Source organism: Lolium perenne, chromosome 3 (genome assembly GCF_019359855.2).
Source record: "Lolium perenne isolate Kyuss_39 chromosome 3, Kyuss_2.0, whole genome shotgun sequence".
Lineage (NCBI taxonomy): Eukaryota > Viridiplantae > Streptophyta > Magnoliopsida > Poales > Poaceae > Lolium > Lolium perenne.
In genome coordinates this window covers 297778170-297850258 of record NC_067246.2, presented here as the reverse complement: position 1 = coordinate 297850258, position 72089 = coordinate 297778170, and the positions used below count along the sequence as shown (strand labels likewise).

Sequence of the window (72089 nt, the reverse complement as noted above, 5' to 3'; positions counted from 1 at the left end):
TGAAGCGCACGCCGTAAGTTGCAACTTATTATTGTTGGTGCTGCTACCAGTTAACAAGTTTCAGATATAGCCAATTCAATAAAAAAAACTTGTTGGAGGAAATAAACAATTCTTTATTGCTAGTGCTAGTGCCGGTGGTGTTGCTGTTGTTGTCAACTCGGAGATAGTATCTCCATCCCAAAGCTTATTGCTCATTTTACATTTAAAAAGTTAAACTATGTTAAGTTTGATTAAGTTTTTTTTAAAAAAATCATTAACATGCAAAATAAAAATCAATATCATTAGATAGATAATAAAATATAATTTTATATAGTATCTACAAAATATCATATTTATTGATAGATTTTTTAAAAAGTTTAGTTAAGCTTTACTTGGTTAGATTTTTCAAAAAATAGAAGGCTTAAGCTTTGAAATGAAGGTAGTATATTCCATGTTTCCTTCCTTGCCATTTTTTCTCGAAACAGATTGTATTTATACTTGTTGGTGAATTGGAGAAAAATTTAGCAGGATCTTTAAATTCACCTTGTTAGGAACTGTCATGTCATAGTGGTGGAATGGAATGATTTGAGGAAGAGGAACACCTCTGCCACCGTCGCAACAATCAAAGAAATGGGCGGGGCTATGTGCGTTGCCATTAGTCACATGGTATGAAATCGTCAAGACTGACGCTGGAGAGTATCCAACACGAGACCTAGGGCCTGATTGGTTGGTCGCATCCCTTTGCGACATCGGGTGAGATCTTCTCCACAAAGCCATGTTTGATTGTGCCAAGTCCATATACCTGAATGGCACTTTGTTTGGTTACCAACAAAGTTTTTTCAGCCCATTTGTGCGCCTTGTATGGTTGGTAAGTAAACTGCAATTTGCCTTTCAAGCACGCATTTTGGTTGTTTAGTTATCTACGGGACGTAGTTATAGTTACCACTTCTCCCAAGTGGTGACATTACCCCTAATCAACAAAGAGCAAAGAGGCAGCATAACAACAAATGAAACTAACACGGTGGACTAATATAACGTCGTTTAACAAAACTTGTTATGCCCTAGCTAATCAAGAATGGTAGTGCAGAGCGCACAAGAAGTTCATGACACACAACAGGGGGTAGTTCATAGAACAACACACATCACGGGATTGCTTCTTTTCTTCTTCAGATCATGATCTGGCATCTGTGAGCCCACGTAGCGTCCACCCACTCCTGCATATTGATCTTCCAGGCCGTGTTATCAGTGGCAGCAACACCATGGCCAACATCAACCTCATCAAGTTGCACCTCCTTCTCCTCCGGGAAGAACGATTCAACACCCCAGCCTAAGATCCAGTTATGCATAATGCAACAAGCCAGCACTAGCTTTACCTGGGTGGAGAATGTTGATACGTCTCCAACGTATCTATAATTTCAGATGTTCCATGCTAGTTTTATAATAATACCTACATGTTTTGCTCACACTTTATAAAGTTTTGATGCATTTTCCGAAACTAACCTATTAACAAGATGCCGAAGTGCCAGTTCCTGTTTTCTGCTGTTTTTGGTTTCAGAAAGGCTGTTCGGGCAATATTCTCGGAATTCGACAAAACAAAGACCAAATATCTTATTTTCCCCGGAAGGTTCCAGAACACCGAAGGAGAGTCGAAGGCGGGCAGCAGGGGGCCCACACCATAAGGCGGCGCGGGTGGCCCCCTGGCCGCGCCAGCCTATGGGGCAGGAGCCCCCTGGATCCCCAGACGCCGCCTCTTCGCCTATGAAGTCCCTCGCGACCTAAAAACCCGATACCAATTGACGAAACTCCAGAAAGACTCCAGGGGCGCCGCCGCCATCGCGAAACTCCATTTCGGGGGACAGAATCTCTGTTCCGGCACGCCGCCGAGACGGGGAAGTGCCCCCGGAACGCATCTCCATCGACGCCACCGCCTCCATCATGCTCCGTGAGTAGTTCCCCCATGGACTACGGGTTCTAGCTGTAGCTAGTTGGTACTCTCTCTCCCATGTACTTCAATACAATGATCTCATGAGCTGCCTTACATGATTGAGATTCATCTGATGTAATCGGTGTTGTGTTTGTTGGGATCCGATGGATTGTTACATTATGATTAGTCTATCTATATAAGTTTGTGAAGTTATTGTTGTTGCAATCTTGTTGTGTTTAATGCTTGTCAGTAGTGCATGAGTGACATGATCTTAGATTTAAGCTCTATAATTATTGCTTAGATTGTTGATACGTCCAAAACGTATCTACTTTCCCGAACACTTTTGCTATTGTTTTGCCTCTAATTTGTGTATTTTGGATACAACTAACACGGACTAACGCTGTTTTCAGCAGAACTGTTCTGGTGTCTCGTTTTTGTGCAGAAATCCAACTTTCAGGAAAATCCTCAGAATTTATGCGAAAGGTCTTATTTTTCCAGAAGATCGACGGAGCCAGAAGGGCAAGCCAGGTGGAGGCCCGAGGGCCCCACACACTAGGCTGGCGCGGCCCAGGAGGGGGGCGCGCGGTGATACGTCCCAAACGTATCTATAATTTCTTATGTTCCATGCTACTTTTATGATGATACTCACATGTTTTATATACATTATATGTCATATTTATGCATTTTCCGGCACTAACCTATTGACGAGATGCCGAAGAGCCAGTTGCTGTTTTCTGCTGTTTTTGGTTTCAGAAATCCTAGTAAGGAAATATTCTCGGAATTGGACGAAATCAACGCCCAGGGTCCTATTTTTGCACGAAGCTTCCAGAAGTGCGAGGGAGAGACGAAGTGGGGCCACGAGGCGCCGCCACAACAGGGCGGCGCGGCCAGCAAGGGGCCCGCGCGGCCCTGTTGTGTGGGGCCCCCGTTGACATAGGCATCCCAAATGGGCCTGCTGAAGATAGTACCCGGGGTTTGCTGAAGGCCCACTACCCGAAAAATAAGAAGATTCGGGAACCCAAGATATATTAAGGAAAGTTAGAGCTGTAATAGGAAGTGTTATTTGTAATCTGGCGGGGTGAGTTAGAAACCGTCCCGGACTCTGTAACTTGTACAACACGAATCCCTCGGCTCCGCCTCCTATATAAAGGGGGAGTCGAGGGACGAAGAGATCATCGAATCATTGTTTCAAACCCTAGTTTTCATAATCGTCGAGTACTTTTCGGCTGAAACCTTCGAGATCTACTTGCCCTCTACTTCCAACTAAACCCTAGCCTACAATCCATAGGCATTGACAAGTTGATACCTTGTCAATTGGCGCCATCTGTGGGGATTAGAGGCGTAAGGATCTGATCTCGATGGCACGTTCAAGATCTTCGACATCATCAACCGCAAGCAACATAATGGATCGAGGTAAACAGATCGCTGCTGGTCTTGTCGATTTTGTTCCTCACCCACCCTCCCGTTTGGATGCATATGCGTATCTGGCGGAGCCTATGGAGATGACGTTCGGAAGGTTTCGCTTTTGCGTCGGGAAGGAAGGATCGTATCGTGTCGAAATTCCGATTTCGTCGGGATCGTCGGCGGTCGATTCCGATTTTTCAAGCTATACATCGTCAACCGAATCAGGAGAAGAAGAAACTTCGTCGACACGCTACGTCAGCACCAGGGCAAGAGAGAAACTCGCCAAGATCTTCAGCGACATGTCGTTTGAGTCATCCGCGGACTCATATATAAGCGATGGCTCAAGCAATGTCGACAGTTATGACTTCATCGACAAATCTATCACAGTGGGCAAGGTCTTCATCAACCTTAACGATGATGTCACCAAACCCAACATAGATCTGAGTACAAAATACCATCAGATTTATGCTATTGAAGATCAAGAGGAAACATCTGAGGCTTTCGACGATCTGGGAAATCCATACGTCGATCCCTCTGATCTGCGATGAGGCCTGGGCAATAAATACGTCGGGCCACAGCCGCGAGACAGAGTTCAACTTTCGCAAGCAGCGTGGGACAGAGCCGCGAGAGATATGAACGGTACAGAACCAATGGCTACCACGGCCACACCAGAGGAATTACAAGCATATCAATATAGGCTCGCACGAGCTGCCAGAGAATTGGAAAAACAGACAGCTGAGTTAAACAGGAGAAAGGAGGCAGATTCTGCATCCAGCAGGAGAAGGGCAGATCTAAGTCGACAATCTAGAACTTCGGGTGATAGCCACAGGGAAGCTCGGAACAGAGGAAGATCAAGGTTACAACACATACCCGAAGCAGAAAGAGAGCACTTGGTTCAAAACCTCGACATGTCCTTTATGTCGATAGATACAAGAGGAAACATTATCCCTAAGACACCAGAAGCTGGGTATATGGCGACACAAGCTTTTATCCTCGCGTCTAAACCACCTCCAGGTGATCCAAGGGAAACACTGTACAATATGGCGATAGCAGGAGTTGGAGCTATGGGGACAGCGTTTGTATCAACGCCTCCCGAAGGAACGGCAAGGCAAAATAGTCCACGACCTGCAGCAGCAACGGCGGCAGCCCCTGAAGGACCAAGCGGAGCAAGAGACACGGCAGCACAAGCAAGGGTCGATAGAGCGCGGCAAAACAGAAGGGAATATCGGCAATCCCCGGAGCTTAATGACGAAGATATGTGCGGCTTGCCGTGTTTCACGAGGAGAGTCCGAAAAACTCGAGTCCCTTCAGGATTCAAGTTACCCGATAACTTCAAGAAATTCGACGGCCTTCAAGATCCAGAGGATTGGCTAGTTGATTATCTCGAGACAGTAAAGCTCACAGGAGGAACCAGAGCAACAGCTATGCAAAGCATCCAGGTGCATCTGAGTGGAGCAGCACGATCTTGGATAAAGAAACTTACCCCAGGATCCATCGACAGTTGGGAAAGCTTCGAGGATGTGTTCGTCAAGAACTTCCGGTCCACATGCAAGAAACCTGCGTCGCTGGAGGAGTTGAGAGCATGTCGACAAAAGCCGGACGAGCCAATGAGAAAATACATCCAAAGGTGGAACATCATCAAAAACTCGGCAAAAAATATATCTGACGAGAGAGCGATAGATGCGTTTGTCGCAGGAATCCGGCGAGGAGATTTCGTCGAGGACTTGGGAAGGACCAACCCAAAGACAGTATCCGCGTTAATGGAAATAGCAAACAGATGGGCAGATGGAGAAGATGCTGTCCACAACAAAAGGCACAGGTCGCCAGAGGAAGACCGTGGTCGAAATTATCAACCGAGGCGACGATTTCCTCGGCAGTACCAGAACTATGACGCTCCAGGACAAATTTCGGCAGGTTTTCGGGCAAACACAGGAGGAAACAACAGAGATGATTATCAGAGAAGCAGTGAGCAGCGAGGCGATAACAGGGACGATTCTCGCAACAACAGGCAAAATAGCGGTCCTAGGTTCCCAAGGCCTTTCGTCTCCCCCGAAGAAATGATGAATGGGCCGTGTCAGATGCACTTTTTCCTCGACAGCAATGGAAAAAGACAGTCAGGGCACCTGCAGAAAAACTGTCGTAATTTCCAGGCAATGCTAAGGTATGCAGAGCACGCTAACGCTCGAGCAGCACAGAGAAATCCTCGAGAACCCAGGAGCGAGATTCATTTGCCACCACCTCCCGCGATTATAGACGACAATCGACATCAGCTCAGAATAGCGGTAGCACCCCCACCACCACCTTATGTTGATCCTAACTCCAGTGGAGTGGTGTCGATGATTCAGAAGGGAAGGCCATCCAATAGAGCTCAGAAAGTAATCTCACGACAGGTGTTTATGGCAGAAAAAATGCCTCCACCAACAGTCGAGTATCTCAATTGGTCAGGGCAAGATATTGGCTTCACCATAGCAGATCACCCGCAGCAAGTTCCTCGACCAGGGCAGTCAGCACTTATTCTGCCAGCAGTTATTGCGGGATTTGATGTCTCTCGAGTGTTCATAGACGGCGGCAGCAGCTTAAACCTTATGTATGCAGATACATTGAGGAAGATGAACATATCCTTAGCAAACTTGAAGCCAACAGACACAAGGTTCCACGGCATCACACCGGAGAAACCAAGTTATCCATTGGGGAAGATCAATCTCGACGTTCAGTTCGGAACCCGAGAAAATTATAGAATCGAGAGGCTGGAATTTGAAGTCGTGGATTTTCCGTCGCAGTACCACGCTTTGTTGGGACGACCAGCATATGCTAGATTTATGGCGGTGCCACACTATACATACCTGTTGTGGAGATTGCCTGGACCAAAGGGACCAATCACAGTCAAAGGAAGCTTCGCCTTAGCTGATAAGTGCGACAAGGATTTTCATCGGCTATCAGAAACTTTCGGGATGCAAGCTGAGTATTTGGCGTCAAAAAGTATGACTGACTACGACGTGCTGCCAGACGTTGGAAGGCCAAATAAAGAATCAACTTTCAATACCGAGAAAAATTCTAAGGAGGTGCAGATTCACCCGACAGACCCGAAAAAGACGACGTCCATTGCAACAAATATGGATATCGCATAGGAAAGCGCGCTCGTCAAGTTCCTCCGTGAGCACTGGAAAATCTTCGCATGGTGTCCAGCTGACATGCCAGGAGTACCCAGGGAACTTGCCGAGCACCACCTCAACTTGGATCCTCTCGCGAGACCAATCAAACAACCCTTGTGGCGTTTTTCGGAACCAAACCGCAAAGCTATGTTATCAGAAATAGATCGACTTAAAGATGCTGGTTTTATCAAAGAGATATCTACAGAAGCCACATGGGTAGCTAACCCAGTGATGGTGCCGAAGAAACACACGACAGTCCTTCGCATGTGCGTCGACTTTACGTGTCTCAATAAACATTGTCCTAAGGATCACTTTCCCCTCCCAAGGATCGATCAAATCATCGACTCCACGGCAGGATGTGAACGTCTTTCCTTTTTGGATGCATACTCTGGTTATAACCAGATCAGATTAAAAGAAGATGATGAGGCCAAAACAGCGTTTATTACACCTTACGGCGTGTTTTGCTACAGAACAATGCCCTTTGGTCTAAAAAATGCGGGAGCAACATATCAGAGGATGATGCAGAAGTGTTTGGCGACACAGATTGGGAAAAACGTGCAAGTATACATCGACGATGTTGTCATAACATCAAAAAAGGGGGCAACATTGATCGAGGATCTCAAAGAAACCTTTGACAACCTCGACAAATTCTGCCTAAAATTGAACCCGACGAAGTGTTCTTTTGGCGTCCCAGCAGGAGAACTTCTGGGGTTTCTAGTTTCAGCAAGAGGGATTGAAGCAAATCCCGACAAAATACAAGCTATAGTAACAATGAGGAAGCCAACAAAGTTGAAAGAGATACAGCAGCTAACTGGGCGAGTCGCAGCTTTGAGCAGATTCGTCGCCAGGCTGGGAGAAAAAGCGTTACCATTTTACGTTCTGATAAAGCAAGGAGATAAATTCCAGTGGAACGAAGAGGCCGACAGAGCTTTCGAGGATTTGAAGCGCACAATTTCGACACCACCAATTTTGGTGGCGCCGAAGGAAAAGGAACCTCTCCTGCTGTATATTGCAGCCACCCCCCAAGTGGTTAGCACGGTGCTAGTTGTCGAAAGAGAAGAAGAAGGAAAAATCCATGGAGTGCAGAGGCCAGTATATTTCATCAGCGAAGTTTTGTCGCCTTCCAAACAGCGGTACCCGCAGTACCAAAAACTAGCATATGGAGTAATTGCAACGGCAAGGAAGTTGCGCCACTATTTTTCGGCACACCCGATAATAGTAGTCAACGAAGCACCTCTTTCAAATATACTAAACAATCCAGAAGCTTCAGGGCGTGTCTCCCTTTGGGGAATAGAACTTTCCCCTCGGGACATCACGTATGAAAAAAGAAAGGCAGTCAAGTCGCAAGTTCTGCCAGACTTCATTGCAGAATGGATGGAGCTACAAAACACGGGACCCCCAGATTTGTCGAGAACCTGGACCATGAATTTCGACGGGTCCAAGAGAGTAGAAGGAGCTGGCGCAGGAGTAGTACTTATATCACCTGAAGGCGACAAGTTGAAATACGTCCTTCGGATGACGTTCCCTAACGCATCTAACAATGAAGCAGAATATGAAGCCCTCATACACGGGATGAAGATGGCGAAAGCTTGCGGTGCAACTCGACTAAAAATCTTTGGCGACTCACAATTGGTGGCTCAGCAAGTTATGAACCAATGTGACGCAGTCAATGATAGCATGGTAGCATACAAATAGGTGTACAATGAGCTCGAGAAGCTATTTGATGGATGCGAGGTAAATCACATCAGTAGATTGAGCAACGATGAAGCCGACATCCTCGCAAACATCGGGTCGCAGTGCCTCTCAATCCCACCAGGAGTATTTTGGGAAGAAATAGCAGAGAGATCCACAAAGCCAAAAAAGGTGCAGAAAAAAGCAAAAGAAGAGAAAACTTCGACGCTTCTCAAAGAAACCACGGAGGATGAAGAGGACCAAGAACTTGTGATGATGGTACAAATTCCGTGGATGCAAGCATATTTATCATACATCCTCAGGAAAGAAATACCCGACGATCCAGTTGAAGCAAGGCGAGTTATTCGACGATCCAAAGCTTTCACAGTGATCAAAGGAGAATTATACAAGCGAAGTATTTCAGGCGTCCTCCAAAGGTGTGTCACACCCGAAGAAGGAAGAGCAATTCTGAAGGACGTGCACGAAGGGATATGTGGCCACCACGCAAGTAGTCGAGCTATTGCAGCCAAAGTTTTTCGGGCAGGATTCTATTGGCTGACAGCAATCGAGGATGCCAAGGAAATAGTAAGAACTTGCGACGCGTGTCAAAGATTTGCCGCAAAACCTCACTCTCCAGCAGCAGAACTAGCACCAATACCATTGTCATGGCCCTTTGCCCAATGGGGACTTGATATGGTGGGCAAGCTGCACAAAGCTTCGCCAGGAGGATATGAGTACTTGCTGGTTGCTGTCGACAAATTCACCAAGTGGATAGAAGCAAAGCCGATAAATTCACCAGATGCAGCATCAGCAATAAAATTCGTGAAGGGCATTGTTTTTCGATTTGGAGTACCTCATAGCATCGTCACAGACAACGGCAGCAACTTCACGTCAAAGGAGTTCAAGGCGTACTGTGCAGAGGTAGGCATCAAATTGCACTTTGCGTCAGTTGCACATCCTCAAACCAATGGTCAAGTCGAGAAAGCCAATGGCATCATCTGCAATGGCATCAAGAAACGCCTGTTAGGACCACTGGAAAAAGCTCGACACACCTGGCCAGAAGAACTACCAAGTGTGTTATGGACCATCCGAACAACACCAAATACAACGACACAGGAGACTCCGTTTTTCCTCGTCCATGGAGCAGAGGCAGTACTGCCAATAGAAATAGAGCACGACTCCCCCAGAGTCACAGAGTATAATGAAGAAACTTCCAGGAAAGCGTTGGAAGACGACGTCGACGCACTCGACGAAGCTCGAGACGAAGTATTATCAAGGGTAACCAAATATCAGCAGGATCTGAAAAATTACCACAGTCGACGTTTGAGACCAAGATCTTTTCAAGTCGGAGACTTAGTTCTGCGGCTCAATCAAGAGCGCACTGAAAAACTCGAGTCGCCATGGTTGGGACCTTACATTGTTACAGAAGTCATCAACGGAGGCGCATACAGGATCAAGGACAAGAAGACGGGGGTTCCTGAGAAAAACCCCTGGAACGTAGCACAGCTCAGGCGATTCTACGCCTAGAGTCGAAATATAGTCCTTCTCTGTCAAAATACAATGTACTGAAACGCCCGCGAGTTTTCAGACGCACTCTTTTCCTTTTCGGGGCACCGAGTGGGGCCGGAAAGGTTTTTAATGAGGCGGGCTCGCGGTGCTGCAATATAATAAAGATAGTGGAGATATATTTCTTATTCTTCGACACGCTCGGGGGCTCAACTCCTTCAAGTTTCAAAAAACGTACAATATAGACATATTAGACATATTAGACTTACCCAAATATTTCGCCTTGGTACACTAAATACCTCGCCAAATATCGGAAGCTAATAAAATTTAAATACAGTGTACGCACCAAAAAACTTACTGCGTTGGTCCAAGAAACTCGCAACAAAAATATAGAACTTTGACACCACGACACTCGGAGGCCTTCGACCCATTAATGAAAAAACAGAGATATCTTATTATGACAGGAGGAAAAGTCTTCGAGATGGAAAAAAATAGTACAACTCTAGCCAGAAGGCTCGGGGGCTCCAGCAATATAGAGCAGTTTACAATATACAACAAATTTCTTTGGAAATCAAAAAAGATACAGACATAATGTTGTTCAATATAGTACAAATCAGTCAAAACCTAAAATACTATCTATGGACAAGCCTCTGGTTGTCTTATGCTCAGCATAGGACCCCTTGACAAAGAATTCTGAATCCATCCGAAGAAGTTCATCTATCATCGACTCAGCCACAGGAGCTACCATCTCATCGATTGAGTCGATATCATTCTTTCGCCGCGATTTTTTAGCCAAGCAATCAGCAACAATCTTCGTCAGGTCTAACTTTGGATGGTAAATATTTATCATAATCATGGCAAACCTCGCTCCAGCTGTCAATTGAGCTCGCACAAAACTATGAATGCGAGGAGCATCTCTGAATACCTCCAATAATTCAGGAAGAGTTTTGGGAACTTCATTTCGAGGAAATAAAGTCCTGTAAACAAGGGTTAATGTTGTCGTGCAAAAGTTGAGAAATTCGCGCACTTGGCAAGCACGATCTTGAAACCTGACAATCTGCTGGGTTCGTTCAGGGGAGGCCCAGAATAAACAGCCATGGTTAAGGGAAAGATTGACGAGAAGATTTGTTCTCTCGAGTACTCTTTGATCTTCGGCGGCAGCATCAAGAACTGAGCCTATTAAAGTGACAAGGCAAAAAAATTTTGAAGGGGGGCACAGCAAAGTAAGGAGGAGGCATTGCGGGATTAGAAAAACATACCTAACATATCTGTGCTAGCCTCTAACATTAGCTCGAGCATGCTATTTTCTCGGGTAGTGGCTCCCTTTGCTTCCAATACAGCAGTATCCTTGGCAGCCACAGCTTCTTTGGCTTGTTGGAGAGCAAGTTTTTCTTGTTCAGATGCTTTTCGAGACTGTTCCATCATTGCGAGAGTCTGCTTCTTCATGGATTGAAGTTGCTGTCGAAGTTCTTGCAAATCTTCTGACGAATGTTTGCTCGAAGAACCTTCGAGAGGGTTATCAGCGACTGGCATTTTCTTCGAGAAGGAAGAAGCGGGAGAAGCATCGGCAGAGCAAGGATTGGTGGAATAGTTGTCAAATATTAACTGGAAAAGAAAGCGCCAGGATCAATGATAGTGCTAGAAGGAATTTCATTAATTTCTAGAAGTATTTACATAGGCATTACAAAAGAAGTTTCTCCTAAAGGACTACCAGGATAATTGTCGCCACAGTTAAATTGGCGACAAGGGCAAAAGAAACAGAGAACGAAAAAACAAAGAGGCATGCAACTAGACCTCCGGCCTTGATGAGCTAGGAGTTGAAGCTGGTTTGATCCCAAGATAGGCCAGGATTTTCTTCGTATTGGGCTTGGCTGCCTTAATCAACGACCTCCATCTTGACTGCTCTATCTGATCGGTGTCGCCAACCTTCATCCAATCAACAGTTTGTTGGCTGTCAGCGACCAGGGCAACAGTACTCTCGACAGCAATCTTCATGTTTTCCTGGCGCATCTTCAGTCCAAGGTCCTCTGATGAATTGAAGCTCTTGGCAATGGCAAGGAAAGTCGGGGGCTCCTCTTTCTTCGGGAAGAAGTAGGGGAACAGCGTCGACAGCCCTGCACTAGCATTTGCCACGCCTTCACGAATTTCGGATCCATGAAGCTCCAGATAAGAAAGTGCGTCAAGGAGAGGGTCATTGATGGGATTCTCCAGATCAAACTCTTGTTTTGTTTGATCTGCCACAGGAAATAAAACGTTGGTCAAAAACAAGAAACAGCGGGTCTCATAAAAATAGAAGGGATCAATAATATTACTTTCAGTGCGTCGACTTTGTGATTTCAGGCGCTTGAGGATCCCCTGTTCACGAGCAGCTTGTGCAGTTTTATGCTCGTTTAAAGCAGATTCAGTATCCTCAAGTCTTTTCTGCAGTTCCTCGACACTAGTAGCTTTTGCTTTGGCTTCATCAGCCTCGGCTTTGGCTTCGCTAGCAACAAGTTCGGCTTTCTTGCAAGCCGCCTCACTTTGCTCCAGTTTTTGAGCAAGTGCGTCGGCACGTTTGTTGGCCTCTGCAAGTTTCTCTGTCGAAATAAAAAAAGAGGAAAGGTCAAAAATGGCGACAAACGACAAGAGCAAGAAGTAAAAAATTATTACCTTCAGTTCTGCTGGCATATTCACGGTACCCAATGAATTGGGATCCGATGCGGATAAGCTCTTTGATCATGGGCTGTCAAAAAAGAACAAAGAAAGAGAAACATCGGTATGAAAAAAGAGTGAAGGCGTGAAAAAGCAAAATAGAGGAAATATAGATATTGGCAAGAGAATTCAAAAACTTACATCATCCAAGAGCAAAGTGGAAGAGCTACCCAATTGAGGGGCAGGCTCAATGATCGTCTCAACCCTCGTCCTTTTTGGTGAAGGAGCAAGGGGGCTTGATGGCGGAGTAGTGGTGACGACGTTTTGTTGAGGAGGCGAAGATTCTTCTCCTTCAACTAGCGTGTCCGAAGCAAGTACAGTATGTGATGTGCTCGTACGAGGAGCCACATCAACAGTTGGTACTTCTTCCTCGTCATCGCTGTAATTAAAAGAAGACAGCATAAAAAGCAAGACAAGACAAACATTTCAGGTACAGAAATAAGGAGAAATAAAAATGACTTACGAGCTGACGAGGGATTCAAGATAAGGATCGTAAGTTGCCTTCTGGTGTGAAGGATCAACTTCTTCGGCTTTGGAAGTGCCGGAGTCTTCGACATCTTTCCTTTTCCTTTTGCCTTTCGGGGAGACAGCGGGAGGAGGAGATTGTGCTGACGAAGTACCTTCAGAATTACCCGCAGATTTTCGTGAATCCACGGGTTCGTTCACAAAGGATGGAGCTTCTTGATTGTCATCTGTGACAATGGCCCTTTCTTCGACCTCTCCACCCTCAGGAAGAGGAGGAAGCGAGACAAGGTCAGGATGATTCTGCGCAAAATAAAATAAGGAGAGACGTTAGAAAAGAAGTTACAAAAAAGTTAACAAATCAACAACAAGACAATTAGTTAATGATTACCTCGGGAAGTGGATTGGCGGCGCTGAATGGCAGCACTCGACAAGAAGAAGGAACAGCATCTTTTTTGCTGAGAGATGAAATTTTTCGGACAAGTCTTTCTAAATCCTTGACCTCCAAATTCACCGACAGCCGGTCTACGTCCTTGTCGCCGGCATATTTCCAGAGAGGATGCTTGCGAGCCTGAAGCGGCTGCACCCTAGTCCTAAGAAAGTATGCAGTGATTTGGATGCCTGATAACTCCTTGCCGCGAGTATTTTGTAACTCGTGGATACGAGCCATCAAGGTTTCTGTCGACGCCCTTTCTTCTTCGGTGGCCTCCGCGTCCCATGAGCGGCGGCGAAAGATTTTTTTGGCGCCATCAAAAGGAGGGATGTTGTCTTCTGCGCATCAGTGGTTCTCCTCCTGAATGTACAACCACTTCTTGCGCCATCCTTGAACTGAGTCAAGAAGCTTGACGTCGAAGTAGTCGACAGTGGGTCGAACAGAAATTACAATGCCGCCTATATTATAGGCGATATTGGGCGAGCCATTGCGGCGGCAGAAGAAAATGCGTTTCCATAGCGCCCAGTTAGGCTGGACGCCAAGGAAAGCCTCGCACAAAGTGATAAAAATGGAAATGTGGAGGATTGAATTCGGCGTGAGGTGGTGGAGTTGCAAACCATAGACAAAGAGCAGTCCACGGAGAAAAGGATGAATGGGGGCGGAAAGACCGCGGATGAGGTGGTCGACAAAACTTACCCGGTACCCCATTGGAGGGGTTGGGTAGCTCTCCTCGCTGGGGAAGCGCAATGCTTGGGGTTTCTTGGTGATCCCCAGCTTCTTCAGCAGGTTGACGTCTTGAGTGGAAATTTTGGATCTTTCCCACTCCGCCGTTCCAAGATCCGCGGCGGCCATGGAGGATTCCGGCGTACTGTGCCTGGTCGATCGGCGAGGTGGCATCAACAATGGCGCAGGATTCGCAGTTTGGAGGTGAGGAGCTCAGGAAGTTGTGGATAGCAAGGGGAAATTTGCAGATGAGAGAAGGAAGATGGCGCGGGCGGAAGTGTCCAAGGAGGAAGAAGACGAATTTATATAGGGGTGCGGTGAAACGACGAACCGTTGGATAAGGAAAATGTGTGACAGATGATAGCCACGTGGCGTCACGGGTAAAAAAAGTAATTCAACGTCGCGGAAGTTCCGGTGCGTGCGCCGGAAAAAGCGGAGGACGTGTGTACCCCACTAGCATGACGTGTCAAGATGGTGAATTAATTGGGCCCGCATGGCGGCGAGAAAAGGCTTGTCGCAAATTTTTTATAGACAATCGTGGCTATCGTCAGCAACAACGTCATCTTGACAGAGGGAAAAAATTCGACTCAACAGCTTTATAAAAGGCGACACGGGAAAATAATGATGGAGCCTTTGACCAAATACAAGTTTCCGATCAAATGCTCGAGGGCTACTTTGGAAAAAAGAAAAAGATCTAGAAAGAAAAAAATAGAAGTGGCATGAGCCTATGACCAAATATGAATATTTGTTCATAGCCTCGGGGGCTACTCCCATCGGGAGCGCTGTTCGCGCACCCGAGAAATTGTAAAACTCCGGAAGAGAAAGGGAAATATGTCGGCATAAGGCATGGAGCCTACACCCAAGTACAAGTCCTTGGCTGTAGCCTCGGGGGCTACTCCCATCGGGAATGCTGTTCGCGTGCCCGATGAAATTATAAAAGAAAGAAAGACAGAGAAAAAGAAAGATAAAAGAGCAAAAGAGTATATTTCGAGTTATAACTAACTCTACATATACTCCCATCGGGAGAGCAATATAAGTCATCTTTGACTCGATAAAATGTGCCATTCCAACAGCCGGAAAAGCACTCGACAATATATTCTCAGAACGCCAAAGTTGCGATCAATTTCTGAATGCCGCAAATTTGCGAAGGTAAGACCCCAGATCCGTTCTGCTGGGTGTGGCATCGCCGAAGAATGCGCTCTGCTACTTTTATCCGTATCAACAGATACGAAGAAAAATCCTAACGGACGCGTTAGGTACCCGATAAATTTTACTGGGACTCGACAGAATGGTAAGACCTTAAGCGGCACCTGTCGAAGTTTACACCAGTATCCCGAGGTCATGTCCAGGGACGTGATCTTGAAGTAGGTTTTTGCGGATTGCCACTAGAGCAATTAACTAGTACCTGATCCGTCAGATGAACTAGCCCCAACTACCATCATCCCTGCACAATATAGAATTTTATGTGAAGAAATATAGAAAAGTTGAAGTTGTCGAATAAAAGTAAACAGTGGAGATTTTCCCTGACTCTACGATTCAAGAAAAATCTCGGGGGCTACTGACATAGGCATCCCAAATGGGCCTACTGAAGATAGTACCCGGGGTTTGCTGAAGGCCCACTACCCGAAAAATAAGAAGATTCGGGAACCCAAGATATATTAAGGAAAGTTAGAGCTGTAATAGGAAATGTTATTTGTAATCTGGCGGGGTGAGTTAGAAACCGTCCCGGACTCTGTAACTTGTACAACACGAATCCCTCGGCTCCGCCTCCTATATAAAGGGGGAGTCGAGGGACGAAGAGGTCATCGAATCATTGTTTCAAACCCTAGTTTTCATAATCGTCGAGTACTTTTCGGCTGAAACCTTCGAGATCTACTTGCCCTCTACTTCCAACTAAACCCTAGCCTACAATCCATAGGCATTGACAAGTTGATACCTTGTCACCCGTGGCACCTCTTGACCTGCCCTTCCGCCTACTTAAAGCCTCCGTCGCGAAACCCCCAGTACCGAGAGCCACGATACGGAAAACCTTCCAGAGACGTAGCCGCCGCCAATCCCATCTCGGGGGATTCAGGAGATCGCCTCCGGCACCCTGCCGGAGAGGGGAATCATCTCCCGGAGGACTCTTCATCGCCATGATCGCCTCCGAATTGATGTGTGAGTAGTTCACCCCTGGACCATGGGTCCATAGCAGTAGCTAGATGGTCGTCTTCTCCTAATTGTGCTATCATGCTCGATCTTGTGAGCTGCCTATCATGATCAAGATCGTTTCTTTGTAATCCTACATGTTGTGTTTGTTGGGATCCGATGGATATTGAATACTATGTCAAGTTGATTATCAATCTATCATATATGAGTTGTTTATGTTCTTGCATGCTCTCCGTTGCTAGTAGAGGCTCTGGCCAAGTTGATACTTGTGACTCCAAGAGGGAGTATTTATGCTCGATAGTGGGTTCATGCCTCCATTAAATCTGGGACAGTGACAGAAAGTTCTAAGGTTGTGGATGTGCTGTGGCCACTAGGGATAAAACATCGATGCTTTGTCTAAGGATATTTGTGTTGATTACATTACGCACCATACTTAATGCAATTGTCGGTTGCTTGCAACTTAATACCGGAAGGGGTTCGGATGATAACCTGAAAGTGGACTTTTTAGGCATAGATGCATGCTGGATGGCGGTCTATGTACTTTGTCGTAATGCCCTGATTAAATCTCATAGTACTCATCATCATATATGTATGTGCATTGTTATGCCTTCTTTATTTGTCAATTGCCCAACTGTAATTCGTTCACCCAACATGCTATTTATCTTATGGGAGAGACACCGCTAGTGAACTGTGGACCCCGGTCTATTCTTTACATCTGAAATACAATCTACTGCAATACTTGTTCTTTACTGTTCTTCGCAAACAATCATCTTCCACACAATACGGTTAATCCTTTGTTCACAGCAAGCCGGGGAGATTGACAACCTCACTATTACGTTGGGGCAAAGTACTTTGGTTGTGTTGTGTAGGTTCCACGTTGGCGCCGGAATCCCTGGTGTTGCGCCGCACTACATTCCGCCACCATCAACCTTCAACGTGCTTCTTGACTCCTACTGGTTCGATTAAACCTTGGTTTCTTACTGAGGGAAACTTGCTACTGTGCGCATCACACCTTCCTCTTGGGGTTCCCAACGGACGTGTCAACTACACGCATCAAGCAAATTTCTGGCGCCGTTGCCGGGGAGATCAAGACACGCATCAAGCAAAGCAGTTTGTGTACTAATAAATTCTTTAAGCATGGCTTCAAGACCAGGGGGTACATTCCTATTATTATTGTAAGAATTACCATAAGAATTACCATAACCATTACCATTAGCAGAAGGATATGGCCTATAGTTTTTACTAGAATTATTCCTATAAGCATTGTTATTGAAATTATTATTTTTAATGAAATTCACATCAACTTGTTCTTCTTGGGCAACCAATGAAGCTAAAGGAACATTATTTGGATCAACATTAGATCTACCATTCACAAGCATAGACATAATCACATCAATCTTATCACTCAAGGAGGAGGTTTCTTCAACATAATTTACCTTCTTACCTTGTGGAGCTCTTTCCGTGTGCCATTTAGAGTAATTTATCATCATATCATCAAGAAGCTTTGTCGCCGCCCCCAAAGTAATAGACATAAAGGTACCTCCAGCAGCTGAATCCAATAGGTTCCGCGAAGAAAAAATCAGTCCTGCATAGAAAGTTTGGATGATCATCCAAGTAGTCAGTCCATGGGTTGGGCAATTCTTTACCAAAGATTTCATTCTTTCCCATGCTTGAGCAACATGTTCATTATCCAATTGCTTGAAATTCATTATGCTACTTCTCAAAGATATAATTTTAGCAGGAGGATAATATCTACCAATAAAAGCATCTTTACATTTAGTCCATGAATCAATACTATTCTTAGGCAAAGATAGCAACCAATCTTTAGCTCTTCCTCTTAAGGAGAAAGGAAACAATTTCAATTTTATAATATCACCATCTACATCCTTATACTTTTGCATTTCACAAAGTTCAACAAAATTATTAAGATGGGCAGCAGCATCATCAGAACTAACACCAGAAAATTGCTCTCTCATAACAAGATTCAGTAAAGCAGGTTTAATTTCAAAGAATTCTGCTGTAGTAGCAGGTGGAGCAATAGGTGTGCGTAGGAAATCATTATTATTAGTGTTTGTGAAGTCACACAACTTAGTATTTTCAGGGGTATTCATTTTAGCAGAGGTAAATAAAGCAAACTAAACAAAGTAAATGCAAGTAACTAATTTTTTTGTGTTTTTGATATAGAGAGCAAGACAGTAAATAAAGTAAAGCTAGCAACTATTTTTTTTGTGTTTTGTTTAAGTGCAGTAAACAAAGTAGTAAATAAAATAAAGCAAGACAAAAACAAAGTAAATAGATTGGAAGTGGAGGAAGTGTTCAAGGATCAAAAGAGGAGGATGATACAATATGATCAAGAAGAGTGAAAAGTCTAAGCTTGGGGATGCCCCCGTGGTTCATCCCTTCATATTTAAAGAAGACTCAAGCATCTAAGCTTGGGGATGCCCAAGGCATCCCCTTCTTCATCGACAACATTATCAGGTTCCTCTAATGAAACTATATTTTTATTCAGTCACATCTTATGTGCTTTGCTTGGAGCGTCTGTTTGCTTTAGTTTTTGTTTTGTTTGAATAAAGTCGGATCCTAGCATTCTTTATATTGGAGATATTACGCTCCGCTGTTTCGTATGAACACATGTGTTCTTAGCTTTATCTTTAATGTTCATTGCGAAAATTGAACTACCTCATTCATTGATATATGGTTGGAAACGGAAAATGCCGCATGTGGTAAATGGTATAATGTCTTGAATAATGTGATACTTGGCAATTGTTGTGCTCATATAGATCTTGTTTAAACTCTTGCATCATGTACCTTGTACCCATTAATGAATAACTACATAGAGCATGTTAAAATTTGGTTTGCATGCTTGTTCTCTCTAAGTCTAGATATTTTCTGGTTAAGGTGTTTGAACAACAAGGAGACGATGTAAAGTCTTATAATGCTTACAATATGTTTATATGTGAGTCTTGCTGCACCATTTCATACTTGAGTTTGCTTCAAACAACCTTGCTAGCCTAGCCTTGTATTGAGAGGAGTTCTTCTCGTGCATCCAAATCCTTGAGCCAAAACTATGCCATTTGTGTCCACCATACCTACCTACCACATGGTATTTCTCCGCCATTCCAAAGTACATTACTTGAGTGCTACCTTTAAAATTCCATTCTTTGCCTTTACAATATATAGCTCATGGGACAAAATAGCTTAAAAACTATCGTGGTGAAGAATATGTACCTATGTGTCTTATTTCTTAGTAAGTTGCTTGTTGAGCGGTAACCATGTTTTCTGGGGACGCCATCAACTTTTACCTTTGTTGAATATCATGTGAGTTGCTATGCATATTCGTCTTGTCTGAAGTAAGGGAGATTTTCATGATCAAATGGTTTGAGTATGCATATTGTTAGAGAAGAACATTGGGCCGCTAACTAAAGCCATGAATCATGGTGGAAGTTTCAGTGTGAATATAAAACCTCAATCTCTTATGAGAATATTACCTGTTGTTGAATGCTTAAGCATTAAAAGAGGAGTCCATTATCTGTTGTCTATGTTGTCCCGGTATGGGTGTCTAAGTTGAGAATGATCAAAAGCGAGAAATCCAATGCGAACCTTCTCCTTAGACCCTTGTACAGGCGGCATAGAGGTACCCCTTTGTGACACTTGGTTGAAACATATGTTATGCAATGATAATCCGTGTTAATCCAAGCTAATTAGGACAAGGTGCGGGCACTATTAGTATACTATGCATGAGGCTTGCAACTTATAAGATATCTTATACATAACTCATATGATTTATTACTACCGTTGACAAAATTGTTTCTTGTTTTCAAAATGAAAGCTCTAGCACAAATATAGTAATCCATGCTTCCCTCTGCGAAGGGCCTTTCTTCTACTTTATTGTTGAGTCAGTTTGCCTATTCTCTCTATCTTAGAAGCAAACACTTGTATCAACTGTGTGCATTGATTCTTACATGTTTACCTATTGCACTTGTTATATTACTTTGTGTTGACAATTATCCATGAGATATACATGTTGAAGTTGAAAGCAACCGCTGAAACTTATATCTTCCTTTGTGTTGTTTCAAAGCTTTCTACTAAGAATTTATTGCTTATGAGTTAACTGTTATGCAAGTCTTATTGATTCTTGTCTTAAAAGTATTATTCATGAAAAGTCTTTGCTATATGATTCATTTGTTTACTCATTATCTTCATCATTGCTTCGAATCGCTGCATTCATCTCATGTGCTTTACAATAGTATGATCAAGATTATGATAGCATGTCACTTCAGAAATTATCTTTGTTATCGTTTACCTACTCGAGGGCGAGTAGGAACTAAGCTTGGGGATGCTTGATACGTCCCAAACGTATCTATAATTTCTTATGTTCCATGCTACTTTTATGATGATACTCACATGTTTTATATACATTATATTTCATATTTATGCATTTTCTGGCACTAACCTATTGACGAGATGCCGAAGAGCCAGTTGCTGTTTTCTGCTGTTTTTGGTTTCAGAAATCCTAGTAAGGAAATATTCTCGGAATTGGACGAAATCAACGCCCAGGGTCCTATTTTGCACCAAGCTTCCAGAAGTCCGAGGGAGAGACGAAGTGGGGCCACGAGGCGCCGCCACAACATGGCGGCGCGGCCAGCAAGGGGCCCGCGCGGCCCTGTTGTGTGGGGCCCCCGTGGCGCCTCTTGACCTGCCCTTCCGCCTACTTAAAGCCTTCGTCGCGAAACCCCCAGTACCGAGAGCCACGATACGGAAAACCTTCCAGAGACGCAGCCGCCGCCAATCCCATCTCGGGGGATTCAGGAGATCGCCTCCGGCACCCTGCCGGAGAGGGGAATCATCTCCCGGAGGACTCTTCATCGCCATGATCGCCTCCGGATTGATGTGTGAGTAGTTCACCCCTGGATCATGGGTCCATAGCAGTAGCTAGATGGTCGTCTTCTCCTAATTGTGCTACCATGCTCGATCTTGTGAGCTGCCTATCATGATCAAGATCGTTTCTTTGTAATCCTACATGTTGTGTTTGTTGGGATCTGATGGATATTGAATACTATGTCAAGTTGATTATCAATCTATCATATATGAGTTGTTTATGTTCTTGCATGCTCTCCGTTTCTAGTAGAGGCTCTGGCCAAGTTGATACTTGTGACTCCAAGAGGGAGTATTTATGCTCGATAGTGGGTTCATGCCTCCATTAAATGCAGGACGAGGATGAAAGTTTAAGGTTGTGGATGTGCTGTTGCCACTAGGGATAAAACATCGATACTTTGTCTAAGGATATTTGTGTTGATTACATTACGCACCATACTTAATGCAATTGTCGGTTGCTTGCAACTTAATACCGGAAGGGGTTCGGATGATAACCTGAAAGTGGACTTTTTAGGCATAGATGCATGCTGGATGGCGGTCTATGTACTTTGTCGTAATGCCCTGATTAAATCTCATAGTACTCATCATCATATATGTATGTGCATTATTATGCCTTCTTTATTTGTCAATTGCCCAACTGTAATTCGTTCACCCAACATGCTTTTTATCTTATGGGAGAGACACCGCTAGTGAACTGTGGACCCCGGTCTATTCTTTACATCTGAAATACAATCTACTGCAATACTTGTTCTTTACTGTTCTTCGCAAACAATCATCTTCCACACAATACGGTTAATCCTTGGTGTTGCGCCGCACTACATTCCGCCACCATCAACCTTCAACGTGCTTCTTGACTCCTACTGGTTCGATTAAACCTTGGTTTCTTACTGAGGGAAACTTGCTACTGTGCGCATCACACCTTCCTCTTGGAGTTCCCAACGGACGTGTCAACTACAAGCATCACGCGGCCCTAGCGTGTGGCCCCCTCGGCTGGCCTCCGACGCCCTCCTTCGGACTACTTAACGCCTTCGACCTAAAAACGCACGGGGGTTAGACGAAATCGCCAGAAGACATCCAGTACGCCGCCACCATCGCGAAACTCCGTCTCGGGACCAGAAACTCCGTTTTGGCACTCCGCCGGGACGGGGAATTGGAGGAGATCATCGTCATCATCACCACCGACGCCTCTCCATCAACCATCCATGTTTCCCCCATCCATGTGTGAGTAATTCCCCCGCTGTAGGCTGAAGGGGATGGTAGGGATTGGATGAGATTGGTCATGTAATAGCATAAGATTGTTAGGGCATAGTGCCTAGTGTCCGTAATTGGTACTTTTATGATATTGTTGCAACTTGTTATGCTTAATGCTTGTCACTAGGGCCCGAGTGCCATGATCTCAGATCTGAACATGTTATCAATTCATTATGATATTCATTGCTTTATGATCTTACCTGCAAGTTGTATACACGTATTGTTGTCCGGAACCCGAGGCCCCAAAGTGATAGAAATTGGAACAACCGAAGGGGATGGCAGTGATATGAGGATCACATGTGTTCACGGAGTGTTAATGCTTTGCTCCGGTGCTCTATTAAAAGGAGTGCCTTAATTTCCAGTAGATTCCCTAGAGGCCCGGCTGCCACCGGCTGGTAGGACAAAAGATGTTGTGCAAGTTTCTCATTGCGAGCACGTACGACTATATATGGAACACATGCCTATTGATTGATTAGTACTTGGATACCGTTTTATTATTATCTGCAAATGCCCTGCTTTGATTGTTACATGAGTTTCTCTCATCCATGCAAAGCCCGTTCATCCATCCCTGTGCCTACAGTATTTTAATCCTGCTGTTTACTATAATCACTACTGCTGTTTTTGTTACTCTGCTGCTGTTATTTCACTACTGCTACTGCTATAAAACTGTTACTACTGATAAACTCTAGCGAGCAAGTCTATTTCCAGGTGCAGCTGAATTGACAACTCCGCTGTTAAGGCTTTCAAGTATTCTTTGTCTCCCCTTGTGTCGAATCAATAAATTGGGTTTTACTTCCCGCGAAGACTGTTGCGATCCCCTATACTTGTGGGTTATCAAGACTATTTTCTGGCGCCGTTGCCGGGGAGCATAGCTTTATTTGGAAGTTCACTTGGATTGATATTGTTCGCTGCAAATTCTCCATCATGGGTAAACCTCACGATACTAAAGTCGCCATATTACCATCCACTACAAGAAAAGGTACAACTCTGAGTACCTCTGCTGCTCTTGATTCACCATCTGTGATAGATAAACTTGTTTCACCACCACATGCTTCACATGCTGGTACTTCTGCTAGATCTGAAAATTCCTCTCATAATTTTGATGATGCTTCTGCTGTGCTTGATAATGATGGTTCATTGGGATCTTTTCTAGATGCTACAATTGCTAGGTCTAGACAAATTGAAAATACTGAAACTCCTAATGAAAATGCTGTTACACCTGTTAATTCACCTGAGTCTGTTGAATACTCTAGTGATGATCTTGATGAGGATTATGTGGAACTTGATGATGATTTCATTGATAAATGCAATGCTACTACTGATGCAAGTAAAATTAAAAAGCTTCTTGCACAACATACTGTTAGATATAAACTGTCTCCTGATCCTAAATTTGCCACATCTCCTATAAACATTAAGGATAAGGATTATGATTTTTCTCTTGATTTATCTCATATATCTATTGTTGAGAAAACACCTTTTTGTGGTTCTGAAAAAGAAAGTGCTGTAGAACACATGATTGAGCTATCCACTCTGAGTAGCTTGTTTTCTGATGATGTTAAGAAGCGTACTTATTTCGTTGCTAAAATTTTCCCTTTCTCATTAAAGGATGATGCTAAAACTTGGTATAATAGTTTGCCACCTGATTCTATTAATAGTCCAAAAGAATTGCTTGATGTTTTCTTCCGGAAATACTTTCCTGCTAGTGCTCAACATATTGCTTTGCAGAGAATTTATAATTTTGATCAGGAAGATGGAGAGAAATTGCCTGAGGCTTGGGCTAGATTTTGCTCTCTTATTAGAGCTCGGCCTGACCATGATTTGGAAAAGCATGATTTACTTGATATATTTTATAGTGGACTAACCATTGAGTCTAGGGCATACCTGGATAGTTGTGCTGGTTGTGTTTTCAGGAAAAGAACTCAGGGCACGATATTTGAAGAATTATTGGCGAGAATAGGCCGGAATCATGATGATTGGTCTACACCTGAACCAACCCCGACACCAATATTGAAGAAGAGGGGTATGATTAAATTAAATGATGAAGATATGGGGGAAGCCAAGAAATCTCTTAAAGAGAAAGGTATTAAATCCGAAGACGTGAAGAATTTACCTCCCATAGAAGATTCATGTAAGATCACTCCCCCTTCATCCATGATTGAGGTACACTCTCTTGAACGCTTTCCTAGAGAAGATATTCCATATTCAAAACCTCCTGCTCAATGCTTAGATGAGTTTGATAATTATATTGTTAAGCAAAATAATTTCAATATGAGAGTAGAGAATCATTTAATGGAAAATTCTCGAGCTATTGGTGAATTGCATGGTATTGTGGAGAGAACCTCCAATGATGTTAAGATGCTTGTTAAACATTTTCAAATTGTTCAAACTCAAATTGATCAACTCACTAAAGTGCAAAATGACTTGTTAAAAAATAATTCTAAAGAAAAACACGCTTATGAAGTAACGACTAGAGGCGGTGTTTCTACCCAGGATCCTCTATATCCTGAAGGGCATCCCAAAAGAGTTGAACAAGATTCTCAACGAACTGAAACTAGTGCTCCATCTAAGAAAAAGAAAAAGAAACATAACACTGTTGTAGAATCCTCTGAGCCTGTTAATGATCCTAATAGTATTTCTATTTCTGATGCTGAAACTGAAAGTGGTAATGAACATGATAAAGATAACGATAAGAATGATGCTTCTGATAAAGAAGAGGTTGAAGATGAACCTGAAAAGCATGCTAAAAATAAAAAGTATACTAAAGAAGAGTTTATTGCTAAGAAACATGGTAATGAAAGAGAACCTTGGGTTCAAAGCAAATGCCTTTTCCTGCTAAGAAACTAAAATCAAAGGAAGAAGAACACTATAATAAATTTTGCGATTGGATGAAACCTTTATTCCTGCAAATCCCTTTGACTGATGCTATTAAATTGCCTCCTTATTCAAAGTATATGAAAGATATTGTCTCTAACAAAAGGAAATTTCCTAATGAGGAGATTTCCACTATGCTTGCTAATTATTCTTTCAATGGTAAGGTTCCAAAGAAGCTTGGCGACCCAGGTATACCGACTATTCCTTGTTCTATTAAGAATAATTATGTTAGAACTGCTCTATGTGATTTGGGAGCGGGTGTTAGTGTTATGCCTTTCTCTCTTTATAAGAGACTTTATTTAGATAAGTTGATACCAACTGATATATCTTTGCAAATGGCTGATAAATCTACTGCTATTCCTGTTGGTATATGTGAGGATGTTCCTGTTCAAGTTACTAATAACTCCTTGATATTAACTGATTTTGTTGTGTTGGAAATGCCTGAAGATGATAATATGTCTATTATTCTTGGGAGACCTTTTCTTAACACCGCAGAGGCTGTTATTGATTGCAATAAAGGAAAAGTTACTTTCAATGTTGATGACAAGGAGCATACCGTTTATTTTCCCAAGAGGATTGAGAAAGCATGTGGAGTTAATACAATTTCTAATGTGAGAACTATCAAAGTGGGAACTATTGATTGTCCTATATATGAGCCTAAAGAAGAATATCAAACTCTTGTGATTGGATCCATATCAATACAATACAAGGTAACATGATTGATTTGAGGTTTATTTCTTCTTATGCTATGTAAAATTTATTTGGTGGCAAGACTTGATCAACCTTGTTAACAAATTCATTTTATATGCATAGAGGAACTAAACAACATCTCTTTCTTCCTCCACTTGATCTATTTGCTGTAGCACTTTTGTTTTGCAAAGTTCTTTAGTTAATTAGAGATTTCAAAATCTTTTTCTGCCCAGTAATAATAATTTTGACACCCAGAAATGTGCATTTTTCAAAGTTTTCAAAAATTCACAAAAATTATACCGTTGGTCTTATTTTTCGACGAGGCATCTGGGAACACCCGGGGATGACCAGTGGGGCACCCCAGGGTGGCACCCCACAGGCCGGCGCGGCCAGCAAGGGGGGCGCGCCACCCTGGCGTGTGGGCCCCTCCTTGCCCCACTACATCATCTCTTCCTCCCACTTTCTTCTCTCTCCCGAAAAAACTCGCACCAGGTTCCTCTCACTCGCGTTTTTGCTCAAGAGCTCCAGATTTCTCGATCTCTTTGCTCAGCCCAGATTTCTGTCTGAAATTTGGCACATTTGCTCTCCGGTATGTGACTCCTCCGATTATCCAAGTAGAATTTTGTTTGGTGGAGTATATCTTGAATATTTTGCTGCTGTAGGTAACATGTTTAGTGAGCTTGCATGCTTGTTCTAAGTGGTAAAAACTAGTTTTGATGCATGATTAGTACTTTAGCAAGCTCCTATGGTAGTTTCCCTCAATTATATGTCACCAAATCAAGTTTTATAATGTTTGTTGAAAAATTTCAGAAAAGGAAGATGGATAACCACAACTTTGGAGAAGTGTTTGAAAGAGAGACAACGAGCACGGGGAGGCCCTCAAGGTCATCCACCCGATTCAGGCAATCCTATAATGAGGACCTCATCGCACCAAGCTTCGCACCCGAAGAGGACAATGGAGTCCCTAACGCTTCATCCTTCCCATGTTATGACTTTTTGAGAAATGCAGGTTTGTTGGATGATTTCTTGACCCTTGTCGGTAAGGCAGGCTTAACCACCTACATGGGAGATGAGAGTGAGCAATACTACACGCTCACTAAAATCTTTGTGGAGAGCTTCAAGTTCAACAACAAGCACTTTCGCCAGATAGTTGCATTCAAGATCTATGGTAAACCTATTACTATGAAGTTGGAAGATTTCTGTGCTGCATTGGATATTGCCCCTGTAGGAACAGCAAAGAAGATTGAGGACAACCCCAAGGAATTGCTGGAGCTCTATCGAGGAATCACAAATGATGATTGTCGCACCATTCAGCCTGGCAAGATAAGAAACATTCAACTCCCCGCCATTAAGTATTTTGCTTATTACATTGCTACTAGCATTCTTGGTAGGGAGAACACTAGTAATATATCTAGCTATCATCTTGCTTTCTTAATTGCTGCACTCACTGGGGACACGCCTTATCATCTTGGTGCTCTTGTTGCTCGCCGCTTGTCTAACAAGGGACCTATATTTGGAGGAATTATCGCATCGCGCATTTTAGCATATCTAGAACTTCCTCTTGACCCTACTGATGTGAAACTAACTCCTATAAGGCTTGATATTGTTGCTATGAAGTGTCATCAATTTGTTACAGCTGACTCTAGTTTAGATAATATTGTCTATAGAATGTTGTTTGCTAACGGGGAAGAGAGGGAAATCCTTTTGCCGCAGCTAGATTTGTTCAGTATTGACAGGAAACAATGGTCACGCTCTAAGGAGGAGGTGGATGAACAATTGAAGATACAAGGCTTCCACCAGCAGCATGACTCCGAGGACGCCGAGCCCTCCTACGACTACACCGTCACGTATCCGGGTGCTTCTTCCAGCACATACCCGGAATATGACCCATCTTCGTCGTACTACGGAGGTGCTACTTCATGGGCACCATGGGATTGATCTCCACTTAGGCCAAAAGCCTAAGCTTGGGGGAGGTATACCGGCATCACTCATTCTTTGCATATTATGGTTGCTGGATACTTGTACATACTTGTTTGTTTTCTTAGAGTGGTTTTCTAATAAGAGGAAGATGATATTTAGGGAAGTGCTGCCTGAAAACAGATTCTGGACTGTTACTAAAAAAAATCGTGTGCACAGCCAGAATGTCATTTTGAGCTGCCAATTTTTGTGCATGTTCCCCAGGTTGTTATCTAACTTTCATTAGTTGAACACTTTTCGAGCTGAGCAGCGGAAGAATTTCTTAAAAATTGATTACTGTACTGCTGTCATGTTTTGGCAGATTTCTGCCATCTTGCTTTTCTGTGTTTCTTTTAGTTTTCATTTTCTTGTTTTTGCTTTGGTTCTTTCCTAAAACACAAAAAGACCAAAAAAAAATCTGTTGTTTCTCTTCACCATTTGTTTATTTTGGTTTCTTGCTTTGATTTTGCTTTGTGTGCTATCGTTGGTTTGCTATAAGAAAACCCAAAAGGATTTTGCTTGGTTTGCTTGTTTCCTTTTGTTCTTGTTTCTAATTCGAAAACACCAAAAATATTTGCTATTCTTCTTTGGTTTTGTAAAGTTCATTATGATTTCAATGGTCTTCGGTGGCTGGAGCGTGGTTTTCATTTCATATTATTCAAGCTACACAAGTGAAAAAGGCAATAATGACGATCTACGACAATCCGATTGTGGTGAGAGGCTGGTATGAACTCTATTTGTTTTCATTTTTGTACATATACTCATCCATGTGAGCATGCTTAGTTGGTTCATGTGAGGTATATGTCATTTAAGAAAGTCTAGTAGTTCATGATCTCTCATGATCAGCTCCAATTTATTAATATGAGTAGCATGTCATAAATATTTGCTTGCATTGTTTTATTCATAGATAGGTGTGACATTGTGGTATCCTCCTCTGAATAATTCATTTGAATCAACTTGGCACATGCTCACGCATGCATATGACTGAACAAATGTCAATTAAGCCTCGATGATTTACTTTACCTCAGAGTTCTTGTATCACTTTTATGCCTCCGTTAATTTATTTTTGTCGCAAGCATGATTATGACAGTTACTGCTCTCTTGATTGTCGCTTCCCAGTCTATTGCTAGCCTTCATTTGTACTGAGCGGGAACGCTGCTCGTGCTTCCAAACCCCTGAAAACCAAGTTATTCCAGAGTGTCCACCATAAATACCTATGCATGGCATTTCAAACCATTCCAAGTAAATTCTCATGTGCTACCTTTAAAACCTTCAAAATGCTTCTCAATTTGTGTTTATGTTTTATAGCTCATGAGGAAGTATGTGGTGTTTATCTTTCAATCTTGTCATTTACTCCGGACGGACTTTCACCAATGGACTAGTGGCACATCCGCTTATCCAATAATTTTGCAAAAAGAGCTGGCAACGGGGTTCCCAGCCCCAATTAATTAACCTTCATAAATTTATAAATAGACACTCCTCCATGGTATGTGATTGTTGGCAGGCACCCGAGGATTCGGTTAGCCATGGCTTGAGAAAGCAAAGGTGGGGAGGAGTGTCATCTAAATAAAACTGAAATAAAAAGGCACTCCTTCATGGTATGAGATTGTTGGCAGGCACCCGAGGATTCAGTTAGCCATGGTTTGTGAAAGCAAGGTTGGAAGGAGTGCCACCCAAAAATAAATTTCATGGGAGCCGCTCTTGAAAGTCTGGTTGATGAGGTAGTTAGAGTACCCATTACCATTCGTTGACAACAACAAACACCTCTCAAAATAATTTTACTCCTGTTTTACAAATGAAAAGCTCTAGCACATGTTAATCCCTGCTTCCCTCTGCGAAGGGTCAATCTTTTACTTTTACATTGAGTCTCCATCCTTTCTTTGAGCACTTTCTTGAGAGCATAACTGTCATTCTTAGTATAATATGCTTGTCCCAAAATGTGATTAATTGTGGTATAACTTTGATGCTTTTATCTTTGATAATCTTTACTTCCAGTCTTCTCATGAACCTCAAAGGTGCCCAAGCATTTATGTTTTGCTGTACAAACACGAGCAAACGAGATACCACTTTATCATATCCTTCTATGAACATTGCAATCCTGCTGATAGACCTGATTCATGATGCTCATTATTAATTTGTTGGTACCTTTTCCATGATTGACATAGCTATTAGATGATTTTATTTGCATGTATCTTAGTATGAATTGCTTAAGTACTTGCCATATCATGAGAATATTTACATCATATGAACAAATGTGTTCGTGAAAGTTCTTTTATCGCACTCAGTTGTTAACTGAATTGCTTGAGGACAAGCAATAAGCTAAGCTTGGGGGGAGTTGATACGTCCAAAATGTATCTACTTCCCCGAACACTTTTGCTATTGTTCTGCCTCTAATTTGTGTATTTTGGATACAACTAACACGGACTAACACTGTTTTCAGCAGAACTCTTCTGGTGTCTCGTTTTTGTGCAGAAATCCAACTTTCAGGAAAATCCTCGGAATTTATGCGAAAGGTATTATTTTTCCAGAAGATTGACGGAGCCAGAAGGGCAAGCCAGGTGGAGGCCCGAGGGCCCCACACACTAGTCCGGCGCGGCCTAGGAGGGGAGCGCGTGGCCCTAGCGTGTGGCCCCTCGGCTGGCCTCCGACGCCCTCCTTCGGACTACTTAACGCCTTCGACCTAAAAACGCACGGGGGTTAGACGAAATCGCTAGAAGACATCCAGTACGCCGCCACCATCGCGAAACTCTGTCTTGGGACCAGAAACTCCGTTCTGGCACTCCGCCGGGACGGGGAATTGGAGGAGATCATCGCCATCATCACCACCGACGCCTCTCCATCAACCATCCATGTGTCCCCCATCCATGTGTGAGTAATTCCCCCGCTGTAGGCTGAAGGGGATGGTAGGGATTGGATGAGATTGGTCATGTAATAGCATAAGATTGTTAGGGCATAGTGCCTAGTGTCTGTAATTGGTACTTTTATGATATTGTTGCAACTTGTTATGCTTAATGCTTGTCACTAGGGCCCGAGTGCCATGATCTCAGATCTGAACATGTTATCAATTCATTATGATATTCATTGCTTTATGATCTTACCTGCAAGTTGTATACACGTATTGTTGTCCGGAACCCGAGGCCCCAAAGTGACAGAAATTGGGACAACCGAAGGGGATGGCAGTGATATGAGGATCACATGTGTTCACGGAGTGTTATTGCTTTGCTCCGGTGCTCTATTAAAAGGAGTGCCTTAATTTCCAGTAGATTCCCTAGAGGCCCGGCTGCCACCGGCTGGTAGGACAAAAGATGTTGTGCAAGTTTCTCATTGCGAGCACGTACGACTATATATGGAACACATGCCTATTGATTGATTAGTACTTGGATACCGTTTTATTATTATCTGCAAATGCCCTGCTTTGATTGTTACATGAGTTTCTCTCATCCATGCAACGCCCGTTCATCCATCCATGTGCCTACAGTATTTTAATCCTGCTGTTTACTATAATCACTACTGCTGTTTTTGTTACTCTGCTTCTGTTATTTCACTACTATCGCTATAAAAGCTGTTACTCGATAAACTCTTGCGAGCAAGTCTGTTTCCAGGTGCAGCTGAATTGACAACTCCGCTGTTAAGGCTTTCAAGTATTCTTTGTCTCCCCTTGTGTCGAATCAATAAATTGGGTTTTACTTCCCGCGAAGACTGTTGCGATCCCCTATACTTGTGGGTTATCAATTGTATCTACAAGTTGTTTGCACATGTCTATGTCCGGAACCCGATGCCCCAGAGTGACAACAACTGGGATAACTGGAGGGGAAGGTGTAGGTATGAGGATCACATGTTTTCACCAAGTGTTAATGCTTTGCTCCGGTGCTCTATTAAAAGGAGTACCTTAATTGCTAGTAGATTCCCTTGAGGCCCGGCTGCCACCGGCTGGTTGGACAAAAGATGTTATGCAAGTTTCTCATTGCGAGCACGTATGACTATATATGGAAAACATGCCTACATCATTAATAATCTTGATGTTCTATCTTAATGCTATTTCAATCCTATCAATTGCCCAACTGTAATTTGTTCACCCAACACTTGTTATTTGAGAGTTACCACTAGTGTAGATAGCTGGGAACCCCGGTCCATCTCTTATCATCATATACTCGTTCTATATGTCATTGGAAGTAGTATCAACTATTTTCTGGTGCCATTGCCTCTGTGTTACTGTTACTGCTGTTGTGTTACTGTTACTATTGCTCTCATATTACTGCTGCTTTCACATCACCCCTGTTACTAGTGCTTTTCCAGGTGCAGCTGAATTGACAACTCAGTTGTTAAGGCTTATAAGTATTCTTTACCTCCCCTTGTGTCGAATCAATAAATTTGGGTTTTACTTCCCTCGAAGACTATTGCGATCCCCTATACTTGTGGGTTATCAAGACTATTTTCTGGCGCCGTTGCCGGGGAGGCATAGCTCTACTCATAAGTTCACCTGGGGAGTACACTCTACCTCTCTCTCTGTTTTTTTTTTTTTTTTTTTTTGCTTAGTTTACTTTTGTCTAGTTTATTTGTGCTTAGTTTATTACTGTCTAGTATTATTTTGCTTAGTTTACTTTTGTCTAGTTTCTTTTTGTTTTGTTTTATTTTTCTTATATACCCAAAAATCCATAAAAATTTGAAAAACCGAAAAATTAAAAACTGTTGTTATGGGAGAACCCACAACCTATCTGGAGCTTATAGAATTATATAACAGTTACAGAGAATCAAGAAAGGGTAAAGTCATGAGTGCTGTGATAGAAAAATTGAATACAATTGCTAAAATCTTGCTTAAACGCCATGATATAAACTGTTGCTCTAAAGAGGATACTAAACATCTGAAATTCCAATGTGGCTTTAGTGAAGAAGTTTTAATTAAGAACTATAATTGGAATAGCTATATTCATTTTGGGTTCGAAGAGGTAGAACAATTTGTCTTATTTATGGGAGCTTCTGAGATCGAATCCTTCATGGCTAAAAATTATGAAACTTGTGTTGTTTGTAAGGACCTTAAATATTATGTCTCTTCTATCCTGTGAAAGAAGAAATTGATGAACCTGAAAGCTCATTGGATGAAAAAGAGGAGAAAATTGATGAACCTGAAAGCTCATTGGATGAAAAAGAGGAGAGTAAAAGGAGGAAGAATGGATTAGCTACCCATGCCAACCTTCTAATGAGAGTAACTCTTTATCTCTTACACTATTTGATTGTCCTCCATGCTTACCAAAGGAGGATGAGTGTTATGTTCCTGTGGATTCTCTTGCAATATTCCCTATGAGTAAAACTCGTGTGAATAATTATGCTACTGTTATCTATGATAATCCATGCTATTTTGATAAATCTTATGATAATGCTTTGTTTGTGCCAGATATCGAAATGCATGGTACTAAAGAGTTTTGCTTAGCAAATGTTTATGATAAAACTCTAGATGATGGTCCTATGTTACTTGATAATATTAATTGTACCACTAATGAAAATGGGATTGGAGAGGTCTTGACTTTATCTAGGAGTCCCATATCTTTTGAGATTGATCAATCATCTTGTTATATTATTGATAAAAGTGGGTTTGAAAGTTTTAATCCCATTATTTTTGAGCTTGATAAAAATTATGTGTTTGTGGATCATGAAAAGCATGCTGTATGTGATAGTTATATTGTTGAGTTTATTCATGAAACTACTGAAAATTATTATGAGAGAGGAAAATATGGTTGTAGAAATTAGTATGGTACTAAAACACCTCTCTATATGCTTAAAATTTTGAAGTTACTCTTGTTTTATCTTGCTATGCTTGTCACTTGGTTCTTCATGAATTTATTTGTGTACAAGATTCCTATGCATAGGAAGTGGGTTAGACTTAAATGTGTTTTGAACTTGCTTTTTGATGCTCTCTTTTGCTTCAACTCTCATCCTTATGTGAGCATCATTAAAATTGCTGAGCCCATCTTAATGGCTATAAAGAAAGCACTTCTTGGGAGATAACCCATGTTTTTATTTTGATACTGTTTTGTTGTGTCTTGTAAGTTGTTACTACTGTAGCAACCTCTCCTTATCTTTATTTTATTGCATTGTTGTGCCAAGTAAAGTCTCTAATAGAGGGTTGATGCTAGATTTGGATTTCTGCGCAGAAACAAATTTCTATCTGTCACGAATTTGAGTAGGTCTCTCTGTAGGAAACTCAGAAAAATCTGCCAATTTTCATGCGTGTTCCTCATTAGTTTTGAGTTTTCTGATTTGAGCAACGGAAGTACCTCTTAAAAATTCGTCTTTACTGGCTGTTCTGTTTTGACAGATTCTGTCTCTGTTTTTTGCATTGTCTCTTGTGGACTTTAAGTAAGGCTTTCTAGACATGGAGAGCTGTAGCTAATGTTTTATTGAGTTCTTGCAATGTGTCACTACAGGACCAAAGTGGATTAAAGTTTTTGAGTACTAACCCCTCTAATGAAGTTTATGAGAAGTTTGGTGTGGCAGAAGTTTTCAAGGGTCAAGAGAGGAGGATGATATATGATCAAGAAGAGTGAGAAGTCTAAACTTGGGGATGCCCCCGTGGTTCATCCCTGCATAATTCAAGAAGACTCAAGCGTCTAAGCTTGGGGATGCCCAAGGCATACCCTTCTTCATCAACAACTTATCAGGTCACTTCTAGTGAAACTATATTTTTATTCAGTCACATCTTATGTGCTTTACTTGGAGCGTCTATGTGCTTTTATTTTTATGTTTGAATAAATTCGGATCCTACCAATCCTTGTGTGGGAGAGAGACACGCTCCGCCTTTTTCATATGAACACTGGTGTTCTTAGCTTTATTTTAATGTTCATGGCGGAGTTGAAAACCGCAGCACTTGTTGTTATTTGGTTGGAAACAGAAAATGCTTCATATTGTCTTGAATAATTTGATACTTGGCAATTGTTTTGAGCTCTCAAGTAGATCATGTTTAAGCTCATGCACCATGTAGTTTAAACCTATTAGTGGAGAACTACCGTAGAGCTTGTTGAAATTTGGTTTGCATGATTGGTCTCTCTAAGGTCTAGATATTTTCTGGTAAAAGTGTTTGAGCAACAAGGAAGACAGTATAGAGTCTTATAATGCTTGCAATTTGTTCTTATGTAAGTTTTGCTGTACCGGTTCATACTTGTGTTTGCTTCAAACAACCTTGCTAGCCAAAGCCTTGTACTGAGAGGGAATGCTTCTCGTGCATCCAAAACCTTGAGCCAAAAACTATGCCATGTGTGTCCACCATATCTACCTACTATGTGGTATTTCCTGCCATTCCAAGTAAATACTTCATGTGCTACCTTTAAACAATTCAAAACTTTATTACTCCTTATTTGTGTCAATGTTTTATAGCTCATGAGGAAGTATGTGGTGTTTTATCTTTCAACCTTGTCACTTACTCTTGACAGACTTTCACCAATGGACTAGTGGCATATCCGCTTATCCAATAATTTTGCAAAAAGAGCTGGCAACGGGGTTCCCAGCCCCAATTAATTAACCTTCACTAATAATAATTCTCTTCACGTGTTTTGCACTGATTCATCAGTAAGCAACTTAATTTTGCAAATAGACACTCCTTCATGGTATGTGAATGTTGGAAGGCACCCGAGGATTCAGTTAGCCATGGCTTGTGAAAGCAAAAGGTTGGGAGGAGTGTCATCTATAAATAAAACTAAAATACATGTGTAAACAAAAGAGAAGAGGGATGATCTACCTTGCTGGTAGAGATAACGTCCTTCATGGGAGCCGCTCTTGAAAGTCTGGTTGATGAGGTAGTTAGAGTGCCCACTACCATTCGTTGACAACAACAAACACCTCTCAAAACTTTACTTTTATACTCTCTATATGATTTCAAAACTTAAAAAGCTCTAGCACATGATTTAATCCCTGCTTCCCTCTGCGAAGGGCCTTTATTTTACTTTATGTTGAGTCAGTTTACCTACTCCTTTCCATCTTAGAAGCAAACACTTATGTCAACTGTGCATTGATTCTTACATACTTGCTTATTTGCATTCATCATATTACTTTGTGTTGACAATTATCCATGAGATATGAATGTTGAAAGTTGAAAGCAACTGCTGAAACTTAAATCTTCCTCTGTGTTGCTTCAATGCCTTTACTTTGAATTTATTGCTTTATGAGTTAACTCCTATGCAAGACTTTTTGATGCTTGTCTTGAAAGTACTATTCATTAAAAGTTTTGCTATATGTTATCTATTTGTTAGCAAACTATAGATCATTGCCTTGAGTCACTTCATTCATCTCATATGCTTTACAATAGTATGATCAAGATTATGTTGGTAGCATGTCACTTCAGAAATTATTCTTTTTATCGTTTACCTACTCGAGGGCGAGTAGGAACTAAGCTTGGGGATGCTTGATACGTCTCCAACGTATCTATAATTTCCGATGTTCCATGCTAGTTTTATAACAATACCTACATGTTTTGCTCACACTTTATATCGTTTTGATGCATTTTCCGGAACTAACCTATTAATAAGATGCCGAAGTGCCAGTTCCTGTTTTCTGCTGTTTTTGGTTCCAGAAAGGCTGTTCGGGCAATATTCTCGGAATTCGACGAAACAAAGACCAAATATCTTATTTTCCCCGGAAGGTTCCAGAACACCGAAGGAGAGTCGGAGGCGGACAGCAAGGGGCCCGCACCATAAGGCGGCGCGGGTGGCCCCTGGCCGCGCCAGCCTATGGGGAGGGAGCCCCCAGGCTCCCCAGGCGCCGCCTCTTCGCCTATAAAGTCCCTCACGACCTAAAAACCCGATACCAATTGACGAAACTCCAGAAAGACTCCATGGGCGCCGCCGCCATCGCGAAACTCCGTTTCGGGAAATAGAATCTCTGTTCCAGCACGCCGCCGGGACGGGGAAGTGCCCCCGGAACACATCTCCATTGACGCCACCGCCTCCATCATGCTCCGTGAGTAGTTCCCCCATGGACTACGGGTTCTAGCTGTAGCTAGTTGGTACTCTCTCTCCCATGTACTTCAATACAATGATCTCATGAGTTGCCTTACATGATTGAGATTCATCTGATGTAATCGGTGTTGTGTTTGTTGGAATCCGATGGATTGTTACATTATGATTAGTCTATCTATATAAGTTTGTGAAGTTATTGTTGCTGCAATCTTGTTGTGTTTAATGCTTGTCACTAGTGCACGAGTGGCATGATCTTAGATTTAAGCTCTATAATTATTGCTTAGATTGTATCTACAAGTTGTTTGCACATGTCTATGTCCGGAACCCGATGCCCCAGAGTGACATCAACTGGGATAACTGGAGGGGAAGGCGTAGGTATGAGGATCACATGTTTTCACCAAGTGTTAATGCTTTGCTCCGGTGCTCTATTAAAAGGAGTACCTTAATTGCCAGTAGATTCCCTTGAGGCCCAGCTGCCACCGGCTGGTTGGACAAAAGATGTTATGCAAGTTTCTCATTGCGAGCACGTATGACTATATATGGAAAACATGCCTACATGATTAATAATCTTGATGTTCTGTCTTAATGCTATTTCAATCCTATCAATTGCCCAACTGTAATTTGTTCACCCAACACTTGTTATTTGAGAGTTACCACTAGTGTAGATAGCTGGGAACCCCGGTCCATTTCTTATCATCATATACTCGTTCTATATGTCATTGGAAGTAGTATCAACTATTTTCTGGTGCCATTGCCTCTCGTATTCTGTTATTCTTTCTTTGGTGTGTTATCGTTACTATTGCTCTCATATTACTGCGCTTTCACATCACCCCTGTTACTAGTGCTTTTCAGTGCAATGAATTGACAACTCAGTTGTTAAGGCTTATAAGTATTCTTTACCTCCCCTTGTGTCGAATCAATAAATTTGGGTTTTACTTCCCTCGAAGACTGTTGCGATCCCCTATACTTGTGGGTTATCAAATGTGTGGAAAGGCTTCTGGTCAAGGATCTTAAATCTATTCTTCAGAGCTGCAAATTCCCCCTCGACGGTGACCCTGAGACTAGAGTGTCTGAGATTGAAGAGTTCATTGGTATTCTTGGGGTAGAACCTTGAAGAGAACTTATTGAGGTGGTACCTTGTGGACCTGAAGGGCAGGATAAAACTAGGGCGGCAAGCATAGCCAGCATCAGCTAGGTAGAACTTACCCTCCGGGACCTTCAGGCCATCTGCTCTCTCCAAGTTGTCATTCAGAATAGTAGCATCATGGGCTGATTCTTCCGACCTAGCAAGCACATATGTGAACCTCATATCGAAGTACACGGCGATAAGCACATTCTGGCTGGTGTAGTGCTTTCTCCCTTTGAAAGCATGAGACTCGCTTCTTGGCACTCTCGATGTGATATGAGTACCATCAATGGCAGCAACACAATCCTGACATGACCATGAACATATGTGATGATTAGAAAGTTATCCAATAGTGTACATGAACATTAACACTCTAAAATGATGCACAAATGTGTAAATCAGTTGTACAAGATGTTGCTCACCTTGAAATATCGATACCATCGATGAGTTTTAGCGATCTTCGTGGGTGTGGCGGGAGATGCAGGCTTGATTGTCTCTCCTCTCAGCTCTCCAATAGCATATAGCACTTCCTTGAAGTACATGTAAAATGTCCCAGACGATCTCCTCCATGTGCTATGGGTGACTCGAAATCGTTAGTTGTGCCTAACGACATGTGTGGATGATGTCCTAGAGCAACCCCTTCCTCTTAATGTGTTGACGAGTCGATTAAAGGCATTTCTATATTACACATCGCCATTTCTGTAGATGTAGTTCATGTTGTTAATCCTCTCTCTCTCGCAGACATACATTGGTGCATATGTCATGTTGGGCCTAGTGTGGCGACGAATGACTCTCGCGTGCAGACAGAACATCCATGACTGAATCACAACTACAAGGGCACCCGCTTGAACAAATATCTTCTGTAGGTCGGCCTAGGCATTTTGATGTGGCTAAATCAGGAGCTAAATTGGTACGAATCTAGGCTAAATCGGCATGTTTGTAAGGTAAATCAGTAAGAGGAGGGACGGGAGTAGGTTAGTCGAGTTTATAGTCTTTTTTGAAGGCGGCCGCATCCTGCCGGAGCCGGAGACGAAGGGGATGGAGGCAGGAACGGGTCGCCGCTCCAGGACATTTGGAACTCGGAAACCATCTGGATAGCTTGTCGGATAGGCTGCGGGAGACGGTCCCGGAGATCTCCGTCGTAGATCTAGCTCGCCGCCGCTGTCGTAGATCTAGATCATCGTCGTCGCCTTCTTCACTAAAGGGAATCTCGTTTTCGCTAGGGGTGACCGACTATCGCGGGCGATGAAGCTACTTTGCGCGCCTAAACGGGGTCCCGCCTTTTCCACCGCATTTCCCCTGCGCACGAATCCGGCCGATTTGCGATCGCCAACGCATGTCCCCAGGAAAACGGCCGAACTGCCTCACGGGCTAACTTTTAGGCCGCTTTAAAGTTCATGCGATGCAGTTATTTCATGCGACCCAACAAGACCGAATTTTGGCCCACTGAGAGTGAGAAACGACCTTCCGAGCAACTAAACATATACCTGGCCATGGGCAGCCCGGCCCGGCCTGGCCAGAAATTCCCGGGCCAAGACCGACCCGACCATGCCTCTGGGCCGGGCCTGGGCCTGATTTTTTGGCCCGATGGTCAGGATGGGCCGGGCCTGGATCTTGATTTTGTGCTATTTAGTGAAGCGGCCCGGCCCGAGGCTCGAGGCCCGACGAGCTTTCTATGTGATGGGCTGGGTCTGGGCCTATTTTTTCGATCCGATGGTCGGGCCGGGCCAGGCCTGGGCCGAGATTTTCCGCGTTGGTCTTTGGTTGGCCCGGCCCGAGGCCCAGCCCTACCCAAGAAATGCTCAGATATACTAGAGAACAACATGCAAACCATCTTTGTGATGAGGACACACAAACTCGCACAGGCATGCATACAATCTCTGTTCGATGGTCTCACTGCACTGCGTTTACATCGCAGCCACCGGCCGATCCCTCAAAAAACGAAGCAAGATCACAAAGGGACCAGGCAGCCGCGGGTAAACCAAGCACAACGAATCACAATCAAACGAATATGCAAGTATGCAACATGCAAGATCGAGCACACACGCACCAAACCAATCACACACGATACAGACAGTTACAACACACACCGAGCAGAACAAATCACCATGCATCAAAGGAAGATCGCGACGAGCATGCAGGAGCTACCTGAACGTCCTCCTGCCGACCCCGGCCGGCATGGACACGGTGGAGTCGACGCTGAGTCCGCTGACGGACCGCCGGTGCCGCCTGCCAGCCACGGACGCCGCCGGCGTGCCCGCCCGCGACGGCGGCACCGACGGCTGACCGCCGCCGCCGCTGCCGCCTTTCCAGAACGGGGTCTTGGCCCAGCTCCCGATGCTCTGGCCGAGCCCGAACGAGAACCGGGGCTTCTGCTCCGCCGCGCGCCGCTCCTTGTCCAGCTGCTGCTGCAGCACGTGCGCGCGCGCCCGGGCCTTGGCGGACGCCGACATCGTGGGCGTCATGTAGTTGGGCACCCCGAACGCCGGGCAGCTCGTCAGGCTCTCGTCGTCGCGGACGCTGCCGCCGCCCACGCCGCCGTGGTTCGGCGCCCCTCTGGTTGCCCGCGTGACGGGTCTGCTGCTGGGCTGCTTGGGGTAGTAGGCCGACACCACAGACCGCGCCGGTGTGTTCGCCGCCGTCGTCATGGGCGTCATCATCGGCGTCATCATCTCGCGGTGCGCGACGGCGGGTGCGGGCTTGTGTCGGACGACGATGGGCATGGGCTCGACATGGCGCGGGTACTCGGGCTCATGGGAACGGTCGATGGGTGACCACCACCACGGGTTCCGGCCTGACTGAAGGTCCGCCAGGATCGCATGGGCCGCCATCGGCGTCGCCTTCAGCACCTGCAGCCGAGGGCTCAGATTGAGAATTAGGAACAGATTAAGAACAGCTCGTCAGACTGAAAAAAGTGAATGGAAAACAGGTTCAAATCTCGGGGTACCTAAGGTTGTCTAGATAGTATCGTTTTCTCATCAGTATCATAGATTCGTATTGTAGTATCACGGTACTATGAGATTTTTTATTTTAATTAAAAAATATATACTTCCACCGTCTATAAAAGAATGTTGAAGGTTTTTTTAAATTCGAATGTATCTATTACACTAAAAGTGTCTAGATATATCTAACTTTAGACAAACTTTCAACATCCTTTTTATGGATAGAGATAGTACTATTAAACAAACTAAACTTGAAATATAGAAATTTTAGAAGAAAAAAACTTCACAAAAAGTTCTCATGTATGACTTAATTAACTAGGCTTTCGACATAGATGAATATATTCACGGCCATGTCATACTTTGTTACAGTTTGGTAATGGCACAGAGATTCATATTGGCATGGGAAAATATATTGCCAACTAGAGTTTCTGACTTTTATTTCACAAAATTTTGGCTTCCATTTTATTATCTCAAATATTATATTTTTGTGAATGATGTAAACATATTCCATGGTAAGATTGTACCAGAACAATTTTCAGAAAAAAAAAAGTATAGCTGGTGGGATGGGCACTTCAAGAGGTAAGTATTTGCTTTGGTTTGTAGCTCAAATTTGATTTTCTTTCAATGAAATTGACAGAGAGTGGTTTAGATGGGAAAAGTAGCTAGAAATTTGGAAATTCATAAAAGTTAGGAATTGTATATATAAGGTAGTCTCGTTTGACTGAAAATTGGAGTGGTAAAATTTTGCACCTTGTTCTTGGTATTAACAAATAAACATTTTTGGTATTTTTTGCACTTAGAAAATGCAAAACATTTTTTGTGTGGAAACAGATAAGAACTCCATTCGACAACATTGTTTATCATGCCAAGATGCATCTTTGTACAAAATATGGGAACATTATCACAAACTATGCAATACCCATGAACATGGTCATTTGGATTGAAAGTCGTGAATTTTTATAGATGGTAATATGTTTGGTGAAGGTTTTTTTAATAAAAATTTCAGATTCGATATTTATCGTTTTTCCTTGCAACTATTACATGTAAAAGGACCTATGGTCTTCTAAAACTTTGGTCAAACTTTACTTGGTCTGACTTCAAAAAATAAAATAAACCTTAAGTTTTGGTATGGAGGTAGTATAGTAAAATTGTAAGATACTACGTACGATACATATCACCAACTACTAAAGGTGACAGCACGCATATAGCTAGTTTTAGATAAAAATACAGTAAGAGTAGACCTTAATTCGACCAGGAAGGCATTGATATTGCGCTTTTAGTTGGCCCATCAGTACCATGGAGAAAGAACACGGACGGTGTGCTACCGCTAACCACTAGTGTTTGACTGACAGAATTAACAGTTGGACGAAAGCTCGTTGCAACCTCTCCCAGCAGATATACCAACAATGACACTACACCTTTTGAGTGGAAAAAACAAGGCATCCATAGTGCGATTCTAGCTGGCTTGATCGGTGCGTATGTATGTTACGTAGCATCTAACATATTTTTATCGATCGCCACCACCTACTGGTCTCTATCTGTCACCCTTTCCTCTCGATCGCTAATCTGCTCTAACTACTGCTGCTTGACTGACGGAATACGTCCCCTTTCGCCTGTGTCGAATTAGGTGTGTGTTTTCAGCATTATGATGGAAGACGCCATGAACGTACCTGGTGCGAGTAGGCGTACGCGAGTGCTCGCTCGCGCTTCATCACGGCCTCCGCCTTCCGCTTCGTCCTCGCGTCCGCCTCGTCCCGGCTCAGCAAACTGTCGTCCCACATGCCGCCGTCCTACAGCCACGTTGCACCGGCGACCTCGTTATGATCCGGCTGGGCTAACATACAGTGATCATCACGCACGTACGGTACATACCTGCGAGCCGGAGCGCCACCTGCCGTCGTCCCGAAGCAAGGCGCGGTGGTTGCGGCGCTCCATGGCCTCCACGCGGCTGGCGCGCACCTGCGCCTGCACGCGCACTAGCGTCCGCATGCACCGCATCGCGTGCGCCGTCTGCCGCCGCACGCTCGGGCCCCGCACCACCCCCTGCAGCCGGATCAGACCCCGGAGCGACCGGTAGCTCCGCCGCGCGCTGTACCCCCGGAACGCTGCCTGGATCGCCACGGCGGCCGCGCGGGCCTGCTCCGGCGGCACGGCCGCCTGCCTCGCCGCCAACGCGCGCGTCCTGGGCCGCTGCTGCTGCTGAGGCTGCCGCCACTCGGTGATCTTCTCGGCGGCCCTGCCCTGCTGCAGCCGCTGCAGCCTCTGCTGCTGCTCCCGGTCGTGGTCGAACCGCCTGATCAGCGGCGGCGGCGAGCAGGCCGGTGGCGGAGGCAGCGGCAGCACCGCCGTGGTGTACTGCTGCTGCTGCTTCTCGCTGCCACCGCCATCCCGCTCCCGCTCACGTGCCAACGGCGTCGTCGGCGCCGTGGCGGTAGCATGAGGCGCCGCGCTGACCGTTGTGGTGGTGGGCCTGGCGGGGGTGATCTGGTACTGCGCCGGCGGCCTGCCGTAGTACTGCCGCTCCATCTCCGCGTCGCCCAGGATCTTCTCGATGCTGCTCGGCTGCCGGTACAGCGGCATGCTCATGCCGGCCATCGTCGGCACCGGATCGGCGTGCTGCCGCGACCGGCCGAAGCCCCATTTCTTCTTGTCCCTTTCGCTGCGGTACTGCGGCGGCGGCGGCGGCTGCGAGTACTGCGCTACCAGTTGCCCCTGCATCCATTCGTCTCAACGATCAGTTATCTCTCCCTAAACTTCACATGGAAATTTCTTCCAAGTAACTAGTAAAGGGCATAAAAATGTAATGAAAAATAGAACAGACATTCTATATGCAAACTGACCCTGTACATCATACAGGACTGTGTATTTGTCGCTACGATACACCTGCACCTGTCTACATGCCCATACAGCTGGCATTCAGTGCTTGCTTCAGGGCAAAGCATCAGTCTGGGTAAGCAGCCAACTTATTCCAATACATGTGCCTTTTGTTTTCTTTGCACGTTTCAAGTGGGATAAATACTTGATTCTAATTTGCCTTGATGATTCTTTTGCCTTTAAGTGAAGTTACATCAGGCCTACACATTGGTGGTCTAAAGTGTGAGTACTTACATTTGTGGCCTTCTCCTTGGGGTTTGTGGTGAACGCCTTCTTGAGTGCAGTGATCCAGTTTCCCTTCTTGCCCATCTTCTTAACATGTCTCTCAGGTACACTCCTGCAACAAGTCAATGAAGAAAATTCACTTAATATGTTTTGTCATTGGAAGGATCATGAAAATTCGATCCAGTTTACTTGCAGCTTCAGATATATGTCATAGCCTTGGAGACAGGATTCACTTGGAGCTTCAGATAATCAGATATATGTCATAGTAGCCTTGCAATATTTGACAACATGCATGCTCTGGTCAAGACACTGAGTGGAGTTTCGACTTTCAACTGCTAGACAGAATGACAGATATAGAGGGAAGCCATATATCTGATGCCCAAGGTTTTTTTACCACAAAAGTAACCTGTTTCTAAATATTAACAAGACAGAAGGATGCAAAGCAACTACTCCATTCCATACCTTGTTTGAGATTCCCCTGCCTCTCCTTGCTGATGCTTCAGTAGAGTAGCTCCGCATTCCCAACTTTGAACCCCTCGTGCTCTACTGCAATCCTCAGAATCTCATGGCAAATCTGCACTCAATCTTCAGGCCGTCCAACTCTCTCTTCACCTGCGAGACGAGGCCGTTATATAGATCCTTTGCTAGATCGGGTGGTGAAGGGGAGAGCCCACTTCCCCACTCGATGACACCCAACCAACCTTGCTTCAGCGGTAAGCCTCACGAGGCAGCCAGGTTTCGCAGCAGGTGCGGCAGGGTGAACAACTCCAGCGGCACTGTTTTGGTATGCTTTTCCTTTGTTGTACCTCAAACATATTTATGCCTCTTCAGATCCATGTGTGATGTGCACAGATGCAACATGGCTAGCGTGCGTTGCTGTTGCACACAAACTTGACTGTAAGGCTGCAATCCGGTTGGAGTCCACAGGAAGCTGTGCATCTGCAAGGGTTTTATTGGCGTGAGAGCGAGGGTTCGGAGTTCATAGTCCAGGCATGTTCAGTCAATCAGACAAACAGGCAGACGGACATGGTAGCTCACCTTCACCTGATAGCCTCCGTTCATCTGTTACCATGCGCTGTCGTCCACCGGATCAAACCGGTAACGATCGAGCTGAGCTGATGATTCAGTTTTGTCAGTAGCGTCCGAGGGAATTTCGCAGCGGGGAATGATCCTTTCGTGCTCGTGCTAGTGGTTGGTTAAATTCGGAAGCCTGATCATTTGTAACTATCATGTGTTCGAACATCATAGCAGGTGTCAGCCATTTGGGTAAACTAGCTTCATGTGCATGTCATTGCTCACTAACACTTGCTTAAGTCTCAATCCTTTGGACCAGCGTCATGATGATTCGTTTCGAACAGTGATCATGTTTAGCATTTTGTTTTTCAGCGAAAAGTTACCATCGAAATATAGCATCTGGGAGGGCCCCACTTCCTGAAAAGGCTGCGACGAGCCGGAAACGGATGGTTTTAGTTTCTTTTTACAAGTATATTGATCAGACTTTTCTCGGTGGATGTTAAATCAACTAAATTAGAGAGTGAAGACTGAAGACACCTATGTGTCCCACATAGGTGTGTTGTAAAAGTAGGATGAGATGAATGGGATTGAGTGGCTTAAGTAAGCAACGTCATCTTGCTTGCAAGGTACTTCAGTTCAGAGACCAATTGGAAGATAAACATCTCCTAGAATTAGGTTTAGTAGCTACGCTAGTTGGTTCCATCATCAAGATCAGGAGAGAGGGGGCTTAGGGCATCTCCAACCGGGCGACCCATCCCGCGCCCGCGCGTCCGGATGGGTCGAAACGGACAAAAACCCGGCCCAACGCGGGGACGCACCGCAAAAGCGGACGGCCGCGGCGTCCGGAACGACGCAAACCCGGCCCAAATCTGGGCCGGGTTTGCGTGGCCGCGGATGGCACGCGGCGTCCTCGCGTGTCCGCCCGTCCGCTGGCTGGCCCACTGTCGGTGCCCCGGTCCTATTAAATGTGGATCGGGAAGGGGACTGTCCCTATCCGATCCCCACTTTCCACTCCGGCCGCACGCGCGAGCTCGAAGCTTCCGCGCCGCCATGGCCCCGGCGCGAGTTCGAGCCGTCCGCCAACGACACGAGGCCGGCAGCAGCCGGCAAGTCGCGCCGCCGGCGTTCGCAATGGGGCCGCCGGCGCCTCCCGACGCGACCGGATCTACGTCACCGTACCGGTGGCGCAGATGTTCTGGGACGCGGCGTCCCAATGCCGTGGGGGCGTGCACCTCCCCCACGGCCGGCACCCGAGCCCGGATCGGGTTCCGGTGCCGCCCATCCCGCGTCCGGCCGCGCCGCGTCGCGGAGATCCGGAGGCGCCGCCCTCGGCTGCCGGCGGACCTCCGGCAGACCCCGCGTACGGCAACGCAAGTCCCAACCGGGACTTGTGGTTCGAGGTGGAGCACGATGCGCGCCGGCGCACCTGCTTCACATCCGCGGCGGCGCGGCCTCGCGCGCAGCCAGCCACACCGCTAGGCGGGCTGGCCGCCGCCCGGCGGCCTCTACATCAACGAGCCCGCGCCCCACCCCAGCCGCAGCCCCGGGAGGAGGAGAACGACCCGGAGCTGCAGCGGCGCTCGCGGCGTCCCGCGAGCAGCAGGACCTCGACGAGCTGGCCAAATGGCCGCACCTCGCCGAGGCGCTGCGCACCTCCGCGCCGGAGGAGGCGGCCAGAAGGCCTGTGGAGGACGCCCGAGGCGGAGGCGTGGGCCTTCCCGGAGCCGGCGCGCCGTCGGGAGGAGGCTACGCGTCGTGCGGCGCTCCGGGAGGAGGAGCGGCGGGCCGCGCGCCCGGCGGAGGAGGAGCGCCTGGCGGAGGAGGAGCGCCGGGCCACGCGCCCGGCGGAGGAGCAGCTCCGGCAGCAGTCCGCGCGCAGGCACGGCTGCGCGCAGCCGGCGAGCCCGCCGAACCCGCAGTCCGCCTGGGAAAGGGCGCAGTGGGAGCCCTGGCCGGAGTCCCCGGTGCCCTCCGGCGTGTCGAGCCGGAACAGCGCGTCGCCGCCGGGGGGCGTCGTCGTCATCGACGCCGACGATGACGAGTACTACTGGGGGTAGTACTGCCGGCGGCCACCGTGCTCGCAAACCCTGTGTAGGGTTTCTTTTTTTTTTTAGTTTAAAGCCCATATAGGGCTTTCTTTTGTGTAAAAATTGCCCAAAATAGGGCTAAGTTTAATTAACCACTAGTTTAATGTTTTTTTTGGCTGTTTTCCTTTTTTATTTTTATTTTTGTTATTTTAATTACATATACGGTGCGTCCGCGCGTTGGGCGCAGCGTGCGACCCAAACGGACACGCGGACGCGGGGCGCTGTCCGGGTGTCCGTTCGGCCACCCAAACGGTCCAAAACGGACGGCCCAGCGCGTCCGTTTGGGTCGCCCGGTTGGAGATGCCCTTAGTGCTGGAAGTTGCTCCTAACAACACAAGTAGGCCACATCCGTGGCCTTGTTTGGCAATTATGTCCCCATCCTGAAACTAGTTGCGTCTTTGCTATTGGATCCGTCACCTCGAACATTGCTTGTGCATGCATTGCATTGCACCTCGTTTTGGACTAAACTAGGCACCTTTATGCTTGCTTCTGAAATTGATCTAGTAGTGCGAGGAGCAGCCAGTTGTGTAATTCAGTGCGCTTTTGTGTGAGATATATGTATCCCAAGTGTGTCCATCCTTAGGTTTCAATACTACTTTTAAGCATAAACAACATGCCAAGATGCAGAACATGTGAATACTTTACTTGAAGCATAAATCCCTTTAAGCAAAACAATTAGGTAAGGGCAATGGCCTGTTTGATTCAAAGAAATTAAAAATCACAGGAATAGGAAAAAAACCGGAATAGTATGCTATGAAGGGTGAAATCTTACAGAAAGAGAAAAAAAAGAATTAGTTGCGTAGGTCGTTTGGTTGCACCACATGAAAACATAGAAAAATTCTATAGAGATAAGTACATGCCATAGTTGTCATACACACATAGAAAATTTTCCAATAGATATAACTTCTTGCTTGAAATCCTATGAGATTGTAATACAGGAAAGTAATTCATAAGAATTTTGGAGGGTTCAATCTTTTGAATCAAATGGCCTCTATAGGAAAAATTCCTATGGATAAGAATCCTACAAAAAAAAATTGAGAATCCTTCGAATCAAACACTCCCTAAGTATTGTTCATAAGGCAGTTTATACTAAACTCATTGCGTAGTTTATTTTTATTTTACGTTTGACAGCAAAAGACACGAATTCAAGGGCTGTCAGTGAAGGGGAATTAGATGAGATGTATTACCTCTGGACGTGTTCAATTGACGCGAGGTGAAGGGCAATTAGATGAGATGTCACAGGCCGAACCCAGAACCCCGGGGAGCGCCTGAGAGCGCCGGATGAAGAGAAAAAGTGTGTGGGCCAGGTATGTCGGCGTCAAACCAACAAAGATCCCCCCACTCCACTCGCCTTGCCCAAACCACCTCGTCGCCGCCACCTCACCGCAGGCACCACCCCCACCCTCTATCGTCGCGTATGCGCCGGTAGAAAGGCCGCACCCACTCCCTAGCCATTGTCGAGCTCGCCGCCATTCGTCACCTCACCGGCGTTCCGTTGCCGATCCCTGTGCCGACCTCTACGGCTCCACGCCCGTGAGGTATTCGATGTTTTGATTGCTCGGCCATGGACTCCGACGACGAGGACGGGAAAATGTTTGTTTCGCTCTTGGAGGATTTCATAAGATGCTTGGAAGCATCGACTGCATGCATTGGAAGTAGAACAATTGTCCAATGGCTTGGCAAGGCATGTACAAGGGCCACAAAGGAGGATGTAGTGTGGTACTTGAGGCAGTGGCTACATATGATACCTGGATTTGGCACTCCTTCTTTGGAATGGCAGGCTCAAACAACAACATCAACATCAACGTATTGCAGTGCTCGCATGTCTTTGCCAAACTTGTTGAGGGCCATGCTCCCCCGGTGAACTATGAGGTCAATGGGCGCCACTATAACAAGGAATACTACCTTACAGATGGTATCTATCCTACATGACAACATTTGTGAAGACGATCTCAAGCCCGAAGCTTCCAAAAGAAGCGTGGTTTGCCAAAGAGAAAAAAACTGCCAGGAAGAACGTCGAGCGAGCATTTGGTACCCTCCTGCAGAGATTTACAGTTGTCCGATTCCCAGCTATGACTTGATCGTAAGATCAGATGTGGGAGGTGATGAACTGTTGTATGATATTTCACAACATGATCATACAGAATGAGCGGAAACATCCCAGAGGTCGAGTTGCTGTAGCCATATCACCGATAGTGTCCTCTTGCAGAGCTTGATGGTCATGTGCCGGCATCATGGGCTTCCTTCCTAGCTATGCGCCAGGAGATCCGACACTCAAGTGTGCACCAAGAGCTGCAGGACGATCTAGTTGATCACCTATAGGCTCGCAAGGGTGCATCAAGAGCTAGTGCACCATGATTTGTTGTGTTTGTTGTGTTATTGTGATGTTGTGTTTATTGAACTATTTGTTTTGTTAAAATTATGCCAAATCTCGGTGAATAATATCATAATTTTTTATATTTTGTGTTGTATTTTCAAATTGTGCATAAAATTGGCTGAAAAATGGCATATTATTGGCCGAATTAGCCCGGCCTGGAGATCGGCCGTGGGTTCGTCGCTGGAAATTTCCTCCTCCTAGGCCGAAAATTACATCTATGTAGCGTAGAAAGCGCAAACGAGTGAAGATGCTCTCCATTCCCTCGGCACCCCCACGTCGATTTAATCCGACCAGAGGGAGTAGCATCAAACTGCAGCAGCCTAGGGCAGCTGCAGGTGTTGCAGAATGGTGCGCTTGCTCGCGCGGCTGGGATCGATCGAGGTGAACCTAGCACTAGCAGCTGCGCAGGCTTGCCTGGCATGCAATGATTGAGTTCAGGTCAAGTTCCCTGGCCATAGAGTGCATGGGTTCTTTTTCTTTTGGGATTTCTATTTTCGTGCCCTCAGGTCCTTAGTTGTACTCAGTTTTCCCCAGCTCCTTAGTTTTTCCTCAGTTTTCTCCAAGCCCTTGTTTGAAACCCGCAGAAGCAGCTCAGACGGCAGGATTCCCGTTTAGTTGACCGTTCTATCACGTGTGGGCCCACGTCGTGTGGGGCCGCGTCGCGTGGGGCTGGTAGAAAGGGACCGCGTGGGACAGGACGAGAAGCGTTTGGTTGCACGTGAGCAGGAGCTGGGTTCTGTCTCTCTCGGTCCCAAATTGGCATTATTAAGGGCACCTTTTTCCCCTCTTTCTCTCTGTCCTTTTAACCAAATTAGTATCAAATCTAGAGAAGGTTGCATTTCTGTCTTTCTTCAATTATTTGTGCCTTTTGGCCCTCGTTGTTTGCCCAATATGGCAGCAAATCTAGTACTCCATCCGGTCCATATGTATGTAGTTAAATCTAGAAGCAAATCTCCAGGGTAATGTACGATAAATTCACAGTCATAAAAAATCGAGAAAACTAAGTACGGCCAACAAAATATAGTAGAATAGGGATAGATAATAGGGATCCCTCCCTAGATAATAAGCTGCATACACAGCAGCCAACATAGTAACAGGTTCTTCACAACACCATCATACTAACATAACAACAAGGGATCCCTAGCTAACAACAAAATAGGAGGCAGCAGCAGCACACGTCCAGGACTCCGCCTACCCCATCTGGCTCTGCTGGAATTTTGGGCATTTGGCCTTTGGCCCATGACCCATTATGAAATTCTGAAACTCACATGGCCCATTCCAATAATCAGTGGCAGCACTAGTGGGGGCTAAAGTTTAGTCACACATTGCTAGTTGGGAGAGAGTTGGAGTGGTATATAAGGTGGGCTGTTCTAGTCCTAGTAAGTGAGTGAGAAGAGAGAGAGCCCTCGCGCACTCCTCCTCCTCCGCCGCCCGCCTCGCCACGCCTCGCCTCGTCACGACACGTCACGTCACGTCACGTCACGACGCACCACGGGTTGCGGGAATCTCGCCGAGCCAAGCTTATCTTTTTGCTATTTGGGAAATTAATTGTGTAATTAATTTTGAGTCATTAACGGACGCGTTACTCAGCCGTTTTGCCTTCCGGTTTTTCTGGATCGTGGCTGTGCCGACTCCGACGTGGGCTGCGTCCCACGACCTTCCCGAACCGCACTATATAAGCGCGGACGCCAACCCTAGCCAGAAAGAGACGCATATGCGACTACCTGTTTCCAGTTCATTGCGCCGCCGCCTTCGTCTTCCTCATCCCGTCCGTCGGCGTGCACCGACTGCCGGGACAGTAGGCCTCGGGAACCCTGCCTCTCGTGAACCTGTACGGGTGAGGGGCAATCAGGTTTTTGGGGAGCGCTCAGGCGCGACTACTGGCATCACGACGTCGTCATCGGACGACGAGTTCCTCCACACCGACAACTTCTTCCCGGACCTCAGCGACTTCTTCGACAACCTCAACATGGGCAACAACGACGCTGCTGCGAAGTATGTGATCTTGTCATTTCTCTTTCAGTTTCTGTTAGAGTTCCTTCTTCTAGTTTCTGTGATAGATGCGATCAGTTTATCTTATTTATATGTGATCTGTTCATCTATCCTACTAGTCTCCATGATTAGTTTATTTTTTGTTTTCATAGTCATGATTTATCAATTACTTGTACGGATTATTCCATATGGATATTTGCTTATATATACAACAATCCAAAAACCTGATTTTAGGCAAATCAATTCAAGCAGCGTTGCTGCCGCTACTCGACCTCCCCTCTTTGATGGTATGCATTATAAGAGGTGGCGCACAAAGGCAGTTCTATGGTTTACAAACCTAGGCTGTTTTAGCGCCAAAGATGCTAGACCTGAGGGGCCTCTCTCTGCAGAGGAGCAGGAAAAGTTTGAGAAGGTCGATGACATAGGCATCCCCAATGGGCCTGCCGAAAGATGGTACCCAGGGTTTACTGAAGGCCCATGACTCGAAGAATAAGAAGATTCGGAAGCCCAAGATGCTAGTAAGGAAAGCTAGAGTTGTATTAGGAAGTATAACTTGTAATCTTGCGGGACGGGTTAGAAACCCTCCCGGACTCTGTAACTTGTGTATTACGAAACCCTCGGCTCCACCTCCTATATAAGGGGGAGTCGAGGGACAAAGAGAGGATCGAATCTACTGTCAACACAACCCTAGTTTCATAATCGTCGAGTACTTTTCGGCTGAAACCTTTGAGATCTACTTGCCCTCTACATCCAACGAAACCCTAGTCTACAATACGTAGGCATTGATAAGTTAATACCTTGTCAATTGGCGCCGTCTGTGGGATCTAGAGGCGACAAGGAGCTGATCTCGATGGCACGTTCACGATCGTCGACTTCGTCGGTAGCAAGCAATGCGTTGGATCGAGGTAAACAGATCGAAACTGGTCTAGTAGATTTTGTACCTCACCCGCCCTCCCGTTTGGATGCATGTGCGTATCTGGAGGAGCCCATGGAGATGACGTTAGGAAAATTCCGATTCTGCGTCGGGAAAGAAGGGTCATATCGTCTCGAAGTTCCGATATCGTCGGGATTATCAGCGATCGACTCCGATTTTTCATCAGGCGAAGTGGAGATTTCGTCGCCACGTTTCATCAACTCCATGGCAAGCGAAAAGCTCGCCAAGATCTTCAGCGACATGTCCTTCGAGTCGTCTGCGGACTCTGATATAAGCAACGATTCAGACAGCGTTGACAGCTTCAACTTCATCGACATATCTGTTGTTATTGGAAAGGTCTTCACCAATCTACATGATGGTGTCACCAATCCCGACAAAAATCAAAATTCAAAATATCATCAGATCTACGCAATTGAAGAAACAAACCGAGCAGAGCCGGAGACATCAGAGGCTTTCGACAATGCGGGAAACCCATATGTTGATCCCGCTGATCTTAGGCGAGGTTTAGGCACTAAATATGTCGGGCCTACACCACGTCTAAGAGTTCAACTCCCGCAAGAAGCGTGGGATAGAGCTGAAAAAGCCATGGATGGTACAGAACCAATGACCACAACTGCGACAGCAGAAGAATTGCAAGCTTATCAATATAGACTCGCTCGTGTTATTAGGGAGTTAGAAAAACAGACAGCTGCATTAAATAGAAGATAGGAGGCAGCCTCCGCGTCAAGCAGGCGAAGAGCAGAACTAAGTCGACAATCAGGAAATACGGGAGATAGTCACAGAGAAGCTCGAAGGAGAGCAAGATCTCGGCTGCAAAATATACCTGAAGCAGAGAGGGAGCATTTGGTTCAAAACCTCGACATGTCTTTTATGACAATCGACACAAGGGGAAATATTATTCCTAAAACACCGGAAGCTGGGTACATGGCTACGCAAGCTTTTATCCTCGCGTCTAGACCACCTCCTGGGGATCCGAAAGAAGCATTGTATAACATGGCAATGGCAGGAGTTGGCGCCATGGGAGCAGCATTCGCAGCTACACCTCCCGAAGGAACTGCAAGGCAAAATAGTCCGCGACCCACCGCAGCAGTACAGGATCCACCAAGAACAAGTGGAGCAAGAGATTCAGCGGCTCAGGTAAGGGTGGATAGAGCGCGACAGGAAAGAAGGGAACATCGACATTCACCAGAAGTTGCCGAAGAGGACATGTGTGGACTTCCGTGTTTCACGAGACGAGTTCGAAAAACTCGAGTCCCGTCGGGGTTTAAGTTACCTGAAAATTTCAAAAAATTCGATGGTTTACAGGATCCCAAAGATTGGCTCGTTGATTACCTCGAGATGGTAAAGTTGATAGGCGGAACCAGGGCAATGGCCATGCAGAGCATCCAAGTACACTTGAGCGGAGCCGCACGATCCTGGATAAAGAAACTTCCCCCAGGTTCCATCGACAGTTGGGACAGTTTTGAGGAAATCTTCGTCAAGAATTTCCGATCTACTTGTGCATGTCGACAGAAACATGATGAGTCAATGAGGAAATACATACAGAGGTGGAACATCATCAAAAACTCGGCAGAGGACATATCTGACGAGAGGGCAATAGACGCGTTCGTGGCAGGAATTCGACGAGGAGATTTCGTCGAAGATTTGGGGAGAACCAACCCAAAGACGATATCAACATTGATGGAAATAGCAAACAGATGGGCAGACGGAGAAGATGCTATACACAACAAACGACATAGATCGCCAGAAGAGGACCGCAGTTGAAATTTCCAAAATAGGCGACCATTCTCTCGACAGTTCACGAGTTATGACGCTCCTGGCCAAATATCGGCTGGGTTCCGCGGAAACACCGGAGGCAACAGTAGAGATGATTATCAACGAAGTAGCGAGCATCAAGGTGACAACAGAGTTGATCCCCGTTATAACAGACAAAATAGTGGACCAAGGTTCCAGAGACCATATGTATCTCCCGAGGATATGATGAATGGACCGTGTCAGATGCACTTTTATCTTGATAATAATGGGAAGAGACAGTCAGGGCATCTGCAGAAGGACTGTCGAAATTTTCAAGCAATGTTGAGATTTGTAGGGCACGCCAATGTCCAAGTAGCAAATAGAAACCCCCAGGGGCCAAGGAGTGAGATCCATCTCCCACCTCCTCCCGCAATTACGGACAAAAATCGACACCAGCTCAGAATAGCGGCAGCACCACACCCACCTCCATATGTTGATCCCAACTCCAATGGCGCGGTATCGATGATTCAGAAAGCTAGGACATCTAATAGGGCACAGAAAGTAATTTCGCGGCAAGTGTTCATGGCAGAGAAGATGCCCCCACCAACGGTTGATTATTTGAATTGGTCGGGACAGGACATCGGCTTCACAATTGCAGATCACCCGCAGCAAGTTCCTCGACCAGGGCAGTCAGCACTTATCTTGCCAGCGGTGATAGCAGGATTCGACGTATCTTGAGTATTCATAGATGGAGGCAGCAGTTTAAACCTTATGTATGCAGATACATTAAGGAAGATGAACATATCCCTGGCAAATCTAAAACCAACCGACACACGTTTCCATGGAATCACACCAGAGAAGCCGAGTTATCCATTGGGAAAGATTAATCTCGACGTTCAGTTTGGGACTCGAGAAAACTACAGGATAGAAAAGTTAGAGTTTGAAGTTGTGGATTTCCCGTCACAATATCACGCCTTATTGGGACGACCAGCATATGCCAGGTTTATGGCGGTACCACATTACACGTACCTGTTGTGGAGGTTACCTGGACCTAAGGGACCAATTACGGTCAATGGAAGTTTTGCTTTAGCTGATAAATGCGACAAGGATTTCCATCGACTGTCAGAAACTTTCGGGATGCAAGCAGAATATATGGCGTCAAGGCTCACAACTGACTATGATGTGTTACCAGATTCAGGAAGGCCACTCAGGGAGCCAACCTTCAATACTGCTAAAGATTCCAAGGAGGTGCAGATTCACCCAACAGACCCAAAGAAAACGACGTCCATTGCAACAAACATGGACCTCGCATAGGAAAGCGCGCTCGTCGAGTTCCTCCGTGAGCACTGGAAAATCTTCGCATGGTGTCCAACTGACATGCCAGGAGTACCCAGGGAACTTGCCGAGCATCACCTAAACTTGGATCCAATAGCGATACCAATCAAACAACCTTTGCGGCGTTTTTCGGAACCAAACCGCAAAGCCATGTTGTCAGAAATTGATCGACTCGGAGAAGCTGGTTTTATTAAAGAAATATCTACAGAAGCCACTTGGGTAGCTAACCCAGTGATGGTGCCGAAGAAAAACACGAAAGTCCTTCGCATGTGTGTCGACTTTACGTGTCTCAATAAACACTGTCCAAAGGATCACTTTCCCCTCCCAAGGATTGATCAAATCATCGACTCCACGGCAGGATGCGAACGTCTTTCCTTTCTGGATGCATATTCTGGTTATAACCAGATCAGATTAAAAGAAGATGATGAAGCAAAGACAATGTTCATAACACCTTACAACGTGTTTTGCTACAGAACAATGCCTTTTGGTCTTAAAAACGCGGGAGCAACATATCAACGGATGATGCAGAAGTGCTTGGCAACACAGATTTGGAAAAACGTACAAGTGTACATTGACGATGTCGTCATAACATCAAAAAAAGGGACAACATTGATCGAGGATTTGAAAGAAACTTTCGACAACCTTGACAAGTTTTGCCTTAAGCTGAACCCGACGAAGTGTTCTTTTGGTGTTCCTGCGGGAGAACTTCTCGGGTTTCTCGTATTAGCAAGAGGGATCGAGGCCAATCCAGAGAAAATCCAAGCCATCGTAACGATGAGGAAACCAACAAAGTTGAAAGAAATTCAACAGCTGATAGGGCGAGTCGCAGCTCTAAGCAGATTCGTCGCCAGACTAGGAGAGAAAGCGTTGCCGTTTTACGCATTGATCAAACAAGGCGAGAAGTTTCAGTGGAACGAAGAAGCGGATAGAGCTTTCGAGAATCTCAAGCGCACAATTTCGACACCACCAATCTTGGTGGCGCTTAAGGAGAAGGAACCTCTCCTGCTATACATTGCAGCCACACCACAGGTGGTCAGCACGGCTCTCGTAGTTGAAAGAGAAGAAGAAGGAAAACTCCATGGAGTACAGAGGCCAGTATATTTCATCAGTGAAGTATTATCGCCTTCAAAACAGCGGTACCCGCAGTACCAGAAACTGTCATATGGAGTGTTCACAACAGCAAGAAAGTTGCGGCACTATTTTTCGGCGTATCCGATAATAGTGGTTAACGAGGCGCCTTTATCAAATATATTAAACAATCTAGAAGCTACGGGTCGTGTCTCCCTTTGGGGAATAGAGCTTTCCCCTCGGGACGTCACGTACGAAAAAAGAAAAGCAATCAAGTCACAGATCTTACCAGACTTCATCGCAGAGTGGATGGAGCTACAAAATACGGGACCCCCAGATTTGTCGAGAACCTGGACTATGAACTTCGACGGATCCAAAAGGTTAGAGGGAGCTGGAGCAGGCGTGATACTGATATCCCCTGAAGGCGACAAATTAAAGTATGTCTTACGGATGACGTTCCCAAACGCGTCTAACAATGAGGCAGAATATGAAGCTCTCATACACAGGATGAAGATGGCGAAGGCTTGTGGTGCAACCCGACTGAAAATCTTCGGCGACTCACAATTGGTGGCTCAGCAGGTCATGAATCAATGTGATGCAGTCAATGAAAGTATGATAGCATACAAGGAGATGTATAATGAGCTAGAAAAGTTGTTTGATGGGTGCGAAGTAAATCACATCAGCAGGTTAAGCAATGATGAAGTCGATGTTCTTGCAAACATCGGGTCGCAATGTCTCGCGATTCCACCAGGCGTGTTTTGGGAAGAAATAGCCGAGAGATCTACAAATCCAGCGAAACCAAAGAAGAAAGAGAAGGATGAAAAACCCTCGGGGGCTATGAAAGAAGTACTGGAAGAAGAAGAGGAACAGGAGCTAGTAATGATGGTGCAAATCCCATGGATGCAGGTGTACATATCGTACATCCTAAGGGAAACAATACCCAACGATCCAGTTGAAGCAAGGTGAATTATTAGACGTTCCAAAGCCTTCACTGTGGTCAAAGGAGAGTTGTACAAGCGAAGTATCTCGGGTGTGTTACAAAGGTGCGTCACACCCGAAGAAGGAAGGGTAATTCTGAAGGAAGTACACGAAGGAGTATGCGGTCATCACGCAAGGAGTCGAGCTATCGCGGCCAAGGTTTTCAGAGCAGGATTTTATTGGTTGACAGCAATTGAGGACGCAAAAGAAATAGTGCGAACTTGCGACGCGTGCCAGAGATTCGCCGCAAAACCTCATTCTCCGGCAGCAGAGTTGATGCCAATCCCGTTGTCTTGGCCCTTTGCTCAATGGGGTCTCGATATGGTGGGAAAATTACACAAAGCTTCGCCAGGAGGATATGAGTATATGCTCGTTGCTGTCGACAAATTCACCAAATGGATAGAAGCAAAGCCGATAAATTCACCAGACGGCGCGTCGGCAATCAAGTTTGTGAAAAGCATTGTCTTTCGATTTGGAGTCCCTCATAGCATCGTCACGGACAATGGCAGTAATTTCACATCCAAGGAGTTCATGGCATACTGTGCAGAGGTGGGCATCAAATTGACTTTCGCATCAGTCGCGCACCCGCAGACCAACGGTCAAGTCGAGAAAGCCAACGGTATCATCTGCAATGGTATAAAGAAGCGCTTGTTAGGACCATTGGAAAAAGCTCGACATACTTGGCCAGAGGAGCTGCCGAGTGTGTTATGGAGTATCCGAACAACACCAAATACGGCGACACGGGAGACTCCGTTTTTTCTGGTCCACAGAGCTGAAGCAGTACTGCCGATAGAAATAGAGCATGACTCTCCAAGAGTCACGGAATATGACGAAGAAACTTCCAGAAGAGGATTGGAAGACGATGTCGATGCACTCGATGAAGCTCGAGACGAAGTGTTACCGTGGGTCGCTAAGTACCAGCAGGATCTGAAAAACTACCACAGTCGACGTTTGCGACCAAGATCTTTTCAGGTTGGAGATTTGGTTCTACGGCTCAATCAGAAAAGCCATGAAAAACTCGAGTCGCCGTGGCTTGGCCCTTACATCGTCACAGAAGTAATCGAGGGAGGAGCATACATGATAAAGGGTAAGAAGTCAGGAGTTGCGGAGCCAAATCCTTGGAACGTGGCACAACTCAGGCGTTTTTACGCCTAGAGTCGAAATATAGTCCTCCCTGTAAAAACTACAATGTACTGAAACGCCCGCGAGTTTTCAGACGCACTCTTTTCCTTTTTCAGGGCACCGAGTGGGGCTGGAAAAGGTTTTTAATGAGGCGGGCTCGCGGTGCTGCAATATAATAAAGATAGTAGAGATATATATCTTTTTCTTTGAAAAGCTCGGGGGCTTGCGCCCAGAAGATACAATATATATATACAATGTCGATGAATACAACTTGCAAAATATTTCGCCTTGGTGCACAACACCTCGCAAAATAAAACGACGATACAAAATAGCGATCAGCAAAAAAGCTCGGGGGCTAACACCCGCAAATATAGTATACTCAATATAATTTATTCTGCTTTGGGTCAACCTCGCATTACAGTAAAAAAAAATCGCCACCAAAACGCTCGGGGGCTTGAGAAGGAAAAATAACAAATCTCGCGACTTTACAATATAGACTGTTTACAACATACAAAGATACAACTCCTAGGCGCTAAATTCTCAAGTGTTGCCTAGTATATCATCTATGGTCATCCGCTCATTATTGCAGGGCGGGTACTATGTTCAGCATAGCTGCCCTTCACGAAGAACTCAGCATCCATCCGAAGAAGCTCATCTATCATATCTTCTGCTACAGGGGTTACAATATCATCAATCTTTCCAACATTCCTTTTCCTTTTCGCCATCTTGGCCAGGCACTTGGTAACAATTTGACTCATGTCAAACTTGGGATAGCAGATTTTTATCATCATCCTAGCAAACCTGGCGCCAACAGATAGTTGAGCACGCACAAATCCATGGATTCGAGGTGCATCCCGAAATTTCTCCATCAAATCAGGAAGGGTTTCTGGCATCTTATTGCGCGGAAACATGGTGCCGTAAACTAAAGACAACGTCCTTGTACAGAAGTCGAGAAACTCGCGGACCTGAAGCGCGCGATCTTGAAATCTGACGATTTGGTGGGTACGTTCAGGTGTACCCCAAAAATTATAACCATGCTCCAGCGCAAGTCTGAGAAGCGCAGTGGATCGAGCTTCAACACGTTCATCCTCGGCAACAGTGTCCAAAAAAGAACCTGTTTTAATAAAAGAATCAGCAGAGAAAGAGAAGACAAGCAAGAGAAAAATTAAGTACGATCAAGTTAATGAAGCATACCTGTCATATCCAAGCTAGAATCCGTCATCAGTTGAAGCATGAAATTTTCTCGTGCAGAAGCTGCAGCAGCCTCAGAAACCGCGTTTTCCTTTTCAGCTATGGCATCTTGAGCCTGTTGAAGCGCAATCTTTTCCCTCTCGGAAGATTTTCGAGACTGCTCCATTATCATAAGTGACTGTTTCTTTATAGACTGGAGTTGTTGGCGAAGTTCTTCCAAGTCTTGTGCCGAACCTTTACTCAATGAATCTTCAATAAATTCGACAGCAACAGATTTCTTCTTCAAACAGGATGAAGCAGGAAAAACATCGGAAGGACGAGGAGTTGCAGTATAGTTGTCAAAAATCAACTGAAAATAAAGGTTTCGACATCAATCATCAAGCAAAGATAGATATCCATTGATTCTCAAAGTATGTACATGGCTATTACAAAAGAAGGATCCCTATTGAACTACTAAAGCAGTTGTCGCCAAAACTACTAGGGCGATAGCGCCAAAAGAGAGTTAAAACTAAAAGAAAAGACAAGGTGGTCTACTTGACCTCCGGCTTCGACGAACTGGGAGCAGGAGTTGGATTGTATCCGAGGTAGGCGAGGATCTTCTTCGAGTTGGGCTTGGCAGCTTTAATCAGCGACTGCCACCTCTTCGTCTCCATCTCCTCCGTGTTGCCAACTCTTGCCCAGTCGACTTCTTGTTGGTTGTCAGCAACCAAGGCAATTGTACCTTCAACACCAAATTTCAACCCTTCTTGGCGAAGTTGGAGTCCAAGGTCTTCTTGAGAATTGAAGCACTTGGCGAGAGCGACAAAAGTCGCGGGTACCTCCTTCTTCTTGAAGAAGTATGGGAAAAGCCGTGACAGGCCAATCTTAGCTTCAGCAAGGCCGTCGCGGGCCTCATCACCGTGGATCTCAGGAAGAGAAAGCGCGTCAAGGAGTTGGTCACCTTCAGGGTTTTCCAGCTCATATTCTTGATCTGTTCTCCCTGAATAAAGTAAAAAAGAGTTGGTCAAAGGAAAAAGGGAACAAAGACGACACAAGGAAGCAGCAAGGATCTGAGCACTTACTAACAAAACATCGACTCTGCGACTCCAAGCGAGTAAGGATTTCTTTTTTGCGAGCAGACTGCTGAGTTATGTTTTCGCTCAGAGAAGTTTCCGCGTCGTGAAGTCTTTTTCGAAGATCTTCGACGGTGGCAGCATCTGCTTCAGCTTTCTTGCGAGCTTTTTCGCTTTGCTCTAACTTGATAGCAAGAGCGTCAGCACGCTTGTTGGACTCCGCAAGATTTTCTGGTAAAATAAACGACAGTGAAATGTTATGACAAAAAAAAGTGGAGTACATTCAACAGAAGAGGCGGATAAAAATAGTACCTTCAAGCCTCTTGGTAGAGTCACGGTACCCGACGAATTGGGTACCAAGACGGATAAATTCCTTCATTAAAGGCTGAAGAGAGGACCAAAAGAAAAGAGAAGTCAATATAGCCAGTAAAAGCTCGACAACACTTTGCAAAGAAACAAAGGAGAGCAGAAAGTACTGAAAAACTCGGAACATAAAAAAAAAGGGATAGTGAAAAACTTACGTCATCCAATGAAGGTGTCGCAGAGCCACCAGTGAACAAGATAGGCTCCTTGGCTGGTTCTACCCTCGCTCTCTTTGGTGAAGAGGCTCAGGGGCTCTCAACTGGTGTTGGATGCTCTGTGTTTTGTTGAGGAGGCAAAGTTTCGTCCCCATCAGGCTGAGCTTCGGAAACAACTAAAGTACGGGACGTGCTCGTTCGAGCAGTCGCGTCAATAGGTGTATTCTCATCTTCGTCGCCACTACAAAAATAAAGCGACAAGATAAGAAACAAAACAGAGAATTATCGAGAACAAACAAATATAGTGCACCAAGAACTTACGAGCTGACAAGAGCATCCTCGTAAGGATTGAAAGCTCTCTTTCCAACATCAGGCGCAGTTTCTCCGGCACGTGCAGCACCGGCTTTGGAGGTGCCAGAATCGACAACCTCGTCCCTCTTCCTCTTGTTCTTCGGAGAAGCAGCTGGGAGAGAAGAGCGTGTTGATGCGGTAGCCTCGGTTTCAATCTCTTTTTCAGAAGAAGCCGCGGATTTTTGGGAACCCGCGACTTCACTATCAGGGCGAGAAGTGCCCTGGTTGTCGTCGGTGACAACGGCCCGTTCTTCGACTTCCCCACCTTCGGGAAGGGGAGGAAGAGAAGCTAGAACAGGGTGGTTCTGCGAAAAACAAAGAGTGTTGACAAAAAATTATGCAAAAAAGGCGTCGACGGATACCAAAAACTCGAGAAGACAATATAATAGTCAGGAGGAAAAAATACCTCGGGAAGGGGATTGGTGCTACTAAATGGCTTAACGTGGCAAGAAGATGGAATGGTGTCCTTCTTGTTAAGCTTTGAAATTCTTCGGATCAACTTCTCCAAGTCCTTCACAGGAAGGTCCTTGGAGAGTCTCTCGACATCTTCATCACCAGCATACATCCAAAGGGGATTTTTGCGAGCTTGCAGAGGTTGCACTCTAATCCTAAGGAAGTAGGCTGTAATTTGGATACCCGACAATTCCTTGCCACGGGTGTTCTGGAGCTCATGGATGCGAGCCATCAGCGCCTCTGTCGCCGATTTCTCTTCTTCAGTAGCTTCAGCGTCCCAGGATCGGCGGCGAAGAATCTTGGCTCTTCCATCAAAAGGAGCAATGTTGTACTCCACTGAATCAGAGCTCTCCGTGTACATAGAGCCATCTCTTGCGCCACCCTTGGACGGAGTCGGGGAATTTGACGTCGAAATACTCGACGTCAGAACGAACACAGATAACAACGCCGCCGATGTTATAAGCGACACCGTGGGAGCAATTACGGCGGAGGCAGTGATACATCTCAAACGTATCTATAATTTCTTATGTTCCATGCTAGTTTTATGACAATACCTACATGTTTTGTTCACACTTTATATCGTTTTGATGCATTTTACGGAACTAACCTATTGACGAGATGCCGAAGTGCCAGTTGCTGTTTTCTGCTGTTTTTGGTTTCAGAAATCCTAGAAAGGAAATATTCTCGGAATCGGACGAAATCAATGCCCAACATCTTATTTTTCCCGGAACCTTCCAGAATGTCAAAGGGGGACCAGAGGGGACCCCTGGGGGCCACACACGTGTGGGCGGCGCGGCCCAAGGGGGGGGCGCCCCCCTAGTGTGAGGAGGCCCCGTGGCCCCTCCGACTCCGCCTCTTCGCCTATTTAAAGCTCCCTGACCTAAAACATCGACACAGATTGACGAAACACCAGAAAATCTTCCAGAGCCGCCACCATCGCGAAACTCCAATTCGGGGGACAGAGGTCTCTGTTCCGGCACGCCGCCGGGACGGGGAATTGCCCCCGGAAGCCATCTCCATCGACGCCACCGCCATCTTCATCGCCGCTGCTGTCTCCCATGATGAGGAGGGAGTAGTTCTCCCTCGAGGCTGAGGGCTCTACCGGTAGCTATGTGGTTAATCTCTCTCTCATGTACCCCAATACAATGATCTCATGAATTGCTTTGCATGATTGAGATCCATATGATGAGCTTTGTATCACTATTAGTCTATGTGCTACTCTTGTGATGTTATTAAAGTAGTCTATTCCTCCTTCATGGTGTAATGGTGACAGTGTGTGCATCGTGTAGTTCTTGGCGTAGGTTATGATCATAATCTCTTGTAGGTTATGGAGTTAATTATTACTATGATAGTATTGATGTGATCTATTCCCCCTTCATTGGGTAAAGGTGACAGTGTGTATGCTATGTTAGTACTCGGTTTAAATTGCAAAGATCTATTATGCTCTAAGGTTACTTAAATATGAATGCCGAATGTTGTGGCGCTTGTTAACTCCGGCATTGAGGTGCTCTTGTAGCCCTACACAATGAATGGTGTTTGTTATCAAACAAGAGTATATGTAGCACAAAGAAAGAGAACTTATTTATTTATGTGATCAATGTTGAGAGTGTCCACTAGTGAAAGTAGGATCCCTAGGCCTTGTTTCCAATACTGCAAACACCGCTTATTTACTGTTCTGTTGCATGTTTACTCACTGCCATATTTTATTCAGATTGCTATTACCACTCATATACATCCATACTACTTGTATTTCACTATCTCTTCGCCGAACTAGTGCACCTATACATCTGACAAGTGTATTAGGTGTGTTGGGGACACAAGAGACTTCTTGTATCGTGATTGCAGTGTTGCTTGAGAGGAATATCTTTGACCTCTTCCTCCCTGAGTTCGATAAACCTTGGGTGATCCACTTAAGGGAAACTTGCTGCTGTTCTACAAACCTCTGCTCTTGGAGGCCCAACACTGTCTACAGGAAAAGAAGCGTGAGTAGACATCAAGCTATTTTCTGGCGCCGTTGCCGGGGAGGAAAGGTAAAAGGCACTCACACTCCGGTCCCAGGTAACTAAGTTATTTTCTGGTGCCGTTGTAAGTGCTCGAAACTATTTCCTTTAGATCCTGCAATTGCATCTTTTTGTCTCTTGTTCACTAGTTAGGCATCATGGAAAGTAACAGTGAGCTTCTTAATCTATTTCCTGAGTTAAGACATGGATTGTTTGCTGCGAAAATTAAAAAACCTATGGAATCCTATTTGCATGGTAGTAGCAATGATATTAGTATGAACGCTTTGAACACCATTGTTGCTAATGATATGGAAAATTCTAAGCTTGGGGAAGCTGGTTTTAATGAGCATGACATTTTTAGTCCCCCAAACATTGAGGAGAAAATTTTCTTTGATGATACTTTGCCTCCTATTTATGATGATTATAATGATAGTGGTCTTTTGGTGTCGCCTACTATGGAGAGTAAATTTTATTGTGATTATACTATGCCTCCTACACTTGATGAGAATAATAATGATAGCTACTTTGTTGAATTTGCTCCCACTACAACTAATAAAATTGATTATGCTTATGTGGAGAGTAATAATTTTATGCATATAGCTCATGACAAGAATGTTTCATTTGATAGTTATATTGTTGAGTTTGTTCATGATGCCACTGAAAGTTATTATGAGAGAGGGAAACATGGTTATATGCATCTTAATAATATTAAGTTTCCCCTCTTTATGTTGAGAATCCTGAAGTTGCGCTTGTGTTGCCTTTCTATGCTTGTTGCATTATGCTTCAATAACTTGTTTATTTATAAGATTCCTTTTCATAGGAAGTGGGTTAGACTTAAATGTGTTTTGAATTTGCTTTTTGATGCTCTCTTTTGCTTCAACTCTTATTTCTTGCGCGAGCATCATTAAAATTGCTGAGCCCATCTTAATGGCTATAAAGAAATCACTTCTTGGGAGATAACCCATGTCTTTATTTTACTACAACACTTTTGTTTGATATTTGAGTCTTGGAAGTTGTTACTACTGTAGCAACCTCTCCTTATCTTTATTTTATTGCATTGTTGTGCCAAGTAAAGTCTTTGATAGTAGGGTTGATACTAGATTTGGATTACTGCGCAGAAACAGATTTATTACTGTCACGAAATTGAGCAGTCTCATCTGTAGGTAACTCAGAAAATACTACCAATTTACGTGCGTGATCCTCAGATATGTACGCAACTTTCATTCAATTTGAGCTTTTTCATCTGAGCAAGTTAAGTGCCTCTGGAAAATTCGTCTTTACGGATTGTTCTGTTTTGACAGATTCTGCCTTTTATTTCGCATTGCCTCTTTTGCTGTGTTGAGTGGATTTCTTTGTTCCATTAACTTCCAGTAGCTTTGGGCAATGTCCAGAAGTGTTAAGAATGATTGTGTCACCTCTGAACATGTGAATTATTTATTATGCACTAACCCTCTAATGAGTTTGTTTTGAGTTTGGTGTGGAGGAAGTTTTCAAGGGTCAAGAGAGGAGGATGATATACTATGATCAAGAAGGGTGAAAAGTCTAAGCTTGGGGATGCCCCCGTGGTTCATCCCTGCATATTTCAAGAAGACTAAAGCATCTAAGCTTGGGGATGCCCAAGGCATCCCCTTCTTCATCGACAACTTATCAGGTCACTTCTAGTGAAACTATATTTTTATTCCGTCACATCTTATGTACTTTACTTGGAGCGTCTGTGTGCTTTTATTTTCGTTTTGTTATTTTCATTCTCTGAATAAATTCATGCTTGTGTGGGAGAGAGACACGCTCCGCTCGTTCATATGAACACATGTATTCTTAGTGTTACTTTTAGTGTTCATGGCGAAGGTTGAAACTGCTTCGTTCATTGCTATTTGGTTGGTAATAGAAAATGCTTCATGTGGTAAATGGTATATGGTCTTGAATAATTTGATACTTGGCAATTGTTGTCCTCATATAGATCATGTTTAAGCTCTTGCATCATGTACTTTGCACCTATTAATGAAGAACTACCATAGAGCTTGTTGAAATTTGGTTTGCATGATTGGTCTCTCTAAAGTCTAGATATTTTCTGGTGAAGTGTTTGAACAACAAGGAAGACAGTGTTGAGTCTTATAATGCTTGCAATATGTTCTTATGTAAGTTTTGCTGTACCGGTTCATACTTGAGTTTGCTTCAAACAACCTTGCTAGCCTAGCCTTGTATTGAGAGGAATTCTTCTCGTGCATCCAAAAATTTTGAGCCAAAAACTATGCCATTTGTGTCCACCATACCTACCTACTACATGGTATTTCTCTACCATTCCAAAGTACATTACTTGAGTGCTACCTTTAAAATTCTATTCTTTGTCTTTACAATACATAGCTCATGGGAAAATAGCCTTAAAAACTATTGTGGTATTGAATATGTTGCTATGTGTCTTATTTCTTATAAGTTGCTTGTTGAGCGGTAACCATGTTTCTGGGGACGCCATCAACTATTACACCTTTGTTGAATATCATGTGAGTTGCTATGCATGTTCGTCTTGTCTGAAGTAAGGGAGATTTTCATGATCAAATGGTTTGAGTATGCATATTGTTAGAGAAGAACATTGGGACACTAACTAAAGCCATGAATCATGGTGGAAGTTTCAGTTTGGACACAAATCCTCAATCTCTTATGAGAATATTATTTGTTGTTAAATGCTTAAGCATTACAAAGAGGAGTCCATTATCTGTTGTCTATGTTGTCCCGGTATGGGTGTCTAAGTTGAGAATGATCAAAAGCGAGAAATCCAATGCGAACTTTCTCCTTAGACCCTTGTACAGGCGGCATAGAGGTACCCCTTTGTGACACTTGGTTGAAGCATATGTTATGCAATGATAATCCATATTAATCCAAGCTAATTAGGACAAGGTGTGGGCACTATTGGTATTCTATGCATGAGACTTGCAACTTATAAGATGTATTATGCATAACACATATTGATTATTACTACCGTTGACAAAATTGTTTCTATGTTTTCAAAATAAAAGCTCTAGCACAAAAATAGTAATCCATGCTTCCCTCTGCGAAGGGCCTATCTTTTACTTTATTGTTGAGTCAGTTTACCTATTCTCTCTATCTTAGAAGCAAACACTTGTGTCAACTGTGTTCATTGATTCTTACATGTTTACTTAATGCACTTGTTATATTGCTTTATGTTGACAACTATCCATGAGATATACATGTTACAAGTTCAAAGCAATTGCTGAAACTTAATCATCCTTTGTGTTGCTTCAAAACTCTCTACTAAGAATTTTTTGCTTTATGAGTTAACTCTTATGCAAGACTTATTGATGCTTGTCTTGAAAGTACTATTCATGAAAAGTCTTTGCTATATGATTCAGTTGTTTAATCATCAACTTTACCATTGCTTTGAATCACTTCATTCATCTCATATGCTTTACAATAGTATGGATCAAGATTATGTTGGTAGCATGTCACTTAAGAAATTATCCTTGTTATCGTTTACCTACTCGAGGGCGAGTAGGAACTAAGCTTGGGGATGCTTGATACGTCTCAAACCTATCTATAATTTCTTATGTTCCATGCTAGTTTTATGACAATACCTACATGTTTTGTTCACACTTTATATCGTTTTGATGCATTTTCCGGAACTAACCTATTGACGAGATGCCGAAGTGCCAGTTGTTGTTTTCTGCTGTTTTTGGTTTCAGAAATCCTACAAAGGAAATATTCTCGGAATCAGACGAAATCAATGCCCAACATCTTATTTTTCCCAGAACCTTCCAGAATGTCAAAGGGGGACCAGAGGGGAGCCCTGGGGGCCCCACACGTGTGGGCGGCGCGGCCCAAGGGGGGGCGCCACCCTAGTGTGAGGAGGCCCCGTGGCCCCTCCGACTCCGCCACTTCGCCTATTTAAAGCTCCCTGACCTAAAACATCGACACGGATTGACGAAACACCAGAAAACCTTCCAGAGCCGCCGCCATCGAGAAACTCCAATTCGGGGGACAGAGGTCTCTGTTCCGGCACGCCGTCGGGACGGGGAATTGCCCCCGGAAGCCATCTCCATCGACGCCACCGCCATCTTCATCGTCGCTGCTGTCTCCCATGATGAGGAGGGAGTAGTTCTCCCTCGAGGCTGAGGGCTCTACCGGTAGCTATGTGGTTAATCTCTCTCTCTCATGTACCCCAATACAATGATCTCATGAATTGCTTTGCATGATTGAGATCCATATGATGAGCTTTGTATCGCTATTATTCTATGTGCTACTCTTGTGATGTTATTAAAGTAGTCTATTCCTCCTTCATGGTGTAATGGTGACAGTGTGTGCATCGTGTAGTTCTTGGCGTAGGTTATGATCATAATCTCTTGTAGGTTATGGAGTTAATTATTACTATGATAGTATTGATGTGATCTATTCCCCCTTAATAGTGTAAAGGTGACAGTGTGTATGCTATGTTAGTACTCGGTTTAAATTGCAAAGATCTATTATGCTCTAAGGTTACTTAAATATGAATGCCGAATGTTGTGGCGCTTGTTAACTCCGGCATTGAGGTGCTCTTGTAGCCCTACACAATGAATGGTGTTTATTATCAAACAAGAGTATATGTAGCACAAAGAAAGAGAACTTATTTATTTATGTGATCAATGTTGAGAGTGTCCACTAGTGAAAGTAGGATCCCTAGGCCTTGTTTCCAATACTGCAAACACCGCTTATTTACTGTTCTGTTGCATGTTTACTCGCTGCCATATTTTATTCAGATTGCTATTACCACTCATATACATCCATACTACTTGTATTTCACTATCTCTTCGCCGAACTAGTGCACCTATACATCTGACAAGTGTATTAGGTGTGTTGGGGACACAAGAGACTTCTTGTATCGTGATTGCAGGGTTGCTTGAGAGGAATATCTTTGACCTCTTCCTCCCTGAGTTCGATAAACCTTGGGTGATCCACTTAAGGGAAACTTGTTGCTGTTCTACAAACCTCTGCTCTTGGAGGCCCAACACTGTCTAAAGGAAAAGAAGCGTGAGTAGACATCAGGCAGAAGATGCGCTTCCACAAAGCCCAATTAGGTTGGACTCCGAGGAAGCATTCACATAATGTGATAAAAATCGACACGTGCAGGATAGAATTGGGCGTCAGCTGATGCAGCTGAAGCCCATAGACAAAAAGAAGACCTCGAAGAAACTCGTGGATAGGGGGAGAAAGACCGCGGATGAGATGGTCAACGAAACTAACTCGGTACTCCATTGGAGGCGATGGATAGCTCTCCTCCTTGGGGAAGCGCAGCGCGTTCTCCTTCTTGGTGAACCCCAGCTTCTTCGGTAGGTTCATATCCTGGTTGGAGATCTTGGATCTCTCCCACTCCAAATCTTCGGCGGCCATCTTGGATTCTGGAGTGCTATGCCTGGTGAGCCGCGCGCGTGGTGGCATCAAATAGAGTGGAGGAGAAAGGTGCGAGCGTGGTTGAGCGCAAAAGGCAATGGGAGCAGTGGAGAATTTTTGTAGAAGAAGAACAGAGGTGCGGCGCGAGTGAAAGTATTGACGGAGGAAGACGAAGACCTTAAATAAAGGTGCGGTGAAATGACGCACCGTTGGATGAAGAGATTGCGGAATAGATGGTGTAGACGTGGACAAGGGGTAAAAAAGTAATTTCATTCAGACGAGAAAGAACATGAGCTACAGTACGTGCGCCAGGAAAAGTGGAGGACGTGTGTCCCCCACTTGCACGACGTGTCAACTTGATAGGAAATTTGGGCCCATGAGACAGAGAGAGCAGTTCTCACGTTTTCCCGATACAATGATCGTGGCTATCGTCAGCAATGATGTCACCTTGGCAAGAGAAAAACTCGACTATGAAGCTTGATAAGAATGTCGACATCAGAAGATTATTGATTATTTCGTGAGCCTTTGATCAAATACAAGTTTTTGCCCAAATGCTCGGGGGCTACTTTGGAGAAAAGAAAGATTCGAGTATAACAAAATATAAATGTCGAGAGCCTATGACCAAATGCAAGCATTTGTTCATAGCCTCGGGGGCTACTCCCATCGGGAGCGCTGGTCGCGCACCCGATAGATATAAAAAGTTCGAAAAAGAATGAAAATATATTGAAATGAGGCATTAAAGTGCTGAGCCTACAACCAAGCACAAGTCCTTGGCTATAGCCTCGGGGGCTACTCCCATCGGGAACGCTGTTCGCGTGCCCGATGAAATTATAAAAAAAAAGAGTGAGAAGAAGAAGTGAGCATATTTCGAGTTATACAAATAACTCTACATATACTCCCATCGGGAAGGCAAAATAAGTCATCCGTTGACTCAATAAAATGTGCTATTCCAACAGCCGGAAAAGCACTCGACAATATATTCTCAGAGTGCCAAAGTAGCGAATAAACTCTGAATGCCGCAAAACTTTGCGAAGGTAAGACCCCAGATCCATTCTGAGCGGCGTGGCGCCGTCTCTGACGTCGGTTTGCTAATTTTTTCCGTATCAACAGATACGAAGAAAAATCATAACGGACGCGTTAGGTACCCGATAAAATATGACTGGGACTCGACAGAATGGTAAGACCTTAAGCGGCACCCGTCGAAGTTTACACCAGTATCCCGAGATCATGTCCAAGGACGTGATCTTGAAGTAGGTTTTTGCGGATTGCCACTAGAGCAGTTAACTAGTACCTGATCCGTCAGATGAACTAGCCCCAACTACCGTTATCCCTGTACAATATATAATTGCATATCCAAAGATATGTGATAAATTCGGCAGATTTATTGAATGATTAAAATTGGAGATTTTCCCTGACTCTTCGATTCAAGCAAAATCTCGGGGGCTACTGACATAGGCATCCCCAATGGGCCTGCCGAAAGATGGTACCCAGGGTTTACTGAAGGCCCATGACTCGAAGAATAAGAAGATTCGGAAGCCCAAGATGCTAGTAAGGAAAGCTAGAGTTGTATTAGGAAGTATAACTTGTAATCTTGCGGGACGGGTTAGAAACCCTCTCGGACTCTTTAACTTGTGTATTACGAAACCCTCGGCTCCACCTCCTATATAAGGGGGAGTCGAGGGACAAAGAGAGGATCGAATCTACTGTCAACACAACCCTAGTTTCATAATCGTCGAGTACTTTTCGGCTGAAACCTTCGAGATCTACTTGCCCTCTACATCCAACGAAACCCTAGTCTACAATACGTAGGCATTGATAAGTTAATACCTTGTCAATCGACGCCATGTTTAAGGCGGCCTTGTTCAGTATTCTTGGGGACAACATTGTTGACCCGTACATGGCTTTCGACCATGGTAAAGATGCGTGGGATGCGCTCGAGGCCAAATTTGGGGTCTCAGACGCTGGCACCAAACTGTATGTCATGGAGCAATACTATGACTACAGGATGACTGATGAGCGCTCCGTGGTTGAGCAGGCTCATGAGATTCAGTCTCTTGCCAAAGAACTCGAGCAATTTAAGTGTACCTTACTGGACAAATTTGTGGCTGGTGGCATTATTGCCAAGCTTCCTCCTTCGTGGAGGAACTTTGCTACTTCTCTGAAACATAAGAGACAAGAGTTTTCCGTTTCGGATCTCATTGGCTCGCTTCATGTGGAAGAGAAGGCGGGAGCAAAGGACACACGCGCTCGTAGTTTTGAGGGAGGTTCTAGTGCCAATGTGGTACAGAAGAAAAACTTCCAATCTCACAAGTCTAAGAATAAGAACAATGGAAAAGGCAAGTTTGACGAGAAGAACAAAGCCTCTAACTCAACCAACTTCAAGAGGAAGACTCCTTATAAGAAGAAAGGGAACTGCCATGTTTGTGGCGCTCCTGGACATTGGGCTCCTGATTGCCCAGAACGCCATGATCAGCGTGGGAACAGCGGCAAGTCCGCAAATGTTGTTATTGGTGTTGATACTGAGATGAAGGATGTTGGGTACGTGATACGTCTCAAACGTATCTATAAGTTCTTATGTTCCATGCTAGTTTTATGACAATATTCACATGTTTTATATACACTTTACATCATTTTGATGCATTTTCCGGCACTAAGCTAT

General features: G+C 44.7%; 2 protein-coding genes and 1 long non-coding RNA gene across 3 annotated transcripts; 1 reads left to right on the top strand and 2 right to left on the bottom strand.

The window, feature by feature from the left end:
* Nucleotides 1–37642: 37642 nt before the first annotated feature.
* Nucleotides 37643–38377, bottom strand: LOC139838222 (uncharacterized). The gene is made up of 2 exons (XM_071827605.1): nucleotides 38348–38377; nucleotides 37643–38113 (listed from the first exon to the last, which is right to left on the bottom strand). Exons 1-2 carry the CDS (start codon nucleotides 38375–38377, stop codon nucleotides 37643–37645), a joined length of 501 nt encoding a protein of 166 aa, XP_071683706.1.
* Nucleotides 38378–39631: 1254 nt separating this feature from the next.
* LOC127345050 (protein IQ-DOMAIN 13) lies at nucleotides 39632–44645 on the bottom strand. Its single transcript, XM_051371458.2, has 6 exons — nucleotides 44550–44645; nucleotides 44311–44460; nucleotides 43858–43960; nucleotides 42622–43461; nucleotides 42420–42539; nucleotides 39632–40656 (listed from the first exon to the last, which is right to left on the bottom strand). The coding sequence occupies exons 3-6, from the start codon at nucleotides 43930–43932 to the stop codon at nucleotides 39952–39954; spliced, it is 1740 nt and encodes a 579-aa protein (XP_051227418.1). The 5' UTR covers nucleotides 43933–43960; nucleotides 44311–44460; nucleotides 44550–44645; the 3' UTR covers nucleotides 39632–39951.
* LOC127345051 (uncharacterized) lies at nucleotides 43366–43670 on the top strand. The gene is made up of 2 exons (XR_007878392.2): nucleotides 43366–43486; nucleotides 43606–43670. It is a non-coding gene; the product is annotated as an uncharacterized lncRNA (long non-coding RNA).
* Nucleotides 44646–72089: the final 27444 nt, after the last annotated feature.

Bases quoted from the DNA above. Each gene is read 5' to 3' on its own strand.
- LOC127345050 (XM_051371458.2), bottom strand. From the start codon at position 43,932: ATGGGCAAGAAGGGAAACTGGATCACTGCACTCAAGAAGGCGTTCACC. The intron at 43,462-43,857 runs GTAAGTACTCAC...GAATGGATGCAG, and splicing joins CCAAGGAGAAGGCCACAAAT to GGGCAACTGGTAGCGCAGTA. The intron at 40,657-42,419 runs GTACGTTCATGG...CCTCGGCTGCAG, and splicing joins CGTACGCCTACTCGCACCAG to GTGCTGAAGGCGACGCCGAT.
- LOC139838222 (XM_071827605.1), bottom strand. From the start codon at position 38,377: ATGGAGGAGATCGTCTGGGACATTTTACAT. The intron at 38,114-38,347 runs GTACTTCAAGGA...TGGTCATGTCAG, and splicing joins TCGTCTGGGACATTTTACAT to GATTGTGTTGCTGCCATTGA.